At 45.8% G+C, this 66611-nt stretch overlaps 9 protein-coding genes across 9 annotated transcripts in view; 4 read left to right on the top strand and 5 right to left on the bottom strand.

The window, feature by feature from the left end:
• si:ch1073-396h14.1 (disintegrin and metalloproteinase domain-containing protein 10) overlaps positions 1-7456 on the top strand; it is a 16837-nt gene extending 9381 nt beyond the window's left edge. Inside the window, exons 9-15 of the mRNA XM_068743764.1 lie at positions 1835-1998; positions 4118-4289; positions 4408-4552; positions 4683-4866; positions 5609-5708; positions 5986-6206; positions 7015-7456. Of these exons, the coding sequence (XP_068599865.1) occupies positions 1835-1998; positions 4118-4289; positions 4408-4552; positions 4683-4866; positions 5609-5708; positions 5986-6206; positions 7015-7125 (1097 nt within the window). The 3' untranslated portion in view covers positions 7126-7456. The remainder of the gene's footprint in view (positions 1-1834; positions 1999-4117; positions 4290-4407; positions 4553-4682; positions 4867-5608; positions 5709-5985; positions 6207-7014) is intronic.
• A 1582-nt stretch (positions 7457-9038) lies between these two features.
• On the bottom strand, positions 9039-12885 carry LOC137899191 (lipoprotein lipase). The gene is made up of 10 exons (XM_068743211.1): positions 12783-12885; positions 11821-12017; positions 11270-11449; positions 11084-11195; positions 10757-10990; positions 10086-10328; positions 9878-9998; positions 9459-9677; positions 9258-9359; positions 9039-9173 (listed from the first exon to the last, which is right to left on the bottom strand). Exons 1-10 carry the CDS (start codon positions 12883-12885, stop codon positions 9152-9154), a joined length of 1533 nt encoding a protein of 510 aa, XP_068599312.1. The 3' UTR covers positions 9039-9151.
• A 3183-nt stretch (positions 12886-16068) lies between these two features.
• Positions 16069-21517, bottom strand: lpla (lipoprotein lipase a). The gene is made up of 10 exons (XM_068743210.1): positions 21415-21517; positions 20618-20823; positions 20056-20235; positions 19469-19580; positions 18519-18761; positions 18020-18262; positions 17322-17442; positions 16912-17094; positions 16721-16825; positions 16069-16468 (listed from the first exon to the last, which is right to left on the bottom strand). Exons 1-10 carry the CDS (start codon positions 21515-21517, stop codon positions 16417-16419), a joined length of 1548 nt encoding a protein of 515 aa, XP_068599311.1. The 3' UTR covers positions 16069-16416.
• A 3905-nt stretch (positions 21518-25422) lies between these two features.
• Positions 25423-32342, bottom strand: safb (scaffold attachment factor B). The gene is made up of 21 exons (XM_068743263.1): positions 32190-32342; positions 31847-31937; positions 31527-31582; positions 31199-31396; positions 31055-31114; positions 30917-30956; positions 29712-30120; positions 29375-29418; positions 29090-29199; positions 28804-28953; positions 28335-28423; positions 28119-28177; positions 27950-28023; positions 27724-27866; positions 27427-27526; positions 27068-27264; positions 26776-26929; positions 26600-26673; positions 26450-26508; positions 26301-26355; positions 25423-26214 (listed from the first exon to the last, which is right to left on the bottom strand). The coding sequence occupies exons 1-21, from the start codon at positions 32340-32342 to the stop codon at positions 26094-26096; spliced, it is 2436 nt and encodes an 811-aa protein (XP_068599364.1). The 3' UTR covers positions 25423-26093.
• Positions 32343-33756: 1414 nt separating this feature from the next.
• mrpl54 (mitochondrial ribosomal protein L54) lies at positions 33757-35361 on the bottom strand. The gene is made up of 3 exons (XM_068743812.1): positions 35188-35361; positions 34703-34859; positions 33757-34348 (listed from the first exon to the last, which is right to left on the bottom strand). The coding sequence occupies exons 1-3, from the start codon at positions 35318-35320 to the stop codon at positions 34216-34218; spliced, it is 423 nt and encodes a 140-aa protein (XP_068599913.1). The 5' UTR covers positions 35321-35361; the 3' UTR covers positions 33757-34215.
• Positions 35362-35545: 184 nt separating this feature from the next.
• Positions 35546-37436, top strand: fam32a (family with sequence similarity 32 member A). Its single transcript, XM_068743218.1, has 4 exons — positions 35546-35663; positions 36310-36454; positions 37050-37103; positions 37244-37436. The coding sequence occupies exons 1-4, from the start codon at positions 35590-35592 to the stop codon at positions 37310-37312; spliced, it is 342 nt and encodes a 113-aa protein (XP_068599319.1). The 5' UTR covers positions 35546-35589; the 3' UTR covers positions 37313-37436.
• Positions 37437-37531: 95 nt separating this feature from the next.
• fh (fumarate hydratase) lies at positions 37532-39301 on the bottom strand. Its single transcript, XM_068743217.1, has one exon. The coding sequence runs from the start codon at positions 39289-39291 to the stop codon at positions 37792-37794; it is 1500 nt and encodes a 499-aa protein (XP_068599318.1). The 5' UTR covers positions 39292-39301; the 3' UTR covers positions 37532-37791.
• Positions 39302-40078: 777 nt separating this feature from the next.
• On the top strand, positions 40079-44980 carry hdgfl2 (HDGF like 2). The gene is made up of 16 exons (XM_068743575.1): positions 40079-40150; positions 40634-40710; positions 41152-41293; positions 41438-41617; positions 41950-42069; positions 42154-42222; positions 42312-42489; positions 42636-42720; positions 42833-43124; positions 43256-43383; positions 43483-43544; positions 43649-43719; positions 43811-43912; positions 44276-44423; positions 44533-44653; positions 44868-44980. Exons 1-16 carry the CDS (start codon positions 40079-40081, stop codon positions 44965-44967), a joined length of 1947 nt encoding a protein of 648 aa, XP_068599676.1. The 3' UTR covers positions 44968-44980.
• Positions 44981-46530: 1550 nt separating this feature from the next.
• On the top strand, positions 46531-63844 carry ap3d1 (adaptor related protein complex 3 subunit delta 1). The gene is made up of 35 exons (XM_068743286.1): positions 46531-46626; positions 48559-48654; positions 49105-49185; positions 49572-49652; positions 49760-49867; positions 50013-50142; positions 50445-50584; positions 50748-50821; positions 50915-50964; positions 51114-51163; positions 51474-51522; positions 52851-52996; positions 53116-53264; positions 53370-53600; positions 53693-53924; positions 54048-54193; positions 54278-54419; positions 54661-54732; positions 54867-54942; positions 55567-55766; positions 56127-56200; positions 56619-56639; positions 57899-58058; positions 58205-58354; positions 58761-58814; positions 60074-60184; positions 60462-60617; positions 60881-60928; positions 61499-61519; positions 61865-62054; positions 62191-62279; positions 62812-62897; positions 63248-63369; positions 63537-63616; positions 63749-63844. The coding sequence occupies exons 1-35, from the start codon at positions 46531-46533 to the stop codon at positions 63842-63844; spliced, it is 3807 nt and encodes a 1268-aa protein (XP_068599387.1).
• Positions 63845-66611: the final 2767 nt, after the last annotated feature.

Here is a 66611-nt window from a genome sequence, read left to right as displayed (position 1 = left end):
GGGAGAAAGAAAACTCTCTCTCGCACAAACACACACACACACATACTGGAATTAGTGACATTGTTGTGACACTTCAAAGTCATGTGACGGTCCTGAAGAATGAGAACACCGGGATAATGTTCGACCTGCAGAAACAGACTCATGCTGAGTATCTCCATAAGCCACTTGCCCCAGTTTATTAGTGGTCTTGGGTAATAGATGGTTTTAAATCAAGGGATTATAAACTCACAGACCCCAATAACAGAATTAGCAGACAAACACAGGCTCGGGAAAATTGTGTGTGTGTGTGTGTGTGTGTGTGTACCTGTTTGTTTGTCTATGATGTTTATTTGGTATTACATAATTTCAGAGTAACTGTGTGCGTATGTCTCGGGGTGTGTGTGTCCTTGTCCCCTCCTGATGTGTATACAAATGATCCGGAGTCAGTTTGTTTGTCCTGGATGTTTTTGTCCAGCAGCTAATAATAGGAGTCTTTCATTACCGGCTCCTCTCTGTGGCGACGATGATGAGGAGGAAGGGGCAAATTTTGCCGCCCACGCTGTGCTTGTCCTGCCAGAAACCTCAGTGTTGGGTGCCAAAGTAAACTCTTTCTAGGAAACCCAGCTCCTTGAAAAGGCCATCGGGGGGGTGCATTATAGGTGAAAAGCAGGGAACGTGGGAGAACTGCATTCAAAATTCTTGTCTGACACCGCTTGGGGAGTCTTTCCTGGCAGTTTTAGGTTCTGCTCTCTGCCCTGTATTTACTGAGGAGCCCCAGCCTTCTCCTCAAGGGTGATGCTTAATGGTTACAGCTACGCTTTCTCATGGCCAGGAAAAGAAAATCCGCCCTGTGATCAAATTCGGGTTCTGCACTCTTCGCCACACATATGATGGCTTGCCTTTGCTGTTGCCTTATTGTTTCCACAACAGCAAAGATAGGAGACACTTTTTTTTTGTTTTTCAACCTTTAACTGTCCCTTTCCTGTGCGTCACACGCACACCCACCGTGTAACAAAAACATGCCGGCGAGAGATCCAGATGCCCGCGGCTGGTTCCCACTATCCTCAGTGAGATCCATCCAACTCAGATTCCTCTGAAACGTGTGCGTGGTACGATTAACAGATGTGAACCTCACCCGCTATACGCCTCAAAACACTCCTGCTGGACGCCGCTGTGTAACAAGTGTTGCATAAATCACGTGTGTAGATGTGAAACGCTGAGATCTCATACGTGATCCATGCATGGATGAATAGAGGGAACCAGTGGGGGGAGAAAGACAGACCACAGGGAAATATGGAACTAACAGCTAGCAGCTTTTAACCTGTTTACCGGAGCCCGAGATGACACATATTTTAGAGGTGGTCTCATTCAAGTACTTGAAGTCTGGTTTTTCACAAAATGCATGAGCGGAACACCTCATCACGGGTGCTTAGTTTGACCAATCGGAACAGTTTGTCTAAAACTAGCCCTCTGGCTGGACAGCTGAAATGTGATGCCGCGACCCGGCCCTCCACCCTTGTGGATCTCTCCAGCTGTTTGTAGTGGTGGGAACGGCTTTGAAGTATGTGAGCTGAGCGGATCTGTTGGTCCCAGACCCGGGGCTTCAGGTCCGTCCTGCTTCAGTAGCACGCTGGTGTCAGTTTAAGGTATTTCCAGGAGAACAGGGTCCGTTATGCAACCACACCATCCTGCACAGTGACAGGGACGTCTGAGCCTGAGGTTGGCTAAGTTAATGAAGTTATGTGGAATGATGATGCATCGACTTAAATAAATCTGTTAAAATCAATCTAATTTTCTACTGCTTTTGGCATTGGTACGGTAAAAATTTATTGTATATGACGTGTCTTTACTTCAGGCAACTGGGGAGGAATCTGTTCACAGCCGACGGCCCTGCGTAACGGCCGGACCGCTACCCTGAACACGGGTCTGGTCACCATCCAGAACTACGGACAGTTCCTGCCTCCTCGGCACATCCAGCTGACCCTTGCCCACGAACTCGGCCACAGCCTGGGGTCTCCGGTCAGTCGCCATCACCGTTTCCACAAAATAAAACACCTGAAGAAGGGGTATTCAAAACTGACTCTGGAAAATAAAACAATAATGATGCCAGAGAACGTGGAACACCTTTAATCCCATGACCCTTCTTTACATGTTTAGGATACAAGATGCAATTTGAACTGGGACTAGAACATATGATCTGTGAAGGATTCACTTATGTGGACATTAAAGAACCAGGCGCTTATTGAAAGGCCTTTTATAGAGATCGTCAATCTGGTTGGAAGACCTAAAAAAAAGAGAGCAGGAGGTTCTCTGATTTCTCTCTTGGTTTCTCCTCACAATCGTTCTCTGCTGATTCAGGTTCTTAAATTTATTTAGCTACAGTTCTGAGGAACTTTCACATTGCCTTTTTTTGGTACTAAATGCAACTGCATTTACATTAAAATATAAGATGAGTTTATCAAATGCAATCCGGTTAGCTTGAAGCTCCTGGTATTTTTGGTTTTGCGGCTCCTGGAAAGCACAGCGTGGTTGAATTACATTTGCATCTTGCATGGGTTGTTGTTTGTGTGTCGTGATTGGTTCTCTAAACTTATCAAATAGATTAAGAATTATGTTTTAAAAGGTTCAAGGCCAAAAGAGGTTAAAGTTCATGTTTTTAAAAAAAAGGGAAAATCCTAAAGCTTAAAACTGATTTTTTTTTTTTTTTTTTTTTTACTTAGAATCCGTGGCGTGAATTAGGACTTGAAGGGAACGGGCTTTCACCACTGTATCCACACAAACACATCCAAGTGTGATGGCCGTCACCTTTCTCCCACTGCCAAAACTCCAGTAGTGCCCCTCAGCCCCTTTTCACTCTTCTATTCACACTTCCACAGACCCCCGGTCCTCCTGTCAGGCAGATTAGCTCCACAATGTCAGACCCTGCAAACTGCTGCTGGTCCTCCTGCTTCGTGTCCCGACTCCTCTGACAAGCGTGTCTCATTGTTTCCAGGCAGGACAGACTGGAAGAAGCACATGAAGCGGTGACCTTGGGCTGCACCTGACCTTTGTTTTCAGACAGAGCGGGGTGGGCTGCTTTAGCTTGTAGAACTGCAGTTCTCTGTCACCCATGCAGACACACAGCAGCTGTCGGGCCTGCGGTGGACCAGTTAGCTGCTCTAACCTTCCCTCTGTTCACTTCTGAATTTATTGCAAACTACGATTGTTTCTGTTTTCCTCTGTGAAGATGTCCTAACACGCGCTGCATATCAATGAAAAGGTTAAACTATCTATTTTGCATTTGGCAAGTCACTCATCCATGTTCTAATTTTGGAGAGCATCTGCCTCCGGCCTATTTCCCTCTGTAAATTAAAACATGGATGTCCTTGGCATGTTTCTTTTCCTGTCATGGACAGTGGCCGCCTAATTTAGAGAATTTAGAAGTGGCACATTTTATATGATTTAAAAACCCCATCAGAGATTAATAACAACTAGACAGCGGTCAGAGAGACCATCGTGCCACCTTCATAGTAATGTGGAATTTCCTGTTAAAATTAAGGTGACATTAAAAGTTAAAATAAAGAACCGCTGCACTGACAGGCGCAGTCAAGAAAAATAAAATATACCAACCTAATAAATAAAGAGCAGATGCAGCAATAGTCTCACCAACACCATGTTTCCTCTGCATATTTACATATTAATTTCCAGTCATAGATCAAGAGTTTTGACCTCCAGGTAATATTTGGGAAATACGGCGCTCTGTTCTGTTCTTGGTGTCCCACAGGGTGAGCAAAACATTGCTCCTCCGTTTCAGGGCTCTCAGCCTTTCGGGAAATCTTTTGACTACATGAAGGATTTGTTTCCTTTTTTTAATAATGTAACGCATATAAAACTGCCTGCTCACTAGTAGTCTGTGATATCACTTTTGTGAAACCGTTTTTACTATCAGCAATGGTTTACAATACCAACCGACTGAGATCAGCCACAAGGTTCCTCCTATTCCCGCTATCTGTGAGGAGCAGAGCAACCGCTGGTGCAGCCGTTTTCTCTGATTAAAGCTACGAAATATCCAAACAATTCTCCATTAACTCAATGTGAGGATACATAATTGATAAAGTATTTCAATATTTCTGCTATTTTGTTGTTGTTTATTTTTCAGCATGACGAGGGCTCAAACTGCGGGAGCCTCGGTTCCGCTGGTGGCAAAGGCAGGTACCTGATGTTCCCTCATGCAACGGACGAAGTGCGCGAAAACAACGAGAAGCTCTCGCCCTGCAGCGTCAAGCAGATTAGCAAAATCCTCAAGCTGAAGAAGGATGATTGCTTTGTGGGTGAGTAAGTGAAAATGGCGTCCACCTGCGTGTCGCTGTGCAGAATCGAGGCTGAATGTCTGACCTTTGCATTAAGTCTTTATACTTCTAACGTGTATTGACATTTGTTCATGTCCAGTCAGTGATCTGCCCATCTGTGGAAACCAGATAGTGGAAGAAGGTGAGGAGTGTGACGTCGGCCACAACGACACAGACCTCTGCTGCTTCAGCGCCAAGCAGGCCGCGGGAGTCCAGTGTCACCTCAAGCCCGATAAAGCTTGCAGGCATGACGCGCACAAACACACACTTCATCTGAGCCAGCAGAGAGTTTCCATTCTACACATCTTCATTCTTGTACAGTAGCTTTCCTGTTTGTTGCCGCGACTCTACATGTATGATCTTTTTGTCCACCAGCCCCAGTCAGGGCCTGTGTTGCCATCATGATTGTGATTTTAAGCCGGCTGGTCAAACCTGTGACGAGGAGACGGACTGTCAGAGGGAGAGCGTCTGTTCGGGCCTCTCTCCGTTCTGCCCCGAGCCAAGCAGCAAGGAGAACCTGACAGTCTGCAATCAGGGCACACGCGTTTGCCTGAATGGGGTGAGGCAGCCGCAGCCATTAGGTCATTGCCCAATAAGCAAAAGAGTGTGGCATTGCTTTAAAGCAGGCCATTATGCATGTTGAGTTCATTCTCAACCTGGAAAAACAACTCACCACCGAGTCCAGTTTTAGGCTGGTCTTCATCAGCAGAGGGAGAGGGTGTCAGTGAACTTTAGTTTATTCTGAATGAGGTAAAGATGAGATGTAATAATTCATTTGTCAGAAACTCTTTAGAGTCTGCAGTAAGAGTTTGTGATTGAGCGACATCTGCCCCAGCAGCAGCAAAATAAATACTCTGACACTGACCCTGACACTGGTGGTGGTGGTGGCTGATGGCTCTGCATAGACCGATGGTGCCACAGACCTGAAGGCAGAGAGGGAAACACTTTAAAAGCATAACAGGCGAAACAATGATGGGGTATACTGGGGTGTTTGAGTGCATTGGGGTATTCGATAGATTTGACCATCTTATCAGAACAGCTGATTTCCCAATTTTCGAGCAAATCTCAGCAGTGTCAAGAGCCTGTTAAGGACTTAACATGTAAAAAACAAATTCATGCAACAATAGACAAAATCGTTTCAATCATTTTAACACGCCTTTCAAGGTTCTTTAGATATTTTGTGGGCCAAGAGGTTTTTTCCTCAGCTTTATTTAGAACCAGCTGGTTGTTTTACTTTTTGTATCGTCTCTTGTGTTCTTCTACCTGTTCTTTAAAAGGCGTGTATCTGGTTGCCTCTGCAGGTCTGCACTGGCTCCGTGTGCTTGAAGCACCTCCTGCAGCCCTGCGACTGTCCGGGAGACTCCATGAAGGAGAAATGCCACATGTGCTGCCAGCAGCCTGGTAACCAAAGGCCTGTGTGTCCACTCCTCCTGAGGAACGCGTTTACACTTCAAGTCTCAGCTCCTCAGCTTGTGTCAATTTGCGCAGCGTGAGGTTGCACACATGCATGATTGATATTTATGGGACAAACTCAGACGTTCCACCATGTCGGATGGTGTTTACACACTACCACACTGTACAAAGTATGACATTCGGCGATATTAAGGAACTTAACAGCAGGCCCAAGAAGTTCAAAATCCAAAAAGTACTACAACACATGTCTCTGTGTCCACGTCAGATAAGCCTGAGACGTGTGCCAGCACCACGTCCTCGGTGCTCTCTCGTCACTTCCAGAGAAAGGCGCTGCCTTTGGGCGGGGGGTCACCATGTTCGGGGAACCGGGGATACTGCGACAAATTCCACGTGTGTCGTCTGCTGGATGCCGACGGTCCGATCGCCAGACTGAAAAATGCGTTTCTCCACCTGGATGAATTTGATGACGTGGGCGAGTGGATGAAGGTGATGCTTTCGTGTTGTACATGAGAGTGTATGTATAAAGTTATAGAGGACATTACAGTAAACTAAAATAGATGCCCAAATGGGATGCAAAAATTAATTTGGGTTAATTAAAGTAGCTAAAATACATGTTGTTGATTTTTTTAAATGTAATCATTGAAAACAATTCGGCTGTGCAAAAGTAGGTTTGGGATAAACCTTTCTTGGGAAACCATTTAATTATTTTACACAATCATTAAGATAGCTTAAGAACAATGGTTTTCAAACACCCAACAGAATACTGTGAGGTCAGATACAAAGCGAATCTTAGAGGTGGTGGTGGATGTCGAGGGTTACTTGCCTTAGCAACGGCTGAGGATGTTGCCTGTGCAGATGTTTTCCTCGGGTCTCGCTTGTTCAAACTTCCTGTATGATTCGTCTTCCTGTCTTGCCATTCAGATATTTAAATCTCACCTGTTTTCAAGGTTAAACTTCTAATGACAGGAATGGAAAATCAGGAAGGAGTGTCTGGGCTGAGCAGCATCTCATTGGTCAGCCATCTGTTTCACTGGAAACAGAAATGACCCCCCCCCCCCCCCGATCAGGAGCCATTGTCTTGTTTCCACAATGCCCATGTTGTAGACTCGCTGTCTCTCACGGCAATAACCTGTTTACATTGTCGCCGATAAATCAGAGCGTGCCAACATTTTTACAACGTGTATTTACAGTACGGTTTCCTGCAGTTGCAAACTATAGCCTACCCTGACCCTGACCTGTTAGCGGCAGTCCAGCTCATAGTTAAGGCTTTTTTATTTCCGTGGACCCCCTGCAGGCTCATTGGTGGGCCATCCTGTTGGCTATCCTGACCCTGTCTGGAGTGATGGGCTGCACCGTCTTCGTCTGTGGACGCCCGCTGGACAGCGGTGACCCTGGGCCACCGTGATGCTTCAGCTGATTGCTGGTTTTTCCTTTTATTCCGGGATTTTAAAGTGTCATTGATTATCTTAGTCAGATAAAAAAAACAAAATTCATCTGGCCTGCGATGACACCTTTCTCAGTAGGTCTTGTTCTGTTTTTTTGAAGTCTTTGAACGTCATCACAGGTGAAACCGAGCATAAGTTGGAACTTGGCGGTCATCTTGGCAGGAAGTTTATATTTTATTGAGTGTTCAAAAAGAATAAAAAATGCAAATGTTTAATTGATGGAATCACATTGGACATAAATGATTCACAGTGGTGTAAAGTTACTCAGGTACTTTACGTTTACTTCATGAATTCCATTGTAAGTAGCATTCTATGTCTACTCATTCTACTCTAATTATTCTTGATGCAACTTATAATTTTTCCGTTACTACTAATACCCACTGAATTGAATTTTGATAAACATTTATTTTAATAGAAATATGAACATTCACTGTAATAAAACAATAGTATATATATATATACTGTATATACTTGTAATGTAGTATTCTTAAGTTTTTCAATATGTACTTTTACTCAGATAAAGGAGTTGAATAGTTCTTCCACCACCAATGATTTGAATAAAAAAAAAAAAGTGGATTCTAATTTTTATCTACTGGGTCACCTTGACTCGGACAAAGAAAACTATGTCTCCACTACAAGGACATAAAAAAGAAAACACAGCTGATGTGTTTGATTAAACAGGTTTTCAGTGTACGTAGTTTAAATATCTTGAACAAACACATATTTTAAGGCGATAAAGCTGCACGTTAAAGTCAGATGAGGAGAAAAGAAATGCAAAACTTTTAACTGTAAATAAAATGTCAGGCTCATCTGACCTCAGAGAAGATAGTTTTAGGTTTATTAAAGAATTTATATAATACAGTGAATATGTACAGATATTTACAAAAGACTATAGAAATGTACGTATTAAAGATTCAATCAGCCCTGAAGTACAACTATACAGCAGTGTTCTTCAAAATCTGTCCTGATATTTACATAAAAATGTACAAATAGTTTCGCAAACTCGTCTCGTTTGTGCAAAAGTACCATTTCCACATTGTTTAAAGTGGGAATGATGTCACAATGATTACAGTACCGATCTCCAAAGAACCATGGTTGAGACATTCACAGAACCAAATAAATAAATAAAATAGCGGGTCATTCTGAGTCATTACATGCACAGAGAAAATTACATTCTGAGAAGAATCGTGATAAAAGGAGTGTGACGGCACAAGAAAGGGAGGATAATGCTATTAACTGCTTCCTGATGTGCCTCGTTCCTTTCAGCACACTTTAGTTAGTTTAGTAGAACCACGGTCGACTGACGGTCTTAAGGTAACAGATATTAAACACCAGATAGCAAGTCGAGGAGATAATGACGCAAAAGTATTTGAAACAGTAACTTTTGCATTTTTCAGTAAAAAAAAAAAACCAACAATAAAACAAACAGATGTGAAAGACAGCGACAAAGCATGAAGGAAAGGCATTTAGCACAAGCTTTCGTCAGACGACTGCTTACAGTAAGGCACTCTGATGCAGGGCCCACAGCCACAGGCAGTGCTGAGAGCCTCAGTGGTGAATGCTCCCTTAGTTTAGATGCCACATTCAGGTAAATAAGGAATACTTTAATGCATAAAACCCTTAATAAATGCATTTTATGAACAGGAAGAACTTGTGGTTTTACCCTCTTTTAGAGTCTGCAGACACCAAGAGGACAGAACTCTCCTTAGTGGTTGTTATAAATAGGACATTTGAGGTACTTTACACGGTAAGTCATCAGTACCTCCAGAACTAGTCAGGTAAATTCAATCAGTTGTACTTCTCAGTATGTCAGACTCTGAGGTGATTTTACATCCGTCTCATTGGATGAGAAAATGCATCATCGTCAACTGAGCTCTTTACAAAATATTTCACAGCATCTACGCACGCGTTTGACGTGAAACAAAATAAGTTCCAGGTGTACAGATTAGTCACTCAGTGCAGGAATTGCCAGTCTTTTGTTCAGAGTTAGTGGCTCTCCAAAGTCATCCTGCAGAGAAAACGCTGTTGTTACTCGTCAGCTCTGACAGTATATGCAACAGTAGCTGGAGAAAGTCGCACGACCGTAACTCACCTTTTGGATTTCCAGTTTGCCCTCCATGCATCCTTGCATCTCACAAACGTGATCTCTCGTGCTAAGCTCTGCGATTCAGAGGCTTTTACGCAGAACACCGTCCTGAGATTGACCAAACACAATCCATCGGTACGAGCAACAGTCATCCACAGAAATCATCCCAATGTGCCATATGTCTGAGACATTTTAATCCTGCCATACTTCCGTTGCGTCTCGCCTGCCCGGATGCGGATTTTGTGAACCTCCACGTTGGCGCTTTCGGAGTCGCCGTGCCACCAGGAAGACACCATCTTCAGTATGCCGGAGGACGTCCAGCCATTTGTCTCCTCCCATTTAAACGTCAGCATCAAGAGATCGCCGACATCCTTCTCGGTCACGAGCAGGAAGGAATGAGTCTGATTTGTCGCAATTTTCTCCTTCCTGTCAGACACGGTTAGAGAGAGGGATATTAGCGAGGAGGAGCGGTCATGTCACGATGCGAGCGCATGAAGCAAACACCAAACTTTGCTAATGATAACTGCCTCAGGTTGTCTTCTCTGCCTACTGGTACAGCTGCTGGTACAAAAAAAGACTCGTAGAGCTCACAAGTCTCATTTCACTTTGACTGCACATCCACTTACAGTTGGAGCTCCAGGTTCTCGGCCTCTCCTCTTGTTCCATAGAGCGACACAGCGAGTAAAGGCTCCACCTCTGGATGGTTCATTTTACTGGAGAAGCGGATCTTCAGCTGGTAGTGATAAACTGCGAGGAAGAGCGGCCTGTTCAAGACCGTTCAGAAGAGCTGCGCGCGTGATGAAACTCAGACGGAGATGTTCCGCGTCCACTGACCTCTGAAAGGCATGGCGGCGCGCGTTTTGGTGTACATCTGAGCGCTGCGCGCCTTGCGCACCTTGCCGATGTCGTATCCCACCGTGTTGCAGCGGCTCTTGTGACAGCTGAGACACATGCCCCGGTCAAACGTGTCACTGCTGCCACATCTGTAGGCTTTGGCCACTTCCTGCTCGTTCAGCAGGGAGTCGATGAACAGGTGGACCGAGCGCTCGTGCTCGCACTTCACTGCATCGCTGATCGCTGGAGCAGAAAGAGAGAGGCCATGAAAGTAATGACAGAGTTACGTCACCGGGTCACTCCAGATGCATTTCTCTGACTCGTTTTATGGTCCTCAGATCAAACGAAACAAGACAGATTGATGACAAACAGGAAGTAGCAACAGTAAAGCTGCTTTACTGATAATCGATTATAGATAATAACAGAATATAACACTTGGATTTCCTGATCTAAGAAATCAGAACACTGGTATGACAGAACTGTTGTATTTCAGAACAATAAACGTGATTCAGGAAACGCAATTTAAGCGACACACTGTTCAGAGTTCGAAATAAGAAAAGAGAAATTTAAAGACAACACGTAACGACACAAGAATGGGGAAAATGTTCTGTTTCCATTTCATTAGAACAAAACCTTTCACATTTTACAGTTGTGTTTGAACTCATTCTTACCAAAGATCCCAAAGTGAGCGATCTTCTCCAGGGCCCCCCTGAGGTTGCAGCCTGGCTGGAAGTTGCCTCCGTTGGGGTAAATGTCCACGTGACCAACAGGCTGCTGGATCCCGATGCTGAGACCCAGGGACCCCCGGGTGAAGGTGTGGAGGACGTCCACAAAGTGAGCATCATCGGGGGAGAGTCGCCTGTGGGCATGCAGCCCCTCAAAGTCAGGCCCAGCTGGGTCCAGGCCTGCAGGCAGAGTCCAGAGATCAGCCAATCAGCTCACAGAGAGAGTGTGGTATGCATTTAAAATAAATGATATCCTTTTGTTTTTGTATTTACCGGTTATTCTTCCAACTTTATTGCTTGCATGGCTTCCGGCAAATCCTGCCACATGAGCCCCGAGGCTGTATCCGATCAGGTGAAGGTTCTCAAGAGGCACGTTGGCGGTTTCCTTTAAAAGGCGTTCATGAAACGTTGAACGAATGTTTTGACAAGTCTTAAATGACAGTAAAAGTGAGCCCCGACCTCGATCCAGTCGATGAAGCGAGCGATCTCCTGCCCCACCGCTTTGGTGTTCTGGGCCGCCACCACATAGTGGTTCTGGGCCGAGTTGAGCCAGTCCACCACCACGACGTTGGCCGTCTGCTCGCGCTCGTACAGTGCAGACACCAGCTTAGCCACCCAGCTTTCAAACATGCCACTCAGCTGAACGGGCAAGTCGGCAAACGGCAGTCAGGCAAGTGTAATAGCAATAAAAAACTCAAATTTATTCAAATGACAGACATTCAGGAAGAATTAGCTCAATGAAGTTTTATATATTCATGTAGAAAGATCCCCTCCAGTTGTGGTTTCCAGCTGTTCTTTCACACTGAACCTTCAGCATATTGTGTCTTTATCAATAAATCTCTGAATGTGAATGCAAAAACATTTACACTGGAATCTGGGGAAATAATGACAGACTTCTAGTCCCTGTTGATTTTATCAAAACCAGAGGAATGCCAGCAAACCAAGCCTGTGGGTGTGTAAAAGATGGGGGGGGGGGCAGGTCAATGCATGCTGAAACACCCCCCACTCACCGTCCACCCGTGGATCACAAGGAATGTTTTGGCGGTTCTGTTGAACATGCAGGTTGCCAGGGAGTCAGGTTGTCCAGGAACGATGTAGCACCGGTCGTCGTCGGGGTGGGACGGTTTCCTGAGGGAGAATTTGGCGACGGTTTGATTGACGCCGTCCGTCTGGATGAACAGGTCTCTCAGCGGATCAAGGAAGTTTCCTCAAAGGGGAGAAAGTTACTTCACTTATTTAGTTTGAATAACTATGCTGCAAGGCAGGAAACTCCTCTGTGTCATCTGGTGCGGATGTGCAAATGAGATCTGGAGTGGTGATGCCTGACTGGCTCCAGGAAGCTCTGGCCCCTCAGGGCCCCCCCAGGGCCCCTCTGTAATCGAGCTCCATCTGAGACCAGACCTGTCGTCCGGGGTTATGGAGGTTCACGCGGTCAGATGGAGCTCCATAGAAACAGCAGAGACTCTCTCACAGCTTTGTTCCTGCCTCCCCACTGGCCATAATCTGCTTTGCTGCTCAGTCAGCTGACTCAACTCAACTTTTAGAGCTGGGGGGTGGGAAGGTGGATTCAGGAACCTCACACACACACTTTTTTTTTTTGCCGTTTAGGCGCCTTAATATAACCAGAATTAGTCATCGAGAGTAAAATTCACGGTAAGATCATTTACGATCCTGAGAAATTCACCATTCGCGCTCAAGTCAGATGAAAACGTGAATCTTGTCTCTCCGTTGAAAAAAAAGTTGGCAAAAAAAAAAAAAAAAAACGTTTTCATCTCACAAATGCAATTTTATTATGATCGTTAAAATTCAAGACAATGTGAAAAAAAAAAACAACAACAACAACAACTACTACACACTTCACCGTTTTCGGGGCGCTTCCTGCCTGCACCCATTGATTCCTTGAAGTCTTCCAGATTTGCACAAAATCGAGCTGATGCGTGACACTGAAAGAAAAATGAAAGTGGAAACTCACCGAAAGTGGAACCGGCGAGTTTCTCCTCTTCCGAGGAGGTGGCGGCGCGCACGGCTGCGTGCAGCGCCAGGACGTAAAGAAACGCCACTCGCCGCGGCGTCATTTCTGTTGCAGCTGTTTCCTTTAAGGCTGAATGTCCTTCACGAACACTCGAACCCACCGGATCTCACGAGGAGGAGGGCTGTGTGTGTGTGTGTGTGTGTGTGTGTGCGTGCGCGTGTTCTCTCGCAGATTCACGTCAGTGCGTCCGGTTGCGCGCGTAAAGAGCGCAGATATTCTGAACCACCTTGAACAGTCTGGGTCTTAAATAGCACCTCCGACCAGCGATTGGCTGCTGACTCCGGGCGGGGAACGGGGAAATGTGTTCAAGTGAATCATTAGTTTGTTTTATGGGGAGCGTTTATGACATAGTATAACCTACTAATAAATGTACAGGGGAGTGCATTAATACTACTACTGCACTATGCTTAATTCAATCGATGGCTGATTGATTACTTGATCAGATTTGTGGGTGATCCATTCAAAGGCAGCTCAGTTTCCAGCAGTGTTGTCTTTTAAAGCTTTAATTCCTGCAGTGACAGTTTGGCCCTCAAAGCAGGAATCCGGCTCCTATACAGGCTTTAGAATCAAATTAGAATCACATTAGAATCACATTAGAATCACAGTATGATAAGAAGCTTTATATTAATTCAGGAAAAACACGACACAGTATTTCGCTCATTGAGGTTTTCATCAGGACGGATCTCCAGTGTCAGTATAAGCATAGAAATAGACAACACTCCTGATATAACTGCATTAGTATTAGTAGTATCAGTAGTATTTGACATTAAAACCTGCAGCTGCTGCTTCACGTCTACTGAGGATCATGTGGCAACAGTCAGGCAAGAGTGTTTAGCTGCACAGCAGCGGATTTGTTGCTCAACACAAGATGCCAAGTTAAAGTGGAAAGAAGGCCGATGATGATGATGATGATGAAGAACAATAAAGCATGGTGACACAGGTGAAAACAAAACTCGAATGAAGTTGTGTATAAAATATTGCATGTTGAGTAGAAAAATAATTTACCCATGCAAGATTAATAAAGGAAATTAACTTTCCTCTTTCTTATCAGTGACAATTGCTAAATATATATATATACTGAATATAAATGTGATTTTTCATCCTCAGATCCATGCGAGGAGAAGACTCTGTGTAACGTCTGACCATCTGCCCTGCAGAGTCATCCTATCGTGTCAGCATCTTCCTCGCTCAGCCTGGATTCTCATGTTTTTGTGCACTAAATTAACAAAGAGTGTTCAGCTTTCTTGTTTTTTTTTAAGTGGTAAGAAAAGCCACCAAACTATTTTGAGCATGAAGTTCAATTCTGGACACGGCATCAAACTGCTAAATGTGTTTTTTTTATATTAAACATGGTTTTATTTTCAATGCTCGCTTGAAGCATCGTATAAACGTGGATTTCAGACGTTTATTAGAGTCTCTCTAAGAGGCTGGAAACACGCCTGTCGTTTCTCGCAGGCTCTCTCTGTTCAGTTTAAGTCACATGAAGGGGTTTAAATAAAATACAACATAAGAAACTATTAACACCGCTGAGTATTATTATTAATATGTTATATTAGTATTATATTATTATACTACAACAGGCAAACAACCGTTTGCACATGTCACAGAGTTGAATCGACTATAAGTGAATGTTTTTAATGTCTTTGTATTTACTCTTTGTTAAAAACAAACCGGTTGGTCTGAAGAATCAAGTCTAAATCAGCATCTACAGAAGCTTGGATAGCTCCCTGTATTGATCAGCCATAATCACTGATATTAAAATGTATCTTACTACTCTTACTATATTTAAAATTCCTTTAGCTGCCATGAAGTCAATGCTTCACTGCTGATATTTGAAAGAGACACGTGGAAGTTCGTGGAGAGGTTGTTTCAAGGCGAGCTCCTACCTTGTCTCCAGAGCACGGTTTTCATATTTTGTTTAATGTTTTCTTTAGATAATGATTAAAGTAAATTTCAAAGAAATAAAAGATCATTTAAATAAGCAAATTATGACTTTATTTAGCCATCCTGAACTTTATTTATACAGTAAAGTAAATGCACCGAATGGTTGGCAGAGGACGACCAGTTTGATCAACCTTTTCAACACCTTGTGCATTAAAAATGCTTCATTTACAAAACATACACACACAAAATGGAAGCCTGCAAATACACATCACAGCTTAAATTACAAATATATAAATGTACATTCAATAAATACAGCATGAAGTGTTCTTGAGATGTATTATGGCTGCGACGTAGGCCAGTCCATCACAAATGGCCAAGGCGTGCATGTTTAGTTTCAGCAATTCTGCTATGTTTGACCTTTCAAAATAAGGGCATAATTAACTGTTGCAGGTGAGAGATACTGCTGACGCTTTAATGAAGTAATTATGAAGGAGCATTGAGCCATTGCTGGAACATTTAAGAAATAACCTCATTTAAATTTCATGATAAAATTTGTAAATCTAAAGAAAAACAAGCACATCCCTCTTAAAGCTTAACATCAGAATGGTGGCACGGGGCTGAAAGCTTATTAAAGTGACCAGTGACACAATAACCAAAATGCAATCAAAGAACAAGGCTTCAAAGAAAATCTGATATTCAAAATTCAAAATATATACTGATTAAAAAGTATTTACCAAGACATGTTCAGTCGATCGGAAATACTGCACGTCTTTGGCCCCTGTTGATTGTTGGAAGCCAATGGTTAAATAAAGAAAAACATTTGGGACAAAATTATTATTTTAGCAATTTTCTTCAAAAGCCCATCACTCTGAATTATTTATATTTACAATCAAAGTTCACAAAGGCCAAGAAAACAGTTCAAAATACACCCAAATCAGGAGAAATATTATGTATGTTAAAAAAGCATAAAAATGATTACAAAGATATGAAACAAGTAAATGTATAAAATGTGAGCACAACATCACAAAGAAAATACCTGTAGCCAATGTTCCCTCTAAAGGTGCGCTCGTGCGTAATTACGCACAGCTGATACGGTCTTCGCACAGCGAAAATCTACATAAATGAAAAATGCAACCTAAAATTGAAAATAACAAACACGTAAACATTCATTCTGCGCTATTTTCCACTGAGTCAGTGAGTGGCCGGTGACTGGCTGCTCCGGCTAATGATGAGGTTCACACGTTTTTACGCAGCTAATCGACGTCATCGATCGACGTCCTTACGCGCCGCCGCCACAGGCGTTTTAGCCAATGTGGAGGGAAAACACGCTCATGATACGAAGTGCTGCTTATGTCGACGCTTTATAATAACAACAAAACGAACGGCCGGTGTACGAGGGACTGCTCAGGGGGTTTGTGTGTTTGTTCAGACGCATGAACAATTAGAGGGAACATTGCCTGTAGCATATTTTTGCAACAGAAATGGCAGAGAGACGGGAAAGAGCTTGCGATTCCAGTAGGTCTCACTGGCTTGCGCTGGGAGTTGAAGCCATTGTTGAAGAAAAGGAAAATGGCATTCGGTCGGTATCCAAATATTTGCAAAGGCTTTGCCAGTGTCGTGCTGCGCCGCTTGTCTATCTTTGGATATGCATGTAAAGATGGATGATGTGCATAACTGTTCTAGTGCAACTTCAAGCGTCGTTCTGCCCAAAAAGACTTCCCTTCATCTTCAGCTTGTGCATCCTAGAAGGACAAAGAAACAGGAGTCAAGAGGAGAGCTGGCACGATCCTCTCTGCCTGTCATTGAGAGGCTATTGTAGGGGGGGGGGGGGGGGGCAGTCAATGCATGAAGTCTGCAGCGTTAGACTTCTTCAAGGTTATTTTTAAATGAAAGTCCTTAAGTTGATTCTGAAATGCATTGATCAATGACAATAAATGAATGGTTAAAAGCATATAAACCGACTGTCCGGTAACGGAAGCCTCTCATCAACGTACAATTTCTCGTTCCGGCTTGCGGCGTCCTTGAGCTTGACAAAGACTCCATCTTCTCCTCCCCTGCTGAGGTGGACAAACTCTCCTTCCTTTGCGCTGAAGATCACCCTTGAATCAAACAGGTAAAAAAATAAAAATAAAGTGCACACACATCCCAATAATCATCACCTTTATGGCGGTGAGTAAGAGCTTACTTGGACTGAGTATCTCCAGACTTGATGCGCAGTTTGCGGATATGAAACTCGCTGCTGCGCCACCAGTCCGTCCAGCTGAGGATCGTGTCCTTTTCCCAGCGCATCTTCACCATCATCAGGTCGCCGATGTCCACATCGGTGGTGATGAGGAACGACTCAGTGGTGTTAGTCTTCAACACCGGCCTGCAGGGTAAAACAAAAAAGCAAAAGTATAAGCTGCAATCAAATGCAATCCACGGCATTTGAGTGACTTATGCAGCAGGAGCGTCTTCATTTTTTAGAGTTGGGGTCACTGGAATTATTATTTTTTTTGCTGACCATCTGCTTCCCGGGACATGGAGTTTCCAAAAGGATTTCTGCGTCTTTTTTTGATTTCACCAGATGGACGTTAAAGATTTAAATGCACCTACAGGACAAATGAGATGTCTTCCTTCTCCCCGTTGTTTCCGTACAGAGAAAACTTCATGGGCTGCTCTGTGAAGCTGAGGCGGTCCTTGCTGAAGAAGTGCACCTTTACCTGATAATGAAAAACTGGGAAAGAAGAAACTGAGTTCACTGAGGTCCAGCAATGCTCTGAAGAATGATCCATGCAAGGAAAGCGGCTATGTAACGCTGATCTCTCCCTGCCTGTCTTCGTGTAACTGTCACAGATATTTATGTAAATCCAAAACGACTCATTAAGACACCCGCCAATAATGATGGTCAATGAATACACACGAGAGCCTTGAAGATAAAGGGGGCCAGTGTAGTTCATAAATAAACATTTCTACATGCATTAGTGTTGAATTACTGTGCCCCACCCCCCGAACAACTCAAATATCCTCCTCTTCAATTGATCTCCCGAAGGCCTGCCCCGCTTGTCGCACACGTCTGCTGACATGAGTGTTTACGTCTCCCTGAGAAGTGTGCGCCAGCAATAACGGCACCGGCATGCAGCCTCGAGCACAGCAGGTACTCATGCTCTGAGGATTACTTCGATTTAGGTATGTGCACAAATTAAGAAAAACGCTGGCTAATCCTCAGTAAAGTCCAGAAACCCACCGAGACTTTTCTACAAGAGTGCAATGTTCTCTTAAGCCCCAAATGCCCCCATTTTCCTGCCGTCTACCTTTATAAGGCATCATATCGCGGGTCTTCAGGTACATCCTGGCGCTGCGGGTCCTGCGGACCTTGTTGATGTTGTAGCCGAGCTTGTTGCAGCGGTTCTTTCTGCAGCTGAGGCACAGGCCCTTGTTGAAGGCCTCTTTGGAGTTGCAGCGGTAGGCCAAGCTCTGCTGCTCGGTGTTCAGCAGGGAGTCGATGAACAGGTGGATGGAGCGCTCGTGGGAGCATTTGATGATCTGGTCCATGTCTGCAGCACAGAGTACGGGAGCTGCGTGAAAAAGCGTCTTCCCCGTCGTTTGACACGTTGATATTTGGGTAGATTTAAGACACACTTAAATCTCCGCACATGATTTTTACACCCACGTTAAACCCGTTTGAGGATTTGTAGCGGATGCTTCCCAGCATGCAGGTTGGCTTGCATCCAGTTTATCCAGCTGAACTAGATTTTTGCGCTAATTGAGTCCTAGCCCACAGGCGCGTCTTCAGCACGGTGAGATACGTACTTTGGAGGCCCTTGATGCCTTCCAATGCGATTCCCATCAACGTATTCTGGATGTCGCATCCTGGCTGGAAGGCGCCGCCGTTCGGGTAAATGTCAACGTGTCCCACAGGCCTCTGGATCCCAATGCTGCGATCTGGGGAGCCCCTTGTGTTGGTGTGCAGGACGTCCACAAACTGGGCGTCGTCTGGCGACAGGGTGTTCTGGTCGTCTGCGTGTTCAAAGGTGGGACCAGCAGGATCCAGACCTAAAAAAAAAAAACAAGAAGGAGATTTCAGATTCGTTGTTCCGCACAAGCCTGAATAAGGAACAAGTATGAAGTGCCTCTCAAGCGATCCCTTCTATTAAAAGAGTTTCAGCAGAACCGTTGAAGCTCAGAACAATGTCGAGCACTAATTGTGGGCTTTAATGGCGTCCAGCCTCAGATCCCAGCCAACACACCATTATTCTAAACAGGTCAGGGAAATGTTAAAGCTGGATAAACTTCACAGTAACAAATAGAGAGATTGGACCCGTTAAATTGGCTACATGCACACATACAATAGAGTCTGGAAGCTAATGAGGAACATTTCACAGTCATGCTGCTATTTTTAAGAGCAGGGCTGGAATAATAGGGTTAGATTGTCATAATGTATGGCATGTTGGCAGGCAATCGCTTATTTGCTCAGAGACTTGGGCATTAAAAGTATAAAATAAGCAGAAAAGTGGTTTTTTTTTTTGTTAAAACACATTAAATGGGCGTATCTGGGTTCACATACTGCAAAGAGGAGCTAAATAGGAGGCCGATCATTAAATCTATGCAGTTTTATCTACTGAACCAATCAGAAAGGACGGTGACAATGTCTCATTTTCTAGTTATATTATATATTTATGCTCTCGCTTGCTTTAGCTGGATGTAACGCAAGCGGATAATGATCCAGTTAAGTCCGTTGACGGTTGAGTTCATGATCCCACCTGTGATCCTGCTGATTTTGTGATCAGTGAGATCACCAGCGACTCCAGCCGCGTGCGCGCCGAGACTGTAGCCCAGCAGGTGAATCCTGTCCCAGGGGAAATTCAGTTCGTTCTGAAAGTAAGCAAACGATCCAGATGTTGGAGTGTTTTAATAAAGTTTAGAGTAAATCCTGCACATTTGCTAGAAGTTTTTTTTCTTTTTTTTTTTTTAAACTAAAACGCTCAATTATAGCCTTAACTGAATCTGGGACAAAATGTAAGTGTTAAACTTCAAAGTCACCTCAATAAAGTACAAATGAACTAAGAATTTATTCCTGTAACTCAAGCACAGACTAAATTCTACTAAATAGTGAGCCTTAAAATGAATGGTTGCACTGAGCCACTAACACAGCTATAAAACATCTTCGCAGTCGGTTTAAAAACCGTTTACGCCGTAAAATGGCTTCAGATTCATCCACGGGGAGATTAACACCAGCAGCGATAACGGCCCCGCCGAAAGCAGCAGACCGCTTCCACTCCTTGAAAAAGACAAACACCCGTTTGCCAGTTCTCCTCCAGAATAGATGCGGTTCAATGAAATCACTCACCTGCATCCAGGTGACAAACTTGGCAATGTCGCGGCCCACTAGCCTGGTGTAGGCTGCAGATGTTGGGTAATGCTGACTGGCCCGGGTCAGCCAGTCCACCACGATCACGTTGGCCCCGGGTTCACGCTCATACAGCGCAGAAACCATTTTGGGCAGCCAGGTCTCGAACATCCCGGTTACCTGCGGTCACACACTCCCATGTTTGCTTTTCTTTTTTCCCCCACACATAGCCTGTGATTTATCCTCGGTTATAGAGTCCTGGAGACAAGTTTGCATCCTGTTGCATGACTGGCTCTAAATCACATGAAGGAGAAGACGCACGGACTGTTTGAGGGCTACCCCGTTGCCCTCAGCCTTTCCAACCTGAACAGCCTCTATAGTTTACATTGTGTTGCCCTGGCGAGACAAATGGACATTGTTTTTATGTTCATGCAGCTCTGATACCATCAATTCTCCTGTTATCTGTGGTATAGTTTCTCAACATCAGCTTCAGAGCCTGAACTGTGTACAAAGCCAATTATTTACACAAATAAAATACAAATATGCATTTGAACTGACGAACCGTCCAGCCGTGTATCACAATGAAGGTCTGCGTTTCTGAATTGAATTTGCACTCGCTGATGGTTTCTGGCCGGCCCGCCACGATGTAGCAGGTGTCGTCATCTGGGACGTCCGCTGGACGCAGGGAGAACTTGGACACAATGTCGGAGTAGTCCGAGATCCATTCGGTGGCGTTCAGCGGGGGGCCGGCGGTGCTGCTGCTGTTTGCTGTTACGACACACAGACAGTATGCAAAGACCATTAGATGCACAGGGGGGGGGGGGGGGGGGGGGGGGGGGGTACATTTATAACATTTTCATTACAACTTTCAGTTATGTTGGCATGCAACAATCAGGTATCAATGAAAAAAAAGAAACTATTGAAATGAAACTTTTAAATTGGTCAATTCAAAGCTGTTTTTCACACACAGCATGCAATTTAAGTAAACATGCATCATTGCTGAGGTTAACACTTCCAGACTGATTATTTATTTCTGAAGGTTTAAATGAGATCATGTCTGTTATTTGATCTCATGCGACTTTACTGCTGAAGTTTACTTTAGACAGAAATCCTGCAGCAGCGGCTTTCCTTTGTGCACATATGGATTTGAATGGGGGGGGGGGTGAAATGTGATGCAGACCTGCGGGACTAAATCGTGCACGCATTTTGTTGCGGGTTTACTTTAGGTAAACGCGGAACTGCGCGCTTTAATTAACCTGCTTTTCCGTTACATTGTTTCCTTCGCACAAGGCTGTGGATGAATCACGAGAGGGAATCCTGCCACCTTCACGCAAGGAATGCGTGGGAGGTCGATCTTACCAAACAGGGAGCTGGTGGTGTCTTCAGGGTCAGAAGAAAGTGCTGCAAAGAATTTGCCCAAAAATATCCAAAATGTCAAAAAACTGATATTTTCTTTTCCCATATTATTGAGAAGGTTTGATCTGAGACGAATCCGGAATATAGATCTCTCTGGATTGATCGGTTGTGGAGGTAAGGAGGTAAGAAGTTGTGGTTTGGGGGGTAAAGTTTCTGATGATCTGTCACAGATGAAGCTCCCGAGTCATTTATGGGGATCGGATTTGAATATTCGAACGTGATTGGCTGGAGGCGAAAGGGGCGGGGATTAACCCTGGGACCGTGGAGGATCATTCACAACTTCTTTACAGGCAAACCCGCAACAGTTGCAACAAGGACACAACTATAGTTATGTATTATAGTAATAGTTGTATTCTTATGTGTTTCTCAAATAAATATAATGAAATCTGAAACAGTTCTGCGACGCAAATGTTCTCTTTAACTGAGTTAAAATCCTCCTCCAACAACAAATGATATCCAGCGATGCCACATCACGTGTGATCATTTTGTGGGTGTGTTAAAAAGCCCTCATTTCTATTGGTGGACCACAAGAAGAAACACTACTGGACAACGTTCCCTCTAAGGCGCGCTCGTGCGTAATTACGCACAGCTGATACGGTCTTCGCGCAGCGAAAATCTACGTTGCGCACAAAACAAAATCCAACCCAATTTAAAAATAACATAAACACGTAAACATTCATTCTGTGCTATTTCCCACTGAGTCAGTGAGTGTCCGGTGACTGGCTGCTCCGGCTAATGATGAGATTCACATGTTTTTACGCATCTAATAGACGCCATTGTAAACGGAGTTCCAGGACTCTCGCTGGACCGCAGTACACACATCCTTTGCTTGTTCATTTTATCTGTTTTATTTGTTGATTTTTATCTCTTGTTTTTATGTTATTTATTTTTATACTATTGTGCACTTTTAGATTTGCTTTCAAATGTAAAGTGCGTTTAAAATAAAATGTATTATTATTGTGTTGCTCAAAGTTGTCCAAGGGACTGCTCAGGGAGTTTGTGTGTTTGCTCAGATGCATTAAAAATTAGAGGGAACATTGCTAATGGATGAAAAGTGATGCCAAAATTTCATGGCCCAGGCCTCAATGGTTGCATGCGAGCACGAGGACTATAAAATAAAGGGGGGGGGGGGGGGGGGTTAGGGTGAAATTAAGATAAAACAAGATGTCAAGAAATTGGGTGCATTCTTCATTCTTCGCTCTGTTAGCACCTGTCGGCTTTGAAAAAAGCCCCCCCCCCCCCCCCAAGACTCCAGACAAATCAAAGAAACATGAGGATGAGAAAGAACAATGAGTGAAATGTGTTTAGATGTTCATACCAAAACACCTCCGTGAGGTGTAGGTCGACCCAGCCCAATGATTAGAGAGGAAACAACAGGGCAGAAATGTCCTATCTCACAGAAAGAGTCTCAGATTATCACGAGCCTGACACGGAGAGAGGAGAGGTAAAAAAAAACAGGCCTACAGAGACAGGCAGGGCACGCCGTCTTCTCCACCTATACAAGGATCCCGATGCGTTTCACATCCACCTTCTGTTTGCTCTGCTGACGTCGCCTGCAGCCTCGCCGTGGAGCCACGCAGACCACTTTTGTGCATCTTCTGATCACAAATATTTAAACGTGCACGTAAACACACGCTCCATTCTGTTCCCTCTTGTTTTGCATCTTTTCACGTTGTTTACCAGTTACGGTTTTTGCAGGTGCGTTCAGATTCTGGGGGGAAATGGACGGCGGGGTTGGGTTGACCAGGATGCTGCAGCATAAACATGCACTCTCATTGCGTGTGTGTGGAATATGTTTCAGGAAATTTAGCTGCTGGTCACGTTTTCTAACAGGAACGTGGATTCATTTGGATCCTTCATCTTCTTTTCCTCTTTCTTAGCTTGTCATCTGGCACATCACCACCCATCCAAGGCCATCCTTTCATTACTTTATCGTGACTCCACGTCCTCCTTTATCTGAATGCCCCCCCCCCCCCCCCCCCCTCTCCCCTCTCATTGCCATCACTGTGCAGACACATCAGGAGATGAAAGACCTTCAGGACGTTCTTCGAGGCAGCTGGAGATTAGATCGCATTTCCACCTTCCACCTTTCTGTTAACCCCCAATAACCGACAGCAGTTGATCCCAGTGCTCTTGAACATTAAACGAGGACGTTTCAAGGTCAAATCAAGGTCGGGCAGGCTAAAGGTGTTCTAAAACAACCCAAATATTCGCATGTACTGACAGACTTTGCTCGCACTGTTTAGTCTGCATGGATGACGGATGCATTGCTGCTGTCTGCTGCGGAGAGGAGGCCTTTGACGGTGATGACCTAAATCTGTCTCCGCTGTCCTCTTGTGATTCCGATGCCGTGTGAGAGTGACGCCAAGGAATACAGGGTTTGGATCCTTCCTCATGCCTGGCAGCCTGACACAAAGTCTGGCTGTCCTGTACCGTTGACTGTGCAGGACCATCCTTCTGGTGACAGGCCTCGATTAACCCCTGCTGCTCTGTCCAGGGATTATGGATTACAAAAACATTCCCAAAAGTCGTTCCTTCTCTTCCCTGCAGGCGGAGTTGCCCTGAGCCCTTTACTTCTGTGAAAACATAATAAAGATGTTGTATCAGCTTTGTTTTCCCTCAGCTGCTCAAGCCCCTGGTGGATGACCTGTGTGTGTGTGTGTGTGTGTGTGTGGGGGGGGGGGGGGGGGGGGTCTCGGGTCTGCTGCTGCCCTGAAGACTTAAAGCAAAACATCAGGATTCTCACATTCGCTCACACCGCCACCGCTTCAGACGTGAACGGATGAAATTGAATATATATCAGCTCCGTCCTATGATTGATTAGAAGCCACACAGAAACAACATTCACAGAAACACTGAGCATGATGATGATGAGTTAGAAATCTCCTCAGGACAGATGTCAGAGAAAAGGCCAGGAATCTGAGTAAAGGATGTTTCGCAGCACGGAGGACACCATGAGGTCAGTGGAGCGTGTCTGTACGTGCATGCGTGACCCTGTGCAGCCCTCACAAGTCCTGATGATTGAAGATGCTTGTTCTGGACCGGGTGGACTGTTTATGGTCGTTGTGGGTCCGGGGGTGGAGAGAAGGCAAGATGTGAACCAGCTGCAGGGACAATGCAGCATCTCCTGGCTTGCTGTGCGTTCTCAGTAGGACTCACTGTCACTGAATCTGCAGGAAAATAAAAAATCTATTTCTAGTTGCATGCCGCCCTCCAGTGGACAGAATGAAAACGGAGGAAAAAGAAAAAGAAAAGTGTTCCAGCATGCAAAATGGGATTATCAGATGGGGTGGGTGGGGGTCCAGGGAGGGTGTACTGGAGGGGGGAACTCCAGCTGCAGCAGAGGGGAACCTGGGGCAGATGTTAAGGATCAAGGAAGTTCAAGCCAAGAAGGCTGACAGTTGGTGCCGGCATGATTCATGGGAATGAAGTTCAGAGGTCAAAATCATTTCCTTTTTCAATGCAATATGCAATCCTGCTCCTTGCTGTTCAGCGGTGGGACTGATCCATGAAACATTAGCATCACCGGGGTCACCGATCATCTTCATCTTTCCCTTACAGGCCATGTGAAACTGTCCTTCCTCCAACCCTCCCTGGTGTTCGGGGTCTTTAAAGACCACCAGAGCAGCAAATACTTGCTGTGTGGCGAGTTCAAAGTTACACCCGATCCTTCTCTCCAGGGCAGCAGTCATGTGTTTTGGCCTTTTCCCTCTGGCAGGCGTTTGACAGCTACATTGCAGCATGAATTTGGACCTAATATTTGCATATTACGCCCTAATCTGAATGGAATGAACCCATGTTCTGCATGCTGCTTGACCTTATTGTGTTTACAATAAAAGAAGTTTAAATAGTGGCCTAAACGCACCCCTGCAGCTCACGCACACTAGTTTATATACTTCTGCTCAGAATGAGAACCTGAAACTGACTTTGAAAATTGACCATTTCTTTGACACCAGTGCAAAAAGCTGGATTCTTTATTACTTTCACTAACTTACAACCGTCCTCGGTCACACATTCTCTTGCCACTGAACAGGCCCAACGGAAAGGAAAGGAAGATGAAAACAAAATATATTTCGGCACAAATCTCAGGTTGATGCGCCGTAAAGTAAAGTCCGAATTAAAGCAATCTGTCAAACTGTGTTCAGAGACATGCAGGAAATACAAACTTTTATACAATTATCTCACAAACCAAACACTATGTACAAAAGGAGCAGTCAGAGAAATGTAGAAAAAAAAGAAGAAGTTCTACAAGTGTGTTTAGTTAGAATGTGACATTTAATTTAAAAACCTGTTCTTTAGCAACCCAACATCCGTCTTCAAATAGAGACGGCGAAACAGGCGCCTCGAGCACAAAGTGACTCACCGACTGAACAGAAGTGAAAACTGAGACACAAACGTACAGAGAACGTTGGAGCGGGTCGGTCCACCAGCCCGTGTGTCGAGAAAACCTCTGGCAGCTGTGAGAAGGTGTTTCAGTTTGGATGATGGACAGGGAGGAAAGTGACAGCTTCACACGTACAAAACAAACCAGGACGCTACAAGAAAAATATCGGTCTAATTTAGAAACAGATACAAGGCCAGCTGATCGCACTCTTCGTTTGAGCTCCAGAAACGGTCCCAGGTCAGTAGCGCCGACCGAAGGTCCCCCCGCCCTGCAGGCTGCTGCCCTGCATCAGCTGGTTCTGTCTGTTCAGAGCTCCAGACAGGGACTGAGACGTTCCGGTGTTCACGTAGCTCCCACGCCTGCTGGTAAACAACGCAAAGCAATGACCGAAACGCAAGCGATAGAACGACGAGAGCAGCCGAAACGCTCGCCGACTGGTACTCACGCTGCCATTCCTCCACGCGCCATGTGGCTCTGGCCCGGGACGGCGCCGTCTCTACCTGGAGCAACACATCACCCGCGGTTACAGCGCTACGCTGCAGGTCATCAGGATAACGACTAGTTTCAGACGCGGCAAAGCTCAAGGCTTCCTACTTTGCCATGTTCTGTCTCCATCCATCTTCCGGCTGGAATCCCAGTCTCTGCCTCCTTCCCTGAGAGACGAGCGAGTCGTTTCTGAGGTTTCACTTCCAGATAAATCGCTGCTGGTTTTTCTACCGTCGTTAGCGCAGCTGGTGCTCTCACCTTTGGTTGATGCGTTTGTCATATCCCCCACTCCATGAATCTCTGCCGTGCCGTTCTGACCGGTCTGAAAAATTCTGCGGCAAAGAGGACGGGAGAGTTGAACTCGCACCTTTTGCATTGCAGTAGATTGCCGGGAGGTTTTTAAGACGAGCTGTAATGGTTTCTGCCCGCCTCACCTGTCCATCTCTGTCTGCGCCGATGCCACGGCTATCGTCTTGGTAACGGCCCCGGTCCCTGTGGTCAAAGTCCTGATAACGTTCCTGTCGACCCAAGTCAGAGCGACCATAACGGTCATCCATGGCCATGCGCTTATCGGGCCAGTCGTCCTTCCTGCAACGAGACCAAGCGGCGAAATCCAGGATTTCTTCCATGCAGTCAGTTCACGGGGCCAGAACGAGGCAGCTGAACCCCCCCCCCCCCCCCCCCCCCCCATCAGCCATCCTGCTCGGCGTCACGTCGCTTGCTGACCTGCCATCCATGTCGTAGGGCCTCTTGCCGGGCCGGCGGTCCTGATCGTAACGCAGCTGTTCCTGCTGCCGCCGGAGCTCCTCCCGCTCTCTGAGGATCCTCTCCTGCTCACGCCTCCTCTCGTACTCTATGCGCAGCCTTTCCCGCTCCAAGAACTGACGCTCCATGCGATCTGCATCGAGCCGCTGTTTCTCAGACTGGGAATAAGAGAAATCTTTGTGAGATGAATTCGACACGAAGGAACGAATAAATTAAACGGCTCATTGTATTTACTTGAATTCAAAAACACGTTACGAGAAATGACAACAGAAAAGTGACGAAGCAGCATGAAGGAGAGGAATCCAAACGTCTCGTTCTACCTCCAAAAAGCGTCTTTTGCGCATCAAGTGTTTCCTCTCCTCCCGCTCCCGGAACAGACGGATCCGTTCACGCTCGTGGTCGGGGCGGCTGTCGCGATCACTGGAAGCAGAGCGCCGACCGAATTCAGGTTACAGCGGAAAATGTCGTCGTTTACAAACGACTAGTTTCTCCTCGCTGCGTCTGAGCAGGAGGATCCGAGCTCGCAGAAACAAGCAGCAGTTTATTCACAGCACCGTGAAGGAAAGCCAAGCTCCCGTCATCCAGAACCGTTTCTGGAGCTCCCGGACGACGCTTACGTGTATCGCCGTCTCTCCACCTCTCGCATCTCCCTCTCTCGCTGCCTCTGCCTCTCCCTCTCCCTTTGCTCCTTGATCTGGTCGAATGACAGGATGTCTTTCTTCTCCTTACTGGGTGATTTGCGATCCCGGCTCTTGGAGCTCTGCAGAAAAGAGAAAACGTATCATTTAGCCAAGTGCATTGTGGTCAAACAAGAACTGTGGGCATCGGTAGCTTGTTACTCACTCGCTCCTTGCTTTTGGCTTTGACACTGATGACAGGCTCTCCTTTCGACTTGTCCATAACTACAGTCCTCTCGTCTTGTCATGTCCCAAAAACAAACAAACTGGTTTGTCAGAATTCGACTGGACACGTTTTTTCCAGCCTACTCGATTCGAGCTGCACACGAGCCCACATTCCTCACCTTTGCCATCTTTTCCTTCGCCCTCAGACTTCTCCTCCTTTCCATCAGATCTACAGAAAGCACCGCAAGTGTGAGCAAAATACCACCAACATCTTAAAGCTAAATGACAGGTTTATTCTCGCCACTGGGACAAGTCACGCTAAAAGTGCATGCGCGCATGACAATCCAAAGCTGGTAGCGTTGGGGTCAGCTCGCAGGCAGCCTTACTTTGAGTCGGTGGAGTGTCTCCTGTCACCGATGGACTTCTTGGCGTCATTTTTGTCGGCTGGTTTCTTGCCTGCCGGCTCATTTTTAGCCTTTAACGTTCAAGCAGTAAACAGATTATTATTTTACGCAGCCCGTACAACCAATGAAAATGAACAACACATCTCGAGGCTTCAGAATACTCTGTCTGTCTGTTATTTGGTTTGTTGCTGCTTTGTTAGTCTCACACAAACATTTTATTCTCTCTACAACAACATACATAGGTATGTTACATCTTTGTTAATTATCTGAGAGTTTGCATCTTTTAAAGCATCATATAAAACCTTTGAACCAGACATAATAGTCATCCTCGCTAGAGGAGGTTATTTACACCAGATATTCCTCTTTAAACAACAAAAGGAGTTCGTTCCGTGCACAAACGCAGATTCCCAGACATCCAGAAGCTCTTTATGCGGTTCTTCCTGAAACGCACCCTCTCCACAGAGATCATCCTGCCGTGCAGCTCCGTCCTGTGAAGATGGCTGATACACTTGGTGGCCTCCTCTGAGGAAGACATGGTGACAAAACCATAGCAGCGAGCTCCGGGGCTCTTGGCGTTGGTCACCACCTTAGCTCCAACAACCTGCAGACAAGAAAAGAGGGGAAAGAGGATCTGAGATCAAAGAGGCAGAAGATGACCAGGGAACGGGAGCAGAAATAAATCCTCACCCGTGGATTAAACAGAAATTACTACGGCTAATCAGAATAGCAAGACCAACCTTCCCATATTTGCTGAACAGAGTCTTCAGGTCGGTGGCTCTGGTGGTAGAAGACAGACCGCTGACCCACAGGTTCCTGCTGCTGCTGGCTGCAGCGCCGCTTCCAGGAGCTGCACAAGACGAGAGTCCCACAAGCTCAACCGAAGGACACACGAGCAGCGGACAGAAAAGCTCAGCACACAAACCATCAAGCGTCAGAGTCATGATTACGATTTCACAAAGACGACGAGGTCCGGGGTGGATTTCACCGTGGAGACCCAACCCACGGGAGAAACAATCACTCACTCTTCTCATCTTTCGTCTCGGTCTGCCCCTCTTTCTCCTCAGAACTAGAGACAAAGAAAAGAGTATTGTCAACAGGGAGCAGGAAAGAAGGCGGGGATCTCTCCCCAAAGACTGGCGGCTTCGGTTTTTATCACATAACGATCGTGAACGTCGCATCTCGCACCCTCGTGAGGTGATCTAACAGCAGTTCCGTAACTCTATTCCATAAACAAGCATCGGGACAAATGGAAGCTGACAAGGATTTACCTCTGAATGAGCATCCAAATTTTGCTAGCACAAAGGAGCCAATGCTACAGAGATAGCCATTTTGGTTTCTAGTAGACAGAAAGCAACAAACCTTTTTTTCTGATCATCGCCCTCTACAGAAGAGGACTCTTTCACTGTCGAGGTTGAATCCGCGGCGGCTTTCTCTTCCGTCTTCTCATCCTCCTCACCCTCCTTTGACCCCATTTCTGAATCAACAGTTTCACCCACAGCGCCCTGTTTGCTTACACTAACATCCCGCAAGCTTTCGTTTTCAGTGTCAATTGTCTCTTCTGGGACATTCTGTGCGTCCCCAATGTCTTTGGTGTCAGCCTCCACGACCTCCGTGTCACCCTCCACATCCCCAGAGGTGGCTTCGGGCACATTTTCTTCCCCCCCAGCAGCGGCAGCTTGCTCTTCTTCTTCAGGGCTCGTCTCGTGGCTCTGGTGGTGATCTTCGTTAAGCGGCTCAGATAAACAAGACCCGGCTACTTTGCCATTTTCTACGGATTTAACAGGAATAGAATGGCACAGAGTTTAATCACTTCTGAAACACAGCATTGGTTAACGAGGAACTGGCAAGGCCTGGATTAGGATCGGCATGGCCACTGGCCTCCGATCTTAGAACTACTGACCCTAATGAGAGACTGGAAAAGAACCCAAAGGCCGAAGGGCAACCAGACAACTAGTGCGACTCAGAAATCGCTTCTTTACCCCCCCCCCCCCCCCGCCCCCCCCAGTTGAACCGCTTCACTCCATTCACCTTATCCGAAGCAGACAAGAGTTCAGAGCTGAAGAGAACCACAAGATCAGCTGTGCAGCAGCGGCTTCTGGGTGCCGTCTAGTCTTGTGCCAACCTTTGACTTTCCCAGTGTTCGTCCACAACTTCCCGCGCGCGTCCTTTAATTTCGCATCCTGCTGATTTCCGAGCCGTTGCATGTGAAACGGTTGGAACGGGCCGACGGGAGGCTTGAGGGGGATCTTCTTTGTCTTGATCTTCGCGAAGCAACCTAGAAACACTGGCAATAACCTGAAACCTCCCAGACCCTCACGCTGAATTGCTGACAGTGTGCATCAATTTGTTTAACCACCGCTGTATTAAAAGAGCACGATGAGCACACTCAATGTTCACGAGCGAATGTTTCCAATTGTGGTTAATCAAATTTCAGCAGAAAGGCAGCAATTCCCTTCGGGCTTCCAGTCTCTCCATCTGGTTGACACTAAACAAAGTGTTTGCATTCCAAGCTCAACACTGTCGAAAGACGCCTCCACCTTTTTGTCACCCGCTTCCGACAGTACCTGTTTCTTCTTTCTCATCTTCTGCCTCCGGATCCTGAACCTACCAGAAAAGAACAGTATTTGAATCAACATTAGTATCCGTGACCTACATTTGTGTATTCTATTTATAGATATAATTTCGTATATGGAGGAACTTACCACATGGACTGGCGCGGAGGACTCATTTTCATCCTTTTCCAATGTCTCCAATTCATCAATCTGTTAAAAAAAAAGAATAGGAACTTAGTAACATTGAAACTTCACTGGTAGGGTACAATGGAAATCAGAAGACAGGTCTCTCACCTCTGGACCGCTTGCTTCGACTTCTGGCTCCAAAGCCCCATCATCATCATCGTCGTGCTCTTCGTTCATAAGTGCATCTTCATCAGCTTGAAAATCGTCATCGGATGCTAACCCGTTGTCATTATCGGTCTCATCCAGAACATTCATGTCAAGGATGTCCATTTCTTGCATGCTGTCCTGATCGTCCTGCAGCGCCTCCTAAAAAAAAAAAAAACAATTTGATTAAAACATGTACCAAGAAAGCCCCCCCCCAGAGGACAGGGGGGGGGGACAGCTTCCCATTCCACCAAAGCAATGCTTGAAAACAAAACGCATTCAGCAAACTCACGTGGGAATCCTCCTCAACAACGGGCTCCTCCGGTTCTTCATTTTCTTGCTTTGTTTCTACAAAAATAATAATTTTGCATTAGCTGAGGCACTCCACGTCTTTTCTTGTGACGAATCTGAACCTCATTCCGATGCTGGATTTCAGTTTCCCCAAATAGCTATTTCTAAGAATGGCATCCATTAACCTGTCGTGTAATAGAATGTAGTAAATAATAGTTTAAATGACAGCGACAAGCTGCTCGATGCGAGGCAACAGTAGTGTTGGAGCTGCTGCGTCAGACTGATCTCTCCTCCAGCAGTGTTTTTTTTTGCGGACTGTACCTTTAGCGGTCCGTTTAGCAGCAGACTTCCTCGGGGTTAGCTCCGGAGCGAGAATAATCTCGTCGGGATTTCCACCCTCCTCTTCAATAGCCTGTTTGTCAACAAGAGAGCAGAACCTCAAAATGACATCCCAGTAAACAAACCGCAAACACCAGAAAAGAAAATTGGGAAATTCATCGCAATAAAAGCCCCTCGGGAAAGCTAACGGTAGCGAGCTAGCATTCAAAAGGGCCTCATCGCGTTTTTTGGTTCAACGAAGACCTTCACCAGAAAAGGGAATAAAGGCTACTTGTTATAATACAATACAACGCCTCGATATTTAACAATTAAACAGTTAAAATACCTTTTTAAGTCGCTCCGACAGCAAGCTCTTCACGCCCGTGGTGTCCAGGCTTCGTTTCTTCAGCTCGGCCTTGAGATCGATAACTCTCAGCTCCGAGAGTTTGCGGACCTCCGCACCCTCCAGGGCTTCCGTAGTCGGCGCTGGGTCCGTCATTGTTACGCCTGCAGATTGTAGTCTCAGCGAGAGCTATTGCTTTCAACGCAATTTGTTTATCAATGCCGCCCGACCAACGACCAACGCTGACCCCGCAAAACCACTGCAAAATGGCGAGCGCCGCTAACCAGGGTGACGTCACTGCGCATGCGCAAAGAGAAGAGCGCCTCCCTGGTCGATCAGGAGGGGGAAAAAAACTGGAACGAGAGACGCAAAAAAAAAAAAAAAAACATTAATGAGAGTTAATGGATGTTTAATTCATGTTAGTGCTGCTGGTGATAATATGCAAGTTAAACTGGAATGCACTGTCAAAAAAGATATACACTCAGTACAAACACGCAGAACGAAATTACATTTAAACCTTTGGAAACAATCCACAACATTACAGTATATAGCTTCACAGGTAAATGGGGCCTTGTTGCTCCCTTTGTTGTTTTGAATCCGCAGATGGGGTTGTCAATGTTTACATGAAATATTAAGCAATGAATGAATGAATATGATGAAATTGTCAGCAAATGTTGGAAATGTTACCGATGATACAATTTTGGTGATGATCCAGAAGGAATCCTGGATTCTGGCTCACTTTAAACATTTCGGTAACATTGCAGTCAATGGAGCAACAAAATCTGTACCTCAATATGACCGCTGACCTAAAGATCAGGCGGTTTGGATAATGCTCTGCGTCCTCCAGAGCTCAGGGGTTGTTCTGGCATCTGTTTCAGATGCCTTGTTGGGCCTTGTTAACAAGTGGAGCATGAGTTTGACAGACGGGGTCAGTGCAGCGGCTTCAGTGATGCAGTCTTGTACATGTCGTACAATCAGGGAGGCTCTTCTCACAATGTACAATGTACGATCCAAATTAGTTTCCTCCGCAGGGGAGGGGAGGGGGTTATTTTTCTAGTCAGTAATTTAAAATCATTGTTTTTAGAAAGAACACTATTTGTTTTAGAACAAAACCTTTACTAGCTGACTTCTAAATTCGGGCAGATATTTAAAAGGATGCTATGCATTCACCTATTCCCCCCCAAATGCTTCTTATTGATGGCTTGATAGAGATCCGACATTCAGACGTTTTAGATATAGTCCCCGTTTTTAGAGACGGGGACTATATCGGTAGTAGGATGCTGAGGATGGAACATGGCTAGAGGTCGACCCAGGAGAAGATACATGGACGTAGTGAGGGAGGACATGAGAGTGGCTGGTGTTGGGGAGGACGATGCAAAGGACAGGGTGAAGTGGAGGTTGCCAAACAAGCCAAAAGTACAGTAGTAGTATATAATATAGATATTATACAACCCTTTTATGAAAGTTTCCTCATTTGAAAGTGGTGCCAGCTTCAGATCGTAGTTACACTAAAGAGGTGATTGGCAAAAGCAAATCGCTCCACGACTCTTTATTTCTGTAGAGAGATTTATTTCAGCCAGCGAGTAACACACCATGAAAAAAATTGCTTTGTGTACATTTCCCTGTAAATCTACACAATTCCAAAAAAAAATAAACTGAATGTGTATGGAAAACGATTAAATGCAATGCAGAATACCTAAAACAAGTATAACTATACGTTAGTGAAATCTGAACAGACATATGATTTACAAAAGGCCTGATGCGTGAAGTCTATTTAACAAAACCAAAAGGTCTTTCTGAAATCACTTATTATTTAGGTACTCTGGTCTTGTTTTTAACCATCAAAAATTACCTTTATTTCTGTTTTCATGCATTGTCACCAAAGGCCTGATGAAAACGCTGCACAACTCAAGAATAATTAATTCAGGAAGGTGATCTCTCGCACACACGGTGCACCGTTCCAGGTCGTTGAGTCTATAAAATCAGAAGCATATACAGGTAGAGACCCTTTGGTCAGTCCAGGGAATGTCTAAAACTTCTTCCCTTTATGTAGTCTGTTGGAACGCCATATGTTTTCCTTCCTTAAACGCCTCCAGTACTGCCAGTCTTCCGGGTCCATCTCTTGCAGCGTTTTGGGTAACCCTAGATTCAACTGGAACAACCTGAGAGAATGAGATGCGATTCAGAAAACAGATCAGAAACAGCTCCATTTCTTTCCCTAGTAAACGTTATATCCTTACGTTACACATTATAAATCTTGTGCTGTGGTTTCCCGTGTTCCCAAGACAGAAGCAAAGCACTAAAGTTGGCCTGCATTTAGAATGTGTTGCGTAGAGGACAAAAAAAATCATCGTATGCGTGTAAGACGTGTCCTCTGCAGCAACAGGAGGAACAATTTTCTTACTCTTGCACGTTATCTTGAAAACAACGAGAACTACATTGCCAAAAGACAGCAGGACTTAGTTCTGATTAAGATTCCTTACAGTTGTAGAAAGGTGGGAGAAATAAGAAACTACCAATCGGGATACTGCTCCGGCGGCTTCAACTCAGGGTCTTCTCCTTGTTTGAAGATGTTGACTCCAACTGCATAAGAAGTTAGTCTGACGGGGTCTTTACACACCTCCGGACCTTCTAGATCTTCTTTCACCATACCTTTGCCCTTTCCTTTTGAGACTGCAGACGAAGACAATTAAATCATAGACATTGTGTCATCTGAGGAATTTATGGCGCTCACGTTTCGGTTACGTCTCTTTTGTAATAATATGTGTTTTGTTTTATACAGCAAATGTACAAAAGCACGACATCGCGTTTATTTGCTCTGTTTGAATATTACATCATGACAATGGAAAATTTCGATCTTTAATTTTCCACTTTCAGTCTGCCCAAAGCATGTCGGGGTAACTCAGTGCACTCGTTTAGTTAACGACCACTTCTGAACTAAACAGCGACATTTAACAGATTCCTGTCTTCATAGTAAACTGGACATGTACTCTTCACTCACCAACTCTCTTAGCATATCCGCGTGTTTGCGTCACGTTTAATGTGTTCGTCCTGTAGAACCAAGTCATGCTGTTGGATGTGATGCATTTCGTTAACGTAACTATCCTAAATAAACCGTAGCCTAACATTTTCATGCTGGAGTTTCGCTAAAAGATGCCGCCTACCATGCTACGGTTTGACATTCATTGCGAAGTTCTGCAACATCCGGTTTATTGTTGGTGTTTGACGCTGTAAAGAATTATCTACCGCCCCCTCTGTGGACGGAAGACTGTACTACAGAAATAAGCTTCCTGCATCGAGTTGTAGTCGTTTCCCTTCAATCCACCAGGTGGCAGCACTGCTGTTAATGTGCCAGGTACTTAAAAACAAAACAGAAGAAGACGAAACGCTCTTGTTGTTGAAAATGTCTGAGTACGACGTTTGCCAAAGGACTAGTCTTAAACTAAAAGGATCGGGGAGTATTTCTGCAGGGAAAAAGTAAGTGTTTTGACATTTTAGCTATATTTTTGTGACAGACGACACTTGATTGAAATGAGTTGCGGCTGATTAACGCGCATACCGTTCGGGTACGATTGCATTAGCTTGTTTGCTAACGTTAGCATCCTTGCGATAACATTTAATATACAGAGATTAACTGCGTGCAGTAAATAATATTCGGTAAAATTGGTAGCGAAAAAACATTGTACGGAGAAGGAATTTTGAATTTCGAACATTGTGGTCAATGCATAGACATTATGTAGTTCTACAGGTGTTACATATCAAGCAGTGGTTAGCTTAATGTTAACGACTGCAGCATAATAGAACACGCGGCCTATTAAACAAATGTTGAATTAGAAACAGCTTGAAATACTTATTTATGTTGTAAACATTAAGTTACCACATGGCTTCTTTAACAATAAAAGCAGAAGAAAGGAAAATTCCCACACTGAAATGAAGAGATGAACTATTAAACGCCTACACACCACACCTATCGTGTAGCCGCACAAGGGGTGGAGTGGCCAAACCAGTATTTGATTCCCACAGACAATGAATCTGTAAACCTTTTGATTATTTTTCTGCCTGTGTCCTTCCTTGTCCGAGTTTAACCACCAGCCAATTTACAATCTAATATCTTTTATCCCAGGAAGAAGAAAAAGGACAAAGAGAGTAAACTTCGCTTGGAGCAGTTTGCGAACAGTCAAAATGACGAGGAAGTGACGACTAGGAAGGCATACGTTGACAACATGACACCAGCACAAATTGCTTTTGATAAAATGCAAGAGAAGAGGGTAAGGATTTGCTTAATTAGTAAAGATTATAGTACTTACTGTAGATTAGTGTTGTTTTTTTACATCTTGCCAACAGATCATTCTAGGATACATAAAAAGGAAAACTTCCAGGCTTTAGCAGAAATGCCAAATGATACCTAAAAGGGTTGCAGATTATTAACCTGTAGGCATTTTTGTGCCTGACTGGGGGCCAAATTGCTGTACTGGAAGTACGGTAACATCTTGTCTAGTTTTTCCTGTAAATGGGAAATACTACGACCGTCCTTTCGGCTTGTCCCGTGAGGGGTCGCCACAGCAAATCAATGTTATATAGTGTCTGTAAGTTGAACACGTCTGGTTTCCAAAACCATGGCGTGGTAGCGTGTCAATTCCAAAAATGCGATGGCATTAAAGCAATTTAATCCTGTTATTTCTTTAATCACAGCTGTTGTTGCTAACGTAAATAGCGATACATATTTTTTACGCCACCAACAGTTTATGGAATTTTGAAAGTTTATATCATGAATTCATATACAATAATGTTCCTGTTTCTATTTGTATTGTACCTAAACTGAGCGATCATTTTATTTGTGTATTTTTCTTTTATTCCTCAAAGCAAATGGAGAGGATTCTGAACAAAGCTTCAAAGACACACAAACACAGAGTGGAGGTAAGTGCTGCACTCTTCTGCTTTGAGACTTTAAACTGGATTTAAGTGAATAAAGAAATGAATTCACACACGTTTCTACATATCTCTAGAATGGATGTTGCAGTTAAAACTCACAAATCTCCTCTGCCGTTACTTTGCAGGATTTCAATCGACACCTGGACAACCTGACGGAGCATTATGATATTCCCAAGGTCAGCTGGACCAAGTAGAAGAGGATCAATTTTTCTATTGTTTTATTTGTGGCTTTAATTTTCAATAAACACCAGTTCAGGTGGAATTCATTCTCTCCACTGTTGTAGCTCTTGGTCGATACAATAAAGGATTTAACTCTTACATGCTTGTGATTCAATCAGCGCAGCAGTTTAATTTTATGAAGACATATTGTTTGGACCTGGAACGTGGCACAAAAGTGAGACTGTAAACCAAAGCTCTGTTGAAGGAAGTTGTATTGGTCGTGTTACATCTTTAATGAATTGCAGCCACACAGGTCTGCATGCGACAACAAAGCAGCAGCTTCCTGTCATTTCGGCGAAATTGATGGATTTACCGTTTAGTTTCAGTCGGCTGAAACACAACTACGCAGAGTAACAAGTTGCATCAACAGTAAAACAAAAAAATCCTAATTGTTTAAGACAATGTAGACATTCTTTGGCGTTTTAAAATGTATTCAGTTTCCTTTGATGTTGGATCACTTCGGCCCCAGCATCTCGCTCGGCTTCACCCACTGGTCAAACTGCTCCTCGGTCAGGTAGCCCAGCCCGACGGCCGCGGCCTTCAGCGTGGAACCTTCCTTGTGAGCCGTCTTGGCGATGGCGGCTGCCTTGTCGTATCCGATGTGCGGGTTGAGGGCGGTGACCAACATCAGAGACTCCTTCATCAGCTTGTCGATCCTCTCGGTGTTGGCCTGGATGCCCGCGACGCAGTTGACGGTGAAGGAGACGCACGCGTCGCCCAGCAGCTGGGCGGAGTTCAGCGTGTTCTTGATCATCATCGGCTTGAAGACGTTCAGTTCAAAGTGTCCGTTGCTGCCGCCGATGGTGACTGCCACGTGGTTGCCCATCACCTGGGCGGCCACCATGGTCATGGCCTCACACTGGGTCGGGTTCACCTTTCCAGGCATGATGCTGCTTCCTGGTTCATTCTCTGGCAAGATGAGTTCACCCAATCCAGAACGGGGCCCAGACCCCAAAAAACGGATGTCATTGGCGATCTTCATCATGCTCACGGCCACCGTGTTCAGCGCCCCGCTCAGCTCCACCAGCGCGTCGTGGGCCGCGAGAGCTTCAAACTTATTGGGAGCGGTCACGAATGGAAGGCCGGTGATGGACGCCACCGTGGAGGCGACTTTCTCAGCAAAGCCAACGCGGGTATTGAGTCCGGTGCCGACTGCTGTGCCTCCTGCTGCCAGCTCATACACCCTGGGCATGGCGGCCTTCACCCTCTCTATGCTGTACTTGACCTGCTGCACGTAACCGCTGAACTCCTGCCCCAGGGAGAGCGGCACGGCGTCCTGCGTGTGCGTGCGCCCGATCTTGATGATGTCTTTGAACGCTTCGGACTTGGCGGCCAGAGCGTCGTGCAGGGTCCGCAGGCCGGGCAGCAGCGTGTGGTGGACCTCCGTGGCTGCGGCGATATGCATAGCGGTGGGGAAGGTGTCGTTGGAGCTCTGACTCTTGTTGACGTGGTCATTGGGGTGGACGGGATCCTTGGATCCCAGCTTTCCTCCCAGGAGCTCAATGGCTCTGTTGCTGATCACCTCATTCACGTTCATGTTGCTCTGAGTTCCAGATCCGGTCTGCCACACCACCAGAGGGAAATGATCATCCAGCTGACCGCTGGAAACCTCATCCGCAGCTTTGATGATCGCGTCTGCTATCTTTGGGTCGAGGCCATACTCCTTGTTAACTTCAGCAGCTGCTCTCTTCAGGACACCGAAAGCTTTGATCACCTGGATCGGCATCCTCTCACTCGGCCCCCCTATCTTGAAGTTCATGGTGGACCTGACAGTCTGCGCGCCATAGTACTTGTCTGCGGGGACTTTGAGCTCACCGAACGTGTCCCGCTCCAGCCTGAACTCGGAACTGGCCATTCTGGTCGTGCGGACGGAGAGTTTGGCGTCGCCGCTGCGTTTGATTAATGTCAGGAGGCTGGCGTTGTGCTGGCGAACGCTGCTCAAAGAGCGAAACATGGCTCCTCGCTAAAGGTGAATCCGAGCGAGGTCAAGCAAGCCTGCTTTCAATATTGTGATCTGTCATTGGGTGAATGAAAAAAACCCCGATGGCAAACAGCCAATGGCGAGGCAAGAAAGGCGGGACGTCCCTCGGTGGCCGTCCAATCGAATGCAGAGGCGTGCAAAATGCCACATCCGGATCTGTGAAGCGTTTCACAACATGAACAATTGTATTTCCTTTGTGACAACGATTGATTTTATTAGTATTTTATTTAAAGAATCAAGTTCGGTATCTATGTTAATTCAGTTAAACATTTTCAAGCGTAAAATATAAAATAAATAAAAGTAGAATGATATTGATGTGAAGCATTTTTCATGTCCACAATCCCAGTGAATAGTAGTTTCCATTAGTCATACCAAATGAAGCTGGTGGGCAAAAACTAATTCAGTGACACCTGGGAGCATCTATATATAATTAGATGTTGCATCATAGTTTGTGTTATGCACGTAATCACACTAAAATCTGATCGCTTACAATGATATTTACGTTCCTCACATTTTAATTTCCATTCTTCGAGTCTCTTATTTTGAAGGCGCCTCACAGGAAGTGATTGCTAATTTCACTCCGAGGTCTCCTCTTGCGGTAACATTCGTAGTACTGTACACGGCTAGCTTGCTAGCTTGCTAGCTAACCCGATCGTTTCCAGGTTTCGTGTCGGCCTGAAGAACCAAACGTTGAGACACAGAACGGATCCTCAACCCGAATACATTTTAGATCCAGCTAGCCGCACAGAGGAGCGGGACAATGCCTCACAACTTCCAGCCCGGGGACCTTGTTTTCGCTAAAATGAAGGGGTACCCCCATTGGCCAGCCAGGGTAAGCGAGCGACGTTAACGTTAGCAGCAGCCCGAGGGGCGGAGGGGGATGAGCCGCGCTGCGTCGGCAGCGTTAACTCATCACACAGATATAGAACTTTAATTCTGTTAAATACGTGCTGCAGGATGCGTTTATTTCAGGGTTCCAGTCAGCGTGCAGAGCAGGACAGGTTGCACGAGTCTAATGTTAATCTGCATGGAGACGAACAGCATCCAAGCTAGCGACATGTATTCATTTTTTTTAACCTTAATTGACGTTTAAGATGGCTGTTTGTTTCCCCGGAGAAGAAGATCCTCTCTCGGCATTAAGATGCCGACTTTGTAAACTGTAAACGTGCAATTCCAAGTGCCTGAGAATGTATATGCAACGTAATCCTCCACGAATAAGCAACATCAACACACGGCAGCGTCAAACTACAGATCTTTTTTTTTTATTATTTTTTTATCACATTGCATTTTAAATGTGAACCTTGCTTGCTTTCAGATTGAAGACGTGGCTGATGGGGCAGTGAAACCACCTCCTAATAAAATCCCCATTTTCTTCTTTGGGACACATGAAACGTGAGTGCAGCGCTGCATGTGTGATCCGGTTTGCAGCGTGGAGATGGCTGCAAAGATGTTTTTATTTTTTAAGGACTGGTGGAAATCACCTCATCGTTTTATCCTCTTCGAGGGCAGTGATGTGAAACAAGTGATCGTGTAGATTCTCATTCGTCAGACACCTGAACTGAAGACGCCTCGCTGAGACGAATTACTTTGCGTTATTTTTTTGTTAGGCTTCTTTCCCAAACCATCGACTGCAATCGTCCCTCCACTTTTAGTGTACATGTTTTCAAAAACAAATATGTCTGATCTGTGTGACAAAAATGGCACCAACAGTTTATTATTCAATCAAAGTCTGTTTGTCTGAGGTCTCAAATCGCTAACGCATTTCTTTTGCACGATGATATTACGACTGTTTTAGTTGTGTAGTTACATTCTCAACATTTGTCTGTTTGACAGGGCATTTCTTGCACCGAAGGACCTTTTTGCCTATGAAAAGTACAGCGAACGCTATGGAAAGCCCAACAAAAGGAAGGGATTCAATGAAGGCTTATGGGAGATCCAAAACAATCCACATGCTTCCTACAGCGCCCCGCCTGCCGTAAGTTTCTCTGAATCCTTTTGTTGAATCTGTCCCCATTTGTCACCGTCAAAGGGAAGAACATATTAGAAACTAGGCTTTCGTTCGAGCTTCGTAAACTGCGGTACATTTAACTGAGACGTCTGCGTCGTTCTTTGCACGCAGCCCGCCAGCTCGTCTGACAGCGAGGGCAGCAATGCTGCGGGAGGAAGTGACGATGATGACAACGTGGAAGAAGCCAATGCGCCCACGAAAGAAGAATCTGCAAGCGAGGCTGACTCCGATTCTGGCAGTGAAGACCAAGGACGGGGCCGAGGAGGGAAACGAAAGCCACCACCTGCGAAGGTGACTGTCATCGGACACGAGCGAAACCGTATTTATTGATTTGGTTTTTAAATTATTACACAATTATGGATACAAGAAGCATTGCACTTGGGACAACGCACAACCGAGTTCCATCGGCAGTACCGTTGGGATAACAATTAGCAGTGGTTGGATATTTACTGAGTGAAAATAAGAGGCATAACAAAAGCAGAACCATACCTACTGGCAAGCCTCGTGTCTCGGGAAATGCAAATAATAGTCCTTGATCGGGTCTTAGCTTTGACCGAAACCGTCCCATTTTACAACAGCTGCTCCAGGTACACATCTTTTAATCCTTGTGTTCGTTGCTTCAGCGGCCTCCCCCTCAAAAGAAGGCTCGGGGGTCATCCAGTGACAGAGATGCAGAGAGCGGCTCCCCCTCGGAGTCAGAGCCGACGCCGTCAGAGTCTGATTCCGGCAAGAACAGTGACCAGGTGATTACTGCGTAACACACACTCGCAACACGATGGGAAATCAACCGGCCCATGATCGTTACGTATTTGTTTTTCTCCGAACAGGATTTTACTCCAGAGAAGAAATCTGGTGTCAGAGGTGGGAAGAAAGCGGGAGGCAGAGGGAAGAAGAAGGTGAAGCGTCGGCGCCGTTGCCTTGTCTTGCTTTTTTTTGCCCCCTTTTTTCTAGATTTCTAAATGTTCTTTTCTTTGTGATAATGAAGGCATCGTCCGACTCTGGCTCAGACTCTGGGTCAGGTTCAGAGAAAAAACGAATGGACAGCGACTCGGAGGACGAGAAGCCTCGGCCAGCTCTGTCCGGCTCTGACTCCCAGTCTGGCTCAAAGTCTGAATCGGACTCGGACCCGCCTCCTCGGAAGGGTCCACAGGCACGCAAGAAAGGTGAGGCTTCATTCCTGAATATACAGTTTGATACTGGATTGAATTAACTTCATTCACAATTCTGCTGTTGAACGTTGTCCGACATTAAAGGATATCCTACTGATTACGGATGCGAATGTGCCCGGTGCTTATTCTCTTCCACACAGAGAAACCTGCACCAAAGTCTCGGGCACGGAAACCAAAACCTGCCCCCGTGAAACGAGCACCTTCATCCTCCTCTGACAGCGACAGGTCGGGCTGCGTCCACGACTCCTTCTCCGTTTTACGCGCCTCCTTTCGACTGCAGTCAGAATACCGAGGTGCGCGCCAGTTTGTAGTAAAGGTGGGCTTGTTTCCCTCACAGCGACAGCGAAGCCGACTGCATCAGTGAATGGAAAAAGCGAGACGAGGAACGCAGGAGAGAGCTGGAGGAGCGCCGGAAAAAGGAGGAGGCGGAGGAACTCCGTAGGCTACGTGAGAGAGAGAAGGAAGAAGACAAGAAAAAGAAGAAGGAAAAAGGTAAAAAAGTGAGAGACATTGACAGCAGCAGTAGCGCAAATGAAGGTGTAGATGATCACCCTCTGAAGAAATCCAAGAAACCCCCTCCGCCCCCGATCCCTGCGCCCTCGGACTCCGATTCTCCACCACCCTCTGAGGTACTTCCACCCGCTATAGGGAAGAAAGCTCATTTCCTCATTTGGAAATCATCCATATCCAAAGTCAGGAACTGTAGCTGATTCCAGGATCTATTCATGCTTCCAACTTCTTGTCCTTGACCCATCCAAAGGTAAAGAAATCTTCCAAGAAGCTCGACAATCAGAAGAAGGCCAGAATAAAGAAAGATAGAAAAGAGAGAAAGGAAAAAGAGCTCAAAGAAAAGAGAGCCAGACGATTGGAAGAGAAGAGCAGAGCGAGGTAAGAACACGTCAGAGAGCTAACCAAGGTATTTAGAGGAACGTCATGTTTTTAATGCGTACAGATCAGATTCTCTCTCTCTCTCTCTCTCTCTCTCAGGTCTATTCCTGAAAAACGTAAACCAGAGAGGTCGTCGGAGAAGAAAGTGGAAAAGAAAAGGGGTCAGTCTCTCCCAGGTTCACACTTCATCAGAGTGCAACAGGCACATTGGCAGAAATAAAAGCGTGACAGCATAGAGACTGTTGCTTTGTGTGTCCATGTGCAGAGACCTCCCCAGAGGAAAAGCTACAGAAGCTCCACACGGACATAAAGTTTGCTCTCAAAGTGGACAACCCAGTAAGATGCAGCCGCTGCAACGGTTAAATGCATTTCCACTGTTTCCGCACTCGATGCCAGTCTTTAACCGTCTTTAACCGCCCTCTCTCAGGACATAGATCGGTGCTTAAAGGCCCTGGAAGAACTGGAGGCCATACCTGTCACCAGCCAGATCCTCCACAAGAACGCTGAAGTGATCGCCACCCTGAAGAAGGTAGATTCTCTCGTCTGTTGTTTGGCTCTGGTAAAGCTCTTTCTAACCGTTAAAGGCTGAATCAGAAGACTTCTATTTAAGGTCACGATCACCTCTGAGCCAGGAGGCTTCCCCAGGTCTGAATGGCTGCTGGGGAGCTCCAGATGCTTTTTATTTCGGTAGCTGAATGTGATCTCATTACAGCTCTGGTTTGATTACATTTATTTTAACCCAAATGTGTGTTTACAAGATGTTGAAGTTTTCTTTAATCCTGCCTTGTTTGTTTTTCTCACAAAAAAGAGTTGGGGGGGTGTTTACGTTACCTTCTCTGTTGTCTTTCCAGTCTTTCTTTTTTTTTGAGTGACCTTGTTATGTCCTCTATAGATTCGGCGATATAAAGCCAGCACTGCCGTCATGGAAAAGGCAAGCGAGGTCTACAACAAGCTAAAGCTTCGCTTTATGGGCAAGGCAGAGGTGGTATCGAAGGCGAAAACGGAGGACAAGGAACAAGATAACGAGACAAAAGACACAGGTAAAAAGAAAAAAAGGCCACTGCTTTGCCTCTCGCTTCCATCTGTCAACCACATCAGCTCCTTTTTCACATTTCTTTTCAAATATTAATCAAGATTTGCATTTTCTAGACTCCAATCCAGTGAACGGGGACTCGGAACAGAAACCCGATGACATTTATGTAAAAGAAAACCCAAATGTACCCGCCCAGGAGGAGAATAATGACGACGATGCCTCCTCGAGTCCACAGAGGTGAAACAATAACTTCATGATTGATATATTTGCAAGGTAGAAATCCAATATGACATTTAAGCTCAAGCAGAATGAGTGCAAGCCGGCGTTTGGCACCCTGCGTGAAACTGAAATCCAGTTGCGAGGCCGACGTGCGCATCCTCCTGGTTCAACAGGTCTGATTTTCCGACACAGCAGCGGTCGTGACTGACGTTGTCCTCCCCCCCCCCTGTAGACGGAGCCCGAGCAGCCCCGCTGAACAGCACACGCACACCAACGAAGAAGCCGACGACGCCATCGCCGCAGGGCCGGAGCCCCCTGCTGTAGAGAGCTGAAGGACCCCCCCCCGCCCCGAGCAGCCCCGAGCAGCCCCTGCAGCGGGCCACGTGCTAAAGATGGTGGCCCTTCGTTTGACGTCGTGTTAGTGCTCTTGGCTCAACAACATTGCAACACTCGCCCAGACGTTCCTGCAGTATCTGTTATGTCAGTGTCGACGTTTTGACGTGTACTTGAATGATCTCAAACCAGAAGGCCCCATAGCTCAAACTGTGCGGTCTTTAACTTGCCACGGCAAAAAAGGAAAAGCTATTTTAGTTCGATAGTTTGTGGTGGGTTCGTAGCGCAACGCCACCCCGACTCCACCTCGTTTGTTTTCTGAAATGTACGTTTTATACGACGCTCAGCCCGTCCTGGACGCACGCCGTGCCCCGGCTCTTAGCTTCGTTCCTTAGAGCACATGAACGCTTATGTATTTCACACCATATGTATATTGAATTATTAAATTTTTAGCACTTCTAGCTGGAGATTAGGCTGGGTTAGTATGCGATGGGACTTTGACTCTTGGGGGGGGGGGGGGGGGGGGGGGAATGGAGCCATGATGTTGATTTTTCTGTACGTTTTTGTGAAACCCTTGCTTGCATATGTTGACTTAGGTTTTTATAAAGCCTACAAAACATCACAAAGACCTCTTGTCTGTGTGTATGGCATTGTGAGAGTGGTAAAAGTACTATTTGTGCTTATGTTTAGTTTTTTTTCCCCCCCATTCCCCATTTATCTGGTCTTGATCCAGTCAATCCAGTCTGAAATACAAATTCATTTTTCCAACTGATCTTCACTTACTTTTTTATATCCTTGTTTGCAAATATTTGCATCTGAGGTCTCGTCTTCCCATAGTGTTCGCTCTCGCCTCTACCAATGAATGGATTAAATGTACCGGTTATAATCTGCCCCTGAAAGCTATGGAGATCTCCCGTAGCTGCAACTTGTCATTTTCTCGTCAAAGGCATACATGTGTTTTTAGTGCTATGTAAATTGGTAAAGCATTTCTATCACAAGAGTTGAGACTTGAATAAAAATCTCAGCATGGCTTTGTGTCCGTCCTCTTGTGTAACTGTGTTTTTTTTTTGTCTGCACTGTGTACAAGTGGAGGTCCAGTCGTGGCCATAGTGTGCAGCAGTGCTACTATGGTACAGACCACTGACCGTATCTTTGAATGACTGGCCGCTTGGGACACTGAAGTTATGGGACAAGCTGTCAGGCAGACTTTTTTTTTTTTTTTCTTTTCATATAATTTAAGTTTATAACTTTTCAAATGGACACTGTTATTTAACGGAGGGGGAACTAGACCTTTAATTCTACCGAGTAATACTCCAGTCAGCTGACGTCAGGCGCCATTTTGTCAGCCATTTCCTGCACCGATCCATCGCCAGCGTCCGCCCAGCACGGGACGCCCGAAGTCTGGCCTCTGCTTCATTTAACCCGGGTTTGGCAAATCGGCTGCGGGTCCCGCACGCACGGTCCCGGGTGGACGAGAGACAGTCTAGGCGGGGGGTCGGTAGTCCAGTCAGCCTCTGGACCTCTGGATAGAAGCGGCCAAGCGGGACAAGTCACAGACAGACATGGCTTTGAAGATTGTCAAAGGGAGCATCGATCGGATGTTCGATAAGAACCTGCAGGATTTAGTGCGCGGCATCAGAAATCACAAGGAAGACGAGGTAAAGTAGCGGGCGGCCGGGCACCGACACCGGGGACAGTTTCTCTCCTGCACTCATTGATTAAATGAGTCGCTAGCTAGCTAGCTAGCTAGCCGCTAGCTAGCTAGCTACTGATAATGGCAAACACCGTGTAGATTAACGGGACAGACTGAGCAGCTAACGTCACAAATCAGCGCAGCCATTTCACCGCCAGCTGCCACTTGCTTTAAGAAGTCACCATTATCGGTTAAAGGATCAATTAAACCCAGTGACAGCTCGCCGGTGCTAACATCCCGTCTGCCCCGTCGGGCTTAAAAACAGAAGGCTTAACGCGATGAAGAGCTGCTACTGACAGCTAGCTAACCTGCTAGCATTTCGAGGAGGGACCCTCGGTGGATTATCGATTATTTATCTGCCCTAATCCAAAATATATAACACTTAGAAAGATGGACAACCGCATCCATTATCGGTCCCTAGTGACTGGCTGAACTGGGAAAGACCTCCTCGGTGGAACTGGTTCATTTACTGGAGTTTGTATCAGAATTCAATGGAAGATGTGATGACGCGGGCCAGATCGAGTGCAGACGAGCTTTCTCAGCGGGTTTTAACAGGTCCGACCAATGATTGAAGGCGGATGATGACGGGATGATCATCACTCAGTGGAAGAATGGAATCGGTCGTTAGGGGGCAGTGTTCGGGGGGGGGGGGGGGGGGGCAGCCAGCCACGTCTCCACCTCCTCCTCTCCTAGCGGAATGAGAAAGAGGAGCAGAGTCTGGCCTTCTTCTTCTTCTTCTTCTCGCTGGTTTCACACAAAGACGCGTGCAAAGCATGGCTTCCAAGCAGGAAGCCGAGGCAGCAGGAGGCGATGGATCTCCTGCGGCTGCTCTGCCGTTCGTCTCCGAGCTCCTCCTCGGTGGGTAACCCAACCCGGGCGGCCGAGATGAGGTGCTGGTTGCCAAGTCGACAGCGGGCAGTCTGCTGAAATATTAATAGCTGTGTGTGTTTACCTATGCTCACCTGAGTGTGTGTCGACCCCCCCCCCCCCCCCGTCCGCTACATCTACGTGTGTTTTTACGTCTTTTGTGTCTCCCCTTTTAAAGCGTTTGGGGACGGCGGGCCGATGGAACGAAGACGAGAACTCTCTATTCTTACCAATGAGGTTTCTGCCACTTGTGTGCATTATTTAGCACCAGTTAGCTTCACCTCGGAGCTTCTTCGGGTTGGTCTCCGCTGATGGGCTTCGTTGGCCCGTTGACAACTTTTCCAGTTCATTTAATGCTAATCACAAATGTGGCGACCCCCCCCCCCGCCTGCGCGTGCGAGCCACGGGAGCGGCGGCGGCGCTCAGGCCTCCCTCCGCACCCTCCTGTCACTGTGCTGTCTCATGACTGCACACACATGACTAGCGCACACACACACACACACACACACACACACACACACACACACACTCTACAAAGCTGTGTGTGTGTGCTTGGGTTTTGCAGTGTTTCACAGATTGCTCATGTCCATCCGGAGCTATCTCGGCTCGTCTTCCACCTTCAGGTCTGACTTCTGCTTCCTGGATGTCAGGAGGTCAGGGACGCGGCCATTATTTCAGTCATTTATTCAGTCGGTTTGAGGCTTTGGAGATTTGTTAAAATGCCTCAGAGGGAGTGGCGTGTGCGAAACAACCGTTGGGTGTTTAATCGGAGTGATGCCGTGCAGTGTTTTCATTGTAGTTCTATCAGCCAAAAACACATGTTATATTAAATTCAAGCTAGGATCACGAGGCAAAATAAATCTGCTTTTTCTCGCCGTCTAGCTGTCTTCGGGGCTGCGTCACGTACGCCGACACAAGTCTTGAATTGGGTTTCCGGACTCTAGACTCTCTGTCGAATCCCGTTCCAGCTGCCACTGCACCCGTTCTGAACCGCTGTTCCTTTTTATAATGTTCTTTTCTTGACCCTCAGGCCAAGTACATCTCCACGTGCATTGATGAGATCAAACAGGAGCTCAAGCAGGACAACATCGCCGTCAAAGCCAATGCCGTGTGCAAGCTGAGCTATGTGAGATATCCCGACCACTAACTCTTCACTCCTGCCGATTCAAAGTCAATGTTTCAATCGGATCAGCGAGAAACTGAAACATGACCAAACCAGAGGCCCTTTGGTCCGTGTTGTTTTTTTATGAGTTTTGAGGAGGCGGTTTCTAACATGAGAAATGCATTCCTATGTTCTTTATATATCTGCATTTGTTGCCAGGCAGCATGCGTGTAGCTTCTCTTACGGACGCTCGCTGCAAAGCTCGATGACGAGCAGCCGACTTCTCGTCCAGGCTGCTGTCCGGGTTGTGTTTAAAATGAAAGCGCTCCATTTATAGCTCGGCCCACGTTAGCTTTAGATGTTTCTCGTGCAAATGTGGTCTCTTCTGCGTTTCAGAGCTTTCAGCTCAGCCTCTCTGTCGGTGCGGCGCTCCTTTTTACGCGAAGCCTCATCTCTCTCTTTTCTGTGCCACAGCTCCAGATGCTGGGCTATGATGTCAGCTGGGCCGCGTTCAACATTGTTGAAGTCATGAGTTCCTCCAAGTTTACGTACAAGGTGTGTTTGGAGCGCAGCGAGAAACGTCTTACTTTATTTACCTTATCAATTAATGGATATGCTGTTTGAAATTTCCAGGAAATTGTTGTTGTTTTTTGTCACATTATTTCCTACCAAAGCCATTACGGAGTTAAGACACGGTCCAGGTGGGGGGGGGGGGGGAATCATGTTCCTTTACCTCCCATCATGGATGATCAATCCCCCTTTTGTTATGCCTATTCTCTGAAGTGGTCCTCCAGTCCGACAGTACTTATTGATAACTGATCCAAATTCAGAGGTCTGGCCCAGAAATGGCACAAGCAGTCGTCTCAGCAGGTTCTGTGTGCAGCACTGCCCAAAATCTAGCAACGACGGCGTAGAATGAAAGTTCTGCCTTGCCCCAACAGAGGATCGGTTACCTGGCGGCCTCGCAGTGCTTTCACGAGAGCACTGATGTCATCATGCTGACGACCAATCAGATCCGAAAGGTGAGTTATTTTCTCTCTCTGTGCCCTTTCATCCGCCTGACAACCCTTTCCCTCTTATGGAATGCCTGTTGTTTTTTTATATATATATGTATATTTCCCCCTCCCAGGATCTCAGCAGTCCCAGCCAGTATGACACAGGTGTGGCCCTCACTGGTCTCTCCTGCTTTGTTACCCCTGACCTGGCTCGGGATCTGGCCAATGACATCATGACCCTGGTGAGAGAACATGTGCAGAGGTTCACCAACCAGAATTGCCTTGTAGATTTTTATCTTTTTTTTTCCCACATCAAGTCTTTGCAGTTGTGGATTCTATTCCTAAAACAAGTTGCATCATAATGTCCCTGCTCTTCTGATTTGATAGATGTCCCACACGAAACCCTACATCAGGAAGAAAGCGGTGCTGATCATGTACAAGGTGTTTCTGAAGTACCCCGAGTCCCTGCGCCCCGCTTTCCCCAGGCTTAAGGAGAAACTAGAGGACCCAGACCCAGGTATCCAGAAAGACCCTGCATGGCGACCTCAGTGGGGTGCTGCTGGAGACGGGCCTTCTATCGCCGGTCACCCACGGAATTATTCAGAAGGATCGGAGGACTTATTTGTCCGACTGCCGAGCCCTTAAGAATATTCAGCAGCACCATAGCGTAAATGTTGCACAGATAAAAATGTAGCGCAGGTCAATTATCAGCTTTCATGAGGTGTAAGGAGAACTCTCCAGTGACTTCACACGTAATAATGATAGTAATGGACGAAACATCCTGGTCTAATAAACTGAATGAGGTCCCCCCCCCTTCAGGTGTCCAGTCTGCAGCAGTGAACGTCATCTGCGAGCTTGCTCGGAGGAATCCCAAGAACTACCTGTCTCTAGCGCCGCTCTTCTTTAAGCTCATGACCTCCTCCACTAATAACTGGGTCCTCATTAAGATTATCAAGCTGGTAAGTCAACAGGATGCAGTTCTGTGTCCATCTTTTTTGCTATATTTGCTACAAGTCAAAGATTTAGCTGGAAGGTTCTGGCAGGGTGACCTTTACTTTGGAACGCTGTAAACCCATGTGGGAAGTTCAGCTGTGCTTCATGGCCTCCGTGTTCGTCTGACAGTTTGGTGCACTCACGCCGCTGGAGCCACGTTTGGGAAAGAAGTTAATCGAACCTCTGACAAACTTGATCCACAGGTGAGCTCGCAGGTCTTTTCTTGGATGGTAACATCATCTTTGATCTGATAATCCACCCTCTTCTGACTGCTACCCCGCCCTCCTGTCTTGCAGCACCTCTGCCATGTCTCTGCTGTATGAATGTGTCAACACTGTGATTGCAGGTCAGTACAGAGTTCGCTCATGTCGTCTCGAAAGCTGTGAGTGAATTTAGTGTTTTGTGTGCGAATTTGAATATACTGCAAAAGGCTTTGTATTTATTTTTTACATGTAGTTCAGTCAGTTCTGATAATCCCCTTGTCCTGCATTGCAGTGTTGATTTCTTTGTCCTCTGGGATGCCTAACCACAGCGCTAGTATCCAGGTCAGCCTCCGAGGGCCGCTCCTCCTCCTCCTCCTCTTCCTCATTTGCACTTTCATGCAGCTCCATTTTGGTTGTATCCCTTTCTATTGTACAATTCTTGCTTTCACCAGAGACACACCGACTATCAGGCTGGCCAGAAACCTCACGATGCTGGTTTAAAAAAAAACTACTTTCAATCCTTGTGAATGTCGTCAAAAATCAATTCTCCACACTTTAGCCTGTCAGAGGACTGAAACTGGTGTTGCAAAGCCCAACAGGGATGTTCACTGCTCTCCCTCTTCCCTGTTCTGCCCCCCCCCCCCCCTCTCAGCTTTGTGTGCAGAAACTGCGAATCCTGATAGAAGACTCGGACCAGAACTGTGAGCCCTCTGTCAATGCCTGCAGTGTGTCATTTTCTCATTGTCTGAGTGTTTTTGGAACAGTTGGCCCCCTTTAGTCGATGATCACGTCGATCCCCCCCCCCGCCCGGGATAACTCGAACATTATGACTTTCCACTCAATTTGGTGGCCTGCTTAGAATACCATTCCATTTACGGTAGATCATTCCAACCCCTGTCAAAACATTAAGCCTGCTATCTCACAGGAAGTAAACGACTTGTTTTCTCTCGGATCTCAAAGAAGTGAAATTTAGCATTTTGCATTCGGAGCTTGTTGCCGTTCGAGTTATCTGGACAATCCATACATGGATAAATGTGTGTGAAGAGTAGTCTATAGAACTCTGTAGAGCAGACTGTGAATCTGTGGTTTTGTTTTACCGGATCCAAACAATCGACCCTTCCTGGTCCTTTTTAATGGAAACACTTTTCAACAATTATAATCACCGGGGTGGGGGGGGGGGTAGGTGAAAGATCACAAAAGCTCAATGCCAAGTCGGCGTTTTTGATGCTTTCTGTGTTATGACCATAAGGTGTCACTTATCTGCAAACTGCTGTACAAAATGCTTCTAGTGGTTCCATATCATTAACCCTGGAAAGGCACGGAAACGCTTTTTCACCTTTCAACTGAAAGTGAATTCCGTTTGATCCGCTGTTTTCACCTTTTGTAAGAGGAAGGATCTCTCGCCTGAAGCTGAAGCCGTATATTGGGTCATTTCTGAAATGTAGGCAGCGCAGGCACAAGCCTTACCCCCCCCCCCCCCCCCCCCCACCCCAAGATCACGACCACACGTTCACACACACACCCTCTCATCGATCCGAGAACCCCAGACGCATTTATCCCCACAAGATTAGACGATGGCCGGAAAATTGAGGTTCAGCAGATTCTGTTGGTGAGTAGGAAAAAAAGGTCAGCGATAGGATGAAGGAAAACAAAACTGCTGCTTCCAGTGTGTGCGTGTTTGTGTGTCATTTCCAATTGTCTGCATATTTTGTGTTCCTTTCCTTTGTGGTATTTAGTCTAGACTCTAGGCCTTTTAGGATTATTGCAGATTATTATATCAGAACCTGTGATCCGTTCATATTTAAGAGTAAATATTTCAGTAGTATAATATAAAACTGATTATTGTATCACTCAAGTGAGGATAGTCGGCTTTGTAAAATGATAGGGACTCAAATAATTAGACATTCCAAAGACAGACATTGCTGATATTGCAGAGAATAATATTTAGAGTAATATGAGCGAATATAGAATTAAATATGCCTCTCCTTGGTAGGGCAGAGAGGTAAAATCCATTGTTCTGCTCTTCTAGTGAAGTACCTGGGGCTGCTGGCTATGTCCAAGATCCTGAAGACCCACCCCAAGTCAGTCCAGTCTCACAAGGACCTCATCCTCCAGTGTCTGGACGACAAGGACGAGTCCATCCGGCTGAGAGCTCTGGACCTGCTCTATGGCATGGTACTAATTTCTGGGATTGTAGAACCCTTAAAAGGCTAGGAGACCGGCTCCTGTAGCCACTGGTCCAAACAATCGTTCTCACATTCATACGTTTGGTCTGACTCTCGCTGCTCTCTCAGGTATCCAAAAAGAATCTGATGGAGATTGTGAAGAAGCTGATGCTTCACGTGGATAAAGCAGAAGGAACCACCTACAGAGATGAGCTGCTCACCAAGATCATTGATATCTGCAGCCAGAGCAACTACCAGTACATCACCAACTTTGAATGGTCTGCCTCCCGTCCAGCCATCTCCACACCGCCGCTGTTTCATTCTCGATGATTTGATTTTCATCTGCATCTTTTTTATTTTTTATTTTTAAATCTGTTCAACAGGTACATCAGCATCCTGGTGGAGCTGACCCGATTAGAGGGCACTCGCCACGGCCAGCTCATTGCCTCTCAGATGCTGGACGTGGCCATCCGGGTCAAAGCCATCAGGGGCTTCGCTGTTGCCCAGATGGCCGCTCTGCTGGACAACGGCCACCTGTTGACGGGCAACATGCAGCGGATGGGTATCTGTGAGGTGTTGTACGCTGCTGCCTGGATCTGCGGTGAATTCTCCGAGTATGTTGCTGCTTCTTGTTCGGGTGCACGCTTGCAAACGAAGGCTTTCGCATTCCTGAGACAATGAACCCGCTTCACTTCTTTATTCTTAGACACCTGGAGAACCCGATGCAGACGCTAGAGGCCATGCTGCGGCCGAAGGTGGCCACCCTGCCTGGACACATCCAGGCGGTGTACGTGCAGAATGCAGCCAAGCTGTTTGCCACCTTGCTGAAGAGCCAGGAGGGGAACACGCAAAGCACAGCAGCACAGGAAACCAGCCAGCTGATGATCGACAGGCTACCTCTGTTTGTCCAGAGCGCCAACCTGGAGGTGCAGGAGAGGGTAAGAAAGAGGCGTACATTTAATGCTTGGCATTATAAGCCCCTCAAGGCTAACTCCTACATAGAATTCAGGAAATCGGTCTTCTTTTCTTCACATCGGCCTGGCTGCTGGTTGTGTCCTCAGGCTTCCTGCATCCTGCAGCTGGTCAAGTACATCCAGAAACTGAAGCAGAAGGATGTAGAAGTGGCAGAAGAAGTCAGCGCACTGTTTGCCGGAGAACTCAACCCTGTTGCCCCGAAGGCGCAGAAGAAAGTGCCTGTTCCTGAAGGGTGAGTGGGCTTAGCAAAGCCGCGTTATCGCGCAGCTACGCGTGACACTGAAGCGCCGGGGTGTGACTGAGTTCGTTTGTGTAGTCTGGACTTGGATGCCTGGATCAACGAGCCTCCGTCTGAGAGCGGGTCTGAGGATGAGCAGCCCAAGGCGACTTTTACCAAGGAGGAGCCCAAACACTCTCGCTCCAGACACACGGAGGTGGACGAGAAGGAGCTGGCGAGGGTGAGCCTGTCGGTAGAATAGTAGCGTTGATAACATGTCGCTTGTATCGTGGGGATTCTTTTTGGACGCTGAGAAGAACCTTCCCATGTGTGAGCCATTGACAAATCAACAAACGGCACTTCTATCTAGAAAAGGACAAGATGCTCATTTAGGATGTAGTCTTGTAGTTTTGATCATTTGTAAATCTGTCATCTCACGACTTTCATTGATTCATTTATGACCCCCCCCCCCCAAATCCCAGAGAAGGGAAGCCAGAAAGCAGGAGCAGGCCAACAACCCCTTCTACATCAAAGCGTCTCCGTCCTCTCAGAAGGTATGCTAACCTGCTCATTGCTAGGCAGCATTCTCACGCTGCACTCAAAGCGGACCGGTTTAAATCCGGACTAGTTCTAGGCCAAATGTCTTGTGCTGTGGATCATGTCGTGAATGCCTGCTCTCTTTGCGTAGGTTTACCAGGAAGCCCCCGGAGTGGAGCACATCCCAGTTGTGCAGATTGACCTCAGTGTGCCTCTCAAAGTCCCAGGTAACATTCTGACAGGCGATAATCCACAAAAAGTCCTGGATCCACATGATTCACACTCAAAATCATCTTCAGAATGAGCTATTCATCAAAGTACAAAAACATTTAGAGTTCAGGCCTCCGCCAAGCAGCACATTCCCCTCATAACTGGATTTACACTGTTGCCATGGTGATCTGGATCATCACCAAAAGGTTCTAAATTGTTCTTGGCATCTTTATAAACCAACCATGAAAAGTAAAAGTGACTCTGAGTTGGATGGATCAGATCCATGATATTGCACATCGGGCCCCTTTGACTGCGATTTTTGGTGATTGATTTGAATTCATATTTTACGAGATCTGTTTTCATCATAATCCGTTCAGCAGTTCTTCTGTAATCCTTAAACAGACAGACAAACATACAGACAGACAATCAGACAGACAGACGCATGCTGTCAAAAACCTCGAAGAGCAAAAAAATGAAGAATCAACCGGCCTTGCTCAAATTTTGACTAATGTCTTCAACGTTTAGTAGATTCATCGTTTTTGCTCTTCGTGATTTACTTTGCCGGAGAGCCCACGCAGAAATGCCGTCAAAAACGCAACCTCCTTGGTGGCTGACACAAATGTCCTCCTCCTGGACCACAGGTTTGCCCATGTCCGACCAGTATGTGAAACTGGAGGAGGAACGAAGACGGAAAGAGAGAGTGGAGAAGAAGAAGAAGGACAAGAAGAAGAGGAAAGAAAAGCGCAGCGGCCGAGGCAAAAAACACGACTCGGGACCAGAGAGCGAGGAGGACATCACGCCCGCGCACATGGTTGACATTGTTACCGAGGAAATGCCAGAGGTACGCAGGAGCTGTGGCAAAGAAAGCAACAGAGTCGTACACGGCAGCCGGACACGTGGCGGTTTACCTTTGGTGCATGATTTTTGCTCTGATCTGATTGGTGTCTTCACACAACGGTGGAAATAGATTTGATTTCAGTGGGATGCTTCAAATTGGTCTGAGAATAAGATGGATCAAACGGATTAAAGATGTTTTCCTATCGTAATAGGTTTGTTAATTATTACTCATTTATGATGCCGTTTCATTTCATCCAGTCTCTCAACAGGCGTCTTCACATTTTGTTTGTTGTCGTCGTTGACGAGATCAATTTCAAAGGTTATTACGAACTTTTCTATTGATTTCCCCTTCTCAATGCTTCAGAATGCCTTACCCAGTGATGATGACGACAAAGACCCCAACGACCCCCATAAAGCCCTGGACATCGACCTTGACAAGTGAGTTTATTCTGACCCTAACTTTCCATTTGGTCAGAGCTTCGTGTGAGAACTCTGATCGAAGCACAGGATTAAAGTGCAGACCATTTTCCATTTCCATTTCTTCTTCTTCCGGCTTGTCCTGTGAACGGTCGTCACAGTGAATCAACTTTCTCCACTTCACCCCGTCCTTTGCATCGTCCTCCCCAACACCAGCCACTCTTATGTCCTCCCTCACTACGTCCGTGTATCTTCTCCTCGGGTCCTTTGCATTCCTGACGCGTCATTTAGGTGTTGTTTTTTACCTTCCTGCTCGTAGCATCACAGCTGATGTGAGCCAGGTTCTTCAGTCCTTTCACTTTCTTCTCACTGCATTCTGTTTTCTGCTTCCCCCCTCTTTATGCATACACACACCATTCACTGCCTTTTTGTGTGGCAGCTTGGAAGCAGCCGGGCGCAGGTGAGTTGCATCCCATCCTCGGGACATGAGCTCCGACTAAACATACTGACTGCCCGTCTTTTTCTTTTGAGCGCTCTGAGCTTTGCTCCTCTTGCTAGAATCGCTGACCTTTCTTTCCTCACGTGGAGTTTGCTTGCTTTTACCTATTTCTGCTAATTTCCCTTTTTATTTTCAATATCCGTTGTCCATGGCAGCCTAGTTACAATATCCACTTCTCTTACTCTGCTTTGTCTTTGTCAGCATGTCACTCTTTCTCAGAACAGCCTTTTCTTTGATTTCGCTGTCCTTTTTTTTAAAGCATATTTTTTTTGGGGGGGGTGAAGTTTTTTTAATTTTTTTATTTATAGAAACACTATAATTAAGTGTCTGCTGCTGCTTTTCCTCATGATTTGCCTACTGCCTTCCTGGGATAGGCTCCCAAAAGCATTACAACACATGTTTCTAATGGTGCAGGATCAATTCTCATGGTCTATCAATAATCAATTACGTTGTGCCTTTGGGAAACTTATCCCAGGGTTTGAGAAATACAGTTATTCTGCCCACATGGCCCAGATCCTTATCTGTAGCATTTGGTCACCATTTGTTTTTATACTCAAAAGCTATTTTTAAGTGCATTTCCTGCATGACCTTGGTGGAAAATAACAAGCACATTTAGGCCAGTTTAGATCACTTAAAGTCTTTTGGATATTTCAGGGTTTAGGCTAACAGATGGAGAGCAGGAATTGTTGAGGACAATCTGAAGAGGGTGTTGTTTATCCTTGCTTTCTTTAGTTTGTCTGAGCCGTCATAGACATGGTTGGATGTCCCATTATTGTACACAGAAAAGTACACACAATGAAAGTTTCTGATTTATGTTCTGTAATGCGTGTTCACAAGCATCGGAATCCATAAATGCAGTTGGTCTTTGTCACCGATGACATGTGATGTCTTAACGGAGAGTGGCCACTGGGGGGCTGCAGTGCGTGTTACCGCATCAGAGGGTCCGGCTTGGTGAAAGGAACATGACTGATCTTATGTGAATATGAAGGAGACTATTGGTATAACCCCAACGATCTGGGAATTATTGATGGCCAGAGGAACCACTTCCTTCAGTTCTCTCCATAAGATCTGGCTGCTGCACATTGTGGAGATACATGCCTGAATCCAGTGAATTGCTGCCTCCCCCCCCCTTAATAGATTAGTACATAAGTTACATACCAACCATGGTCGCACTCGTCTAAACAAAGTCAAACTGGTTATGCATATTGTCGTTTGTGCAGGCCACTTGCAGACAGTGAGAAGCTACCGGTCAGGTCGCACCATGCAGCGGAAGCTCCAAAGAGCCCGGCAGAAGACGGAGACGCTGCTTCACAGGAGCCCAGGAAGAAGAACGGCAAAGAAAAGAGAGAGAAGAAGAAGGACAAAGACCGGGATAGGAAGGTAAATATGAAATGGCTTTAAAACCACGCTCCACTCTGAGATCTATGAGGTGGTTTCGGACATTACGGCATGACGATGGCTGTAGATTTGATGTTGTCGATTGTAATTTAACCTCATATATTTTGTGGGGGACCTTTTCCTTGCAGAAAAGCAAAGAAGAAGAGAAAAAGAAGAAGAAGAAACTAAAACGTGACGAAAAAGAGGAGGATCTTCTTGGTGGTCAGGCGGATGAACCGGTCGTCCAATCAGAAGAACCCAGAGAGGTGGCAGCACCGCCCACCTCCACCAGTGCAGAGGTACAGAATGTGCTGACACAAATTGTGGAACAATTCGCCTTCCGAATTGGAACCAGAGTTATATAGAAGATATTTTCATCTAAGAATTTGACCTTGAATTCTGAATAAATTAAATCATCTGGTGTAAAATGCAGCACTACATGTAGTCTTTGAGTTTTGCAAAAGTTTTATTTTGCACAAACCAATATTTTAGATCGTTTCAGTGCACTCCCTTTGCTGCCTTTCAATCAGCTTTAGTGATCGAGTGTCTGTTTCCTAGTGGCTGATGGTGTGGCATCCTATCCTTGATTTATTCATGAAATAGAGCGGGCGTAATCTCTGTATCCATTTTCGCGAATAGTACAAAGATACAGAACCTGGTGTCTCCTCACCTCCTTGCACTCCTCTCCCTCCCTCCCTCTTCTAGGTTTCGGATCTGGATTTCTGGCTCTCAAACGCTCCAGTGCCCTCTAACACCCAGGTTGAGTCACACCCTCTCCTGCTCTCGTTTCGTTTTTTTTGCTGTCCTCCTCCCACCCTCATCTCTGCAGTTTATATATCCCCGTTTCACCCATGCTTTTTGGATCTGCCTCGCCTCACGCACACTTCAGTTCACTTTCCCATCTTTCACAACTTCCTCTCTTTCACAGGTCATAACAATTTCCTCTCCCATTCTCCCAGATTTCTTATGTTTTCTAGCATGTGTGTGTATCTGTCCCACGATTCCAGTGGTTCTCCTCCACAGGTTTTATTTTTTCTCGCTGGGTGTCTCGAGCTCAGAGTAGATGCTGATGCTGCTGTTGTGTTGGTGGAGTTTCCCTGGAGTCTGTTCCTTATGGTCTTCACCACGTGTGTCCCGACTTCTTTCATGGCCACATTTGCCTACATTTCTTTTTTTTTACTTATTCTCACGAAACATCTTATTAAAAAAAATGTTCTTTAGCACGTGGCCCACTGTTCTTTTAGCCATAGATTTTTTTTACATTAACAATTTAATAAAACCAGGTCTGAGAGTCATTTATAGCTGATTTTGAGGGAAAGGTGAACTTTCATCCCCAAATAAAAAAGATTTTACGATGAAATGTCACCATTTTGAAGACGTCCATTCTAACACCAGATTAGAATTTAACTTGCTGGACGCCTAGATTAGCGTGGATGCAGGCCGTCTGTGTGATCATTTAAATCGGACTAAGTAAGTAGTAACTAAAGTTACTCGCCGTGACATTCACAATCAGTCGTTTGCGTCCTGTTCTCTATCCCACTCTCGTTTAACGTCTGTCTCTAGATTACCACATTCATGAAAATCTAGCGGAGCTGACTTATGTCTTGTCTGTTTGTGTATCAAATCGGTCTTCTCTTCTCTAGCTACAAACTAACTCATTTCGCGGCACACGCCGCGAAATGAGTTAGTTTCTATTCTAAGTGTACTCGGATCAAAATCCCGACGACACATTTAATGCCGGGTCCAACTCGCCTTCGGAAAATGCAGTGTTCCCAGAATGAAGCCACCTCACATCTGGATGAGACCTGCAGACGCGGGATGTCGTCGTATTTTTACCGTATTCAGTGTGATCCTCTTCTGAGGTTTACGTCAGTGATGTCACAGACCTCAGTATGCTGCAGCTGATTCTGTGATGATTGAGTGATCGTATATATATATGAACTCGTGTGTGTGTGTGTATATATGCTGCACGGCTATGGCCGCTCGCTGCTCACGCCTCCGCGTGTGTGTCTGAACAGGAAGCGGCGACGGTAGCAGAAGCTGAAGCGGCCTCCTTGCCTGGTGAAGCCTCTGGCACGGTGCTAGACTCTGAGCCCGACGAGCCCAAGGACGCTGAGACGGAGGAGATTGTGAGTCACCACTCGTCCAATAATTACCAAGCAGAAGGTTTAGCTGAGGTGCTAGAGATTCCATCTCAGTGACACGACTGCGCAGCACAGTGGCAGCTGCTGTTCTCTCAAGCTCGTGTGAACGACGTGCCGAAAGCCTGCCCGGTCACGTGTTTTCTCCGGACGAACACTTTCTACCAGTAGCCGAGGCTCCGCTACGAATTTCAGCTTTGAACCTTTTCTTGATTTTCTTTAATGACATGTCTCCTCCATCTTCATTGTGGTTCCCGGTGATAAGAAATCCTCCAAACACAAGAAGAAGAAGCAGAAAAAGGAGAAGGACGAGAAGGAGAAGAAAAAGAAGAAGAAGAAGCATCACCATCGTCACCACAACGACGGAGGCGAAGAGAAGTCGGTGCCGAATGGCACCGTGGACGAGGACGATCCTCTGCCGGTCAGTGTAGCAGCCTGGCCGCGGCACACAGTTGGGTTTACGCTGTCCGTGATAATGAAGTGGCATCCAGGCATCGCCTTTGGCTTGTCGCTGTTTGTAGGCTGTATACTTTATCACCGTTCTGATCTGTGTTGATTAAACCTGCTGACCCATGACCCAGCCTGGATTCTGAAGCCTCCGCTGGGATAGAAGCGGCTCCTGTTGCTTTGTTAGCATGCAGCGACTGAGTGCCTGACCTGACCCGGCCTGCTCTCTCCTTTCAGCCCATGTCCAATTACTGCCTGCTGGCTGAGAACTCTTACATCAAGATGGTGAGTGATGGCGACTGAAACTCTGCTGCTTTTACCACGGGGCTATGGAACAGCCGCAAAATTAAAATGGTAACGGGGGGGAAAAACCCCAACCCAAATGTTCAGGAGAATAAAACTGATCCGACCGATCGTGTTTAACATTGAAATCCTAAATTCAGTGACAAAATTGTTCTGCCAGCTGGCTGTTATTCAACGGCATGAATCAGGAAGAATATCTAAATATAATCTGATTCCGCTGTCCCTGTTTTATCATATGAAGAGTGCAATCTTCTTTCTTTCTCTTGTTTGATCAGCTAGACGGGGTTGGAATAAATGAATGCATCACACCTAAGATCAACAATGCTCTCTCATAGTAGTCTGTATTTTTTAATGATGACCCTTGGCCATGGAAGAGCCTGAATGTTCCCCACTCCACATTAAATTTAAACCTCTGCGTACACAAATGTGTGAAGCATCATGCACACACTTATATTTTACATCCCGATATTAATGTGAAAATGATCTCCGACAGCAGGACGGAAAGAAAACGGTGTTTGTAGATTTGTCCCTTTTCTCTCTCCCTCTTTAAAGATGATGGAGGATGCTGACGAGGTACCGGCTGGAGTTCTGTCAGTTACCAAATCTCTTTTCTAGATGTGTTTCTGTTCCCGCTGCTATTGACGGACCCGTTTCTGCTGCACGCCAGCGTTGCAACAGTTTCTGACAACGATTCTGTCCTTGTGACTTCAGCTTTGTGCTTGAACTCATTTTTTTTGGAAGCGGTGCTGTGTGCTTTGTTGTTGGGGCCGTGAAGCAGAGTCGCTGTGTTTACTGTATATGCACCTTCTTTAATCGACACTCGGCTATTGATTAACATGGAGTGAAGTGCAAACAGTTTGTTGGTATTCAATGCATTTATTTAGCAATAAATATAAGTGTTTTTGCCCTCTGATTCAGGTGTATGACATCCAGGGAAACCTGCAGGATGGCAGTCAGGTGGTGGTGTCTGTCATATTTGAAAACAAGTGCGACAGCTTCCTCAAATCCATGGAGTTCAACGTTCTGGACTCTCTCAACTCCAAGCTGCAGAGGCCAGACGGTTCAGGTCCACACGATGGCCTCACAGTCCCTTTCCAACTCCCACCTGGTCAGTGATCGTAGAAAAGTCGATTTCTTGAACGTCGCTCATAATCTGTTTAACAGCAATGCAAGACTTGTTTTTTTGGTTTTTTTGAGTCAACGAGTACCAAGTGAAGTGGATCTGTTTCTCTCTCCTGGTTCAGGGGTGTCCAATGAGGCGCGATTTGTCTTCACGGTGCAGAGCATCGTTATGCCACAGAAGCTGAAGGGAACGCTCACATTCATAGTGAAGGTAAACAGGATGGAGTCTATCGTTGTAGAGCCTCATTCATCGGCTCGGGGTCGTCCTCAACAGCTGGACTTCTGTTTAGGATTTGCAGATGTTTTTACAAGAGACCTCTTCGGGTCTAACTGGTGGGGAGAACTGATATTTAAAGCTCATCGCTAACATGAGTGTTTGTTTGACCAATAAGGGGGGGGCATCATGTGACCGACATGATTATTTATATCCAGTTCATGTGGTGAGTCGGTTTGTGAACTCAGATGCAGCCTTCAAGCATCCATGCTAATATTCCACGGATTAAATGCAGATTAAATCTAATACCGGCTGACTGTTGACGTTATTCTTTCTGATGAAAAAGTGGTGAATTGTTTAGGAAATAGTCAAACTCACAATGTAAACGGCAGTTATTGGACCCGCCTCTAGATCTGATCACCTCTTCATCATTTTTTATACATGTTTGTAGGCCAGAAGAAATTCAACCAGATGTTGCAGGAGTTCATTGATTGTTTTTTTTTTTTTTTGGGGGGGGGGGTTGTCACAGGATGAGGATTCTTCCACTCATGAGAAATTGGACTTCAAACTGCACTTTACATGCACCTCCTACCTGATCACTACTCCTTGCTACAGGTTGGTTTATGACGCTTCTACCTGGAAAGTATTCTTAAAAAAAAAAAAAATACATGCTAACAATGTTGATCCTCAAGATGCCATTGTTTTAAGGTAATGCAGGTTTAATGACGCTGTAAAAGAGAGCATTCAGAGCCAGCACCAAAGATTCAACACCAGTAAATGGTTAAAAAGGTTCTCTTCTGGATGGATGCATTTCACTTACGATGGATAATTAGAATTTCACAACTTTTGCTCAAAGTTGCAGTTTAAGATTGTTCCGGGAAAGGTTGCCCGCGCCTTTTAGAAAACGTATCGTCTGGGGACCAAGAGTAATTGGAAACGTGGTTTGTGCTGCTTTGATTGGTCAGCGATGCGTTTGCGAAGCTGCTGGAGTCGGGCGACCTGAAGGGCAGCTCCGTCAGACTGGAAGGCATCAACCTGCCCTTCCATCACCTGCTGGCCAAAATCTGCTTCCACCACCATTTCTCTGGTACGTAGTCATACCCACCCACCCCGCCTTCTACCCGACTAGCTAATCCAACAAGGTGGCACAAGACTGAGGGGGGGCTCACCTATTGTTGTAGATACTGTTTCTGTCAGGAAACTAAATAATCTGAAAAGCTATTGGTATTTGTTCATTTTTTCCTGCTGGATTAGTTGTCGAAAGGATCGACTCCTGCGCCTCCATGTATAGCAGGTCTATCCAGGGTCACCACGTCTGCATGCTGGTCAAAACCGTAAGAGAAACGCCCTTCCAGCCCTTTTGTAATGCAACTTTTCAGAGGCAGATAGTGTTGTTGTTGTTGTTGTTTTTAAACCAATCGATTTTACCTTTCCATTTTCTCTCTCTTCTTTGCTCTCCCCCTCAGTCTGGTCAGACGGTTTCCATCGATGCTAAATGTGACGAGCCGACACTGCTTGGGAATGTGTTGGATGAGATCAAGCAAACCTTCTCTCAGTGCTGATTGTCCAGCGGCCCCACCCATCACGCTTCACGCCCCCCCCCCCCCATCCCTCACTAAAACACAGAATGATCTTGTTACAAAAACACTGCGGCTGACACTTCTTTTATTGCCCTATTTATTAGTTTTCTGATTGGCAAATTGTCTTCCCCTTCAGCTTTTTTTTCCGTGTCTTCTACTCTGTTGCTCTGCTTTTTGAACTCAGCGGTCGCTGCCCCCACAGTACACGTTGTTTTACAGACGCACTAGACATCAGCTCTGTTCCTTCCTGGGTGTGGAGCCCCAGCAGCTCACCTTATTTCCCCTCTGGATGTGACACTGCTCAGTGTTTTCCACCCTCTGCTCTCTCGTGTACCTCTCCGCTCTGTCTGCAGCTCAGTCTGTGACAATCATGCAGTGTAATGTTGAAAACTGGACTTTTGCTGTTTGTTAAATTGTGTTTTTATTGTGTTGAAGTTATTTTGGTCCTTTTTGTTTTCCTCTTATTTGATGATTTGTTGTTGTTGTTGTTGTTGTTGTTGTTTTGTCTGAAGCCTGTCTGCGCCTTTGTCTCACCCTGTTCTTTCAACTCACTAAGTCAGACTGGTCCCAGCTGGAAAACTGAACCCGTTCATTCACCACTGAACCGGTGCCGTGAGCGGTTACAGTGACGATGCAGACATGAGACCAAAGCCACACACCGGGCACTAGTTACCCTTCCTGCCTTTCGGCGACGCTCGGAATAGACCCGCTTGTGTGTGATGCCCTCGGGAGTTTGTAGATCAGTGGTCTCGCTCTGTGCCTGAGCCATGCGCTCTGACCCACTCCGGTATATCACGAGCCTTGCAGAGCCCGGCCGCCTCCTCCTGCATCGCTGCTGTCCGATCGGCAGTGCCGAGCTGCAGTTTCACCCTTTTTTGTAAAATCCAACGATCCATTCTTCCACGAATCAAAAACTAATTTGAAGACATGACCCTTTTAAAGTAGTTAGCTGTGTTACATCGCAATACAGAGGCAGACGCGTTTACTTCCATGAAACTACTGGGGTGCTAAATTTGTCACCACGTGGTCCATTTAGTGACTAGCATAATCAGAGATGTTTACCTGCTCCAGAACCAGCTGCATATCATGTTGAGTTCTCCGTAAGCAGAGTTCCTCGGGTGGTTTTAGGTTCACTTTAAATCAGTATTAAGCAACATGGCTTCCAATGGAAGGAGGATTTCCACTCGGGCAATAGCAGAATACAGCTTCTCTCCTTGTGAAATCCCGTGAAAAACACACGTGCCACTTCTACTTAGCAGCAGCTGCGCACGGACCAGCTGGCGTACCCTGACTACCCCGATGTTCTTATTCCTTTTCAGAGATTGCCTTGTCCTCCTTTTCTAATCATGCTCTTGTGAACACAAGTAGCCGTTTATTTTAACCAACTGGCTTGTCGCTTGTAACTCTGAGGTACTTTATGTTGATTTGATGTCTCTACTTGGTCCAGCACAATTTAACCTAGCAAGTAGCGAGGGGAAAACGGACTTGGTGGCATTTCTGATCATATTTACTAGTAAGGGCCCGCCTCACGTCTGTCTGCTATTGTAGATAACTGATGATGTCTGTGACCTGAAGATCTGGTTAGTCATCCCATCTGTCCAGTAGTAGAGCCTGAATACAGAGATCGGCTGTATTTCGGGAATGTCACTAGAAATTGTATGTGCATTCCTTGTTCCTGAAAATGACTGATATTGAGAGTGGAATAAAACAACTAATCGTTCATTGTTCTACGTAATCCTGATCATTCCATTAAAACATGTAAACTGCACGATTAGGAATGTAAACTTTTATTTACATTTGTTTGGCGCAATCGACATGCATCGACTTACACAACTTCATTCCTTTTTTTTTTCTTCAGTTTTATTTTTGAAGCTTACTTGTATATTTTTGATGGTATTGTGTTTTTACCTATTCTAAGTTCAGAATTAAAAGAAAGCGATGTAGTTGAATGTGTTAAAAGAATCCCCCTCCCGTGTTTAATAATTTAAGTGATGTGGTGCTGAGGGATGGTGCTCTGAATAAGTTGACAACAGGCCATGGGAAGCGGCGCTGAGGAGCATCTCGTTTTGTCTGCATTCTCCGTTCCAGCTGTAGTGACTTATTTTACCACTTTTGGCTTGTGACATTGAGATATACACATAGGACTGAATTCTGAACGCCCCGTCTTTTCATCTTCAATTATGAAGCTGTACAATGTAAAATGTTTCAAGGGGGAAAACTGATGATATACATTTCCTTGAAAGAGAGTGATCCCAAATAATAAAACAAAATGCTGTAAGAAGCTGCTGATTATTTGTGTTACAGAGAGCATAAACACCCAAGTAAACCAAATGGTTTGCTCTGTGTAAGAGGGGACGTCTTTCATTTTGTGTTAATATAATATGAATGAATCAATAAAATATATGGACGATTCTGTTCCACATCATCTGTCTCTAGGCTTTAAACCATTACTGATAAGCCTCTTTACTGGCGGCAAGTATTTCCGTTCATGCTCAAAGGTCTGGCTTTTTATTTTTTTATTTTATTTTATATATAACTTTTTTTCCTGGTAGGGCAACTGTTGAACAGCTGCTCTAGTTCCCAGTGTCATGGCAGTATAATCCCTGCAAAATAAAAAGCAAACTCGCAACGGAGAGATTATATATACTGTGTGTATATTATATATATGTATATATATATATTTGCTTTTTTCGATGTCGGGTTAGCATTTCTCTGTTTTAGTGGAAGGTAGTGCATGTGGGTTTATTAG

Source organism: Brachionichthys hirsutus, chromosome 9 (genome assembly GCF_040956055.1).
Source record: "Brachionichthys hirsutus isolate HB-005 chromosome 9, CSIRO-AGI_Bhir_v1, whole genome shotgun sequence".
NCBI classification, from domain to species: Eukaryota; Metazoa; Chordata; class Actinopteri; order Lophiiformes; family Brachionichthyidae; genus Brachionichthys; species Brachionichthys hirsutus.
Note: the sequence above shows the minus strand (reverse complement) of the source record. Positions and strands in the feature narration are given on the sequence as shown.

What these genes read in the sequence shown, in the direction of transcription:
- fam32a (XM_068743218.1), top strand. Translation starts at nt 35,590, where the DNA reads ATGTCTGAGTACGACGTTTGCCAAAGGACTAGTCTTAAACTAAAAGGA. An exon ending in ATAAAATGCAAGAGAAGAGG is followed by an intron (nt 36,455 to 37,049) that starts GTAAGGATTTGC and finishes TATTCCTCAAAG; the next exon opens with CAAATGGAGAGGATTCTGAA. An exon ending in CACACAAACACAGAGTGGAG is followed by an intron (nt 37,104 to 37,243) that starts GTAAGTGCTGCA and finishes GTTACTTTGCAG; the next exon opens with GATTTCAATCGACACCTGGA.
- lpla (XM_068743210.1), bottom strand. Translation starts at nt 21,517, where the DNA reads ATGGGAAAAGAAAATATCAGTTTTTTGACATTTTGGATATTTTTGGGC. An exon ending in GAAGACATCTCATTTGTCCT is followed by an intron (nt 17,095 to 17,321) that starts GTAGGTGCATTT and finishes TTTACCCTGCAG; the next exon opens with GCCGGTGTTGAAGACTAACA. An exon ending in GCAAGCCGGAACGAGAAATT is followed by an intron (nt 16,469 to 16,720) that starts GTACGTTGATGA and finishes TTGTCCTTCTAG; the next exon opens with GATGCACAAGCTGAAGATGA.
- safb (XM_068743263.1), bottom strand. Translation starts at nt 32,342, where the DNA reads ATGACGGACCCAGCGCCGACTACGGAAGCCCTGGAGGGTGCGGAGGTC. An exon ending in TGCTAAACGGACCGCTAAAG is followed by an intron (nt 31,583 to 31,846) that starts GTACAGTCCGCA and finishes TTATTTTTGTAG; the next exon opens with AAACAAAGCAAGAAAATGAA. An exon ending in GCGCAGACAGAGATGGACAG is followed by an intron (nt 26,674 to 26,775) that starts GTGAGGCGGGCA and finishes TCTTTGCCGCAG; the next exon opens with AATTTTTCAGACCGGTCAGA.
- LOC137899191 (XM_068743211.1), bottom strand. Translation starts at nt 12,885, where the DNA reads ATGACGCCGCGGCGAGTGGCGTTTCTTTACGTCCTGGCGCTGCACGCA. An exon ending in TTGTGATCCACGGGTGGACG is followed by an intron (nt 11,450 to 11,820) that starts GTGAGTGGGGGG and finishes TTGCCCGTTCAG; the next exon opens with CTGAGTGGCATGTTTGAAAG. An exon ending in GCAGGCGAGACGCAACGGAA is followed by an intron (nt 9,360 to 9,458) that starts GTATGGCAGGAT and finishes GGTCAATCTCAG; the next exon opens with GACGGTGTTCTGCGTAAAAG.
- fh (XM_068743217.1), bottom strand. Translation starts at nt 39,291, where the DNA reads ATGTTTCGCTCTTTGAGCAGCGTTCGCCAGCACAACGCCAGCCTCCTG.
- ap3d1 (XM_068743286.1), top strand. Translation starts at nt 46,531, where the DNA reads ATGGCTTTGAAGATTGTCAAAGGGAGCATCGATCGGATGTTCGATAAG. An exon ending in CTGACAAACTTGATCCACAG is followed by an intron (nt 50,822 to 50,914) that starts GTGAGCTCGCAG and finishes CCTGTCTTGCAG; the next exon opens with CACCTCTGCCATGTCTCTGC. An exon ending in ACCTGGAGGTGCAGGAGAGG is followed by an intron (nt 53,925 to 54,047) that starts GTAAGAAAGAGG and finishes TTGTGTCCTCAG; the next exon opens with GCTTCCTGCATCCTGCAGCT.
- mrpl54 (XM_068743812.1), bottom strand. Translation starts at nt 35,320, where the DNA reads ATGAAAATGTTAGGCTACGGTTTATTTAGGATAGTTACGTTAACGAAA. An exon ending in CGGATATGCTAAGAGAGTTG is followed by an intron (nt 34,860 to 35,187) that starts GTGAGTGAAGAG and finishes CTTCGTCTGCAG; the next exon opens with TCTCAAAAGGAAAGGGCAAA. An exon ending in CCGGAGCAGTATCCCGATTG is followed by an intron (nt 34,349 to 34,702) that starts GTAGTTTCTTAT and finishes TCATTCTCTCAG; the next exon opens with GTTGTTCCAGTTGAATCTAG.
- hdgfl2 (XM_068743575.1), top strand. Translation starts at nt 40,079, where the DNA reads ATGCCTCACAACTTCCAGCCCGGGGACCTTGTTTTCGCTAAAATGAAG. An exon ending in GAGGCAGAGGGAAGAAGAAG is followed by an intron (nt 42,223 to 42,311) that starts GTGAAGCGTCGG and finishes GTGATAATGAAG; the next exon opens with GCATCGTCCGACTCTGGCTC. An exon ending in CTCTCAAAGTGGACAACCCA is followed by an intron (nt 43,720 to 43,810) that starts GTAAGATGCAGC and finishes GCCCTCTCTCAG; the next exon opens with GACATAGATCGGTGCTTAAA.